Here is a 72,089-nt window from a genome sequence, read left to right on the forward strand (position 1 = left end):
GTCTGAATGGTTCTCTCGGTTTGGCCGTCGGTGGTGGGGTGGAAGGCAGTGCTTAGTTTTAGTTGTGTCCCCAAGGCCGATTGTAGTGATGTCCAGAATTGTGAGAGGAACCTGGAGTCTCTATCGGACACAATGTTTCGGGGGATTCCGTGGTACTTTGCCACTCGGTTTAGGTAGGCTTGGGCCAGTTGCGTCATTGTCCATGTTTCCTTCATGGCGATGAATCGCGCTGTTTTGGTTAGTCGGTCCACTACAACCCAAATTTTATCCTTGCCGGTTTTTGTTGGGGGTAGCCCTCCGACGAAGTCCATGGATATGGAATCCCATTTTCCTTGTGGTATCTCAAGGGGTTGTACGAGCCCCTTGGGTTTGCATCGTTCGGCTTTCACTCTTTGGCAGTTCAGGCATTTGGCCACGAAGTCTGCGATTTCCTTTTTCATGTTGGGCCACCAATATGACCTTTTCACATCTTGGTATAGTTTGTCACCCCCTGGATGAACTTAGTATGGGGAGTTGTGGCCTTCCTCCAAGATTTGTTGTTTCAAGTGGGGATGCGTTGATGGCACGCACCACCTACCTTGGTAACGGAGACTGCCATCTTCGTGTATCTTGAAGGGTCCTTCCTTCCCCTGGGTTAGGTCGAGACGGATTTTACCTAGTTCCGGATCTTGCTGTTGTCCTATTTTGATTTCTTCGAAGAGTGTGGGTATGATTTGCGTGTTGAATAAGTGGATCTCGGGGTTGGTATGATTTTGCTCGATTATTTCCAAGTTCAGTTTCTGGAAGTCCCTGTATAGTTGGTCGGGCAGGATCCAGGTGGCGTTGAGGGAGTGGTTAGTCTTCCTGCTTAGGGCGTCCACCACAATGTTAGCTTTCCCCTCGTGGTACTAGATGTCTAAGTCGTAGTCTTTTATGAGTTCCAGCCACCTTCGTTGTCTCATGTTTAGGTCTTTCTGGGTGAAGATGTACTTTAGGCTCTTATGGTCCGTGTAAATCTTGCATTGCACTCCGTATAGGTAGTGCCTCCAAATTTTCAGTGCGAATACGATAGCGGCCAGCTCGAGGTCGTGGGTGGGGTAATTTTCTTCGTGGGTTTTGAGTTGCCTGGATGCGTATGCTATTACCTTGCCGTGTTGCATTAACACACACCCCAACCCCTTTTTGGACGCGTCACTGAAGACCTCGAATCCTTCCACTCCGGAGGGGATGGCTAGCACGGGTGCCGTGGTTAGCTTATCTTTTAATTCCTGAAAGGCCATGACGCAGTTGTCGTCCCATCGGAAGGGGGTCTCCTTTTTCATGAGTTTGATGAGAGGCTGAGCTATCTTAGTAAAGTCAGGTACAAACCTCCTGTAGTAGCCGGCCAAGCCTAGGAAGCTTCGGACTTCTGAAAGTGAGCTTGGCGTGGTCCACTCTCTAACGGCGCGGACCTTGGCGGGGTCCACCTTAATCCCTTCTTTGGTTATTACGTGGCCCAAGAAGGCCATGCTGTCTTGCCAGAATTCGCATTTGGAGAATTTGGCGTATAGTTGGTGTTCCCTTAGCGTTTGCAAGGTTATGCGGAGGTGCTTCTCATGTCATCAATGAATACAATGACGAAGTCATCCAGGTGGGGTCGGAATACTAGGTTCATGAGGTCCATGAATATGGCGGGTGCGTTGGTGAGTCCGAAGGGCATTACTGTAAATTCGTAGTGGCCGTAGCGTGTCCGGAAGGCCGTTTTCTGAATATCTGGTTTGGCCACTTGTATTTGGTGATATCCGGATCATAGGTCAATTTTCGAGAACACCCCTGCCCCCTTAAGTTGGTCAAATAAGTCATCGATCCGGGGAAGGGGGTACCTATTCTTTATTGTGACTTGGTTAAGTTCCCTATAGTCGATGCACAGGCGCATGCTCCCATCTTTCTTTTTAACGAATAGTATTGGTGTTCCCCATGGGGAGGTGCTGGGGCGGATGTATCCTTTATCTAGCAGTTCCTGAAGTTGCGTTTTTAGTTCCTTCATTTCTTTTGGTGCTAGCCTGTAGGGTGGTTTGGAGATCGGGGTGGCGCCAGGTACGAGGTCTATGGTGAACTCGACTTCCCTGGCTAGGGGCGCCCAGGGGATTTCATCTGGAAAGACGTCGGTGAATTCGTTTACCACTGGAATGGTTTTTGGTTCGGGTGTTTTGGTGTCGAGGTCCTCGATCGAGCATAGGAAGGCCTCGTTTCCTTGGTTTAGGTATTTCTTCATTTTCATCATGTTTACAAGTTTGATCCCTGGATCCTGGCGGGTTCCGCGGTATAACACCCTTTTTACCGTTTGGTCCCGGTAGGACCACTTTTTGTTCTCCGCATAGGATTTGTGCTTGGAATTTCCTTAGCCAGTCCATGCCCAGGATCACTTGCACCCCATCCAGTCTGAATTGTATTAAGTTGCTGGGAAATTCCACTCCTTGGATGGTGATCATCACGTTCTCGTACATGCGATCGCATTTTATGATTTCGCCAGAGGCCACCTTGACTTGGAGCTGGACCCTGGTGCTAGTGTTAAGGCCGAGTTGAGTGGCAAACTCGGTTGCTACGAATGAGTTGGTAGCCCCCGAATCAAATAGTATAGCGGCGGGGGTGGCGTGTACTAGGAAGGTTCCGGAGACTATGTTGCTGTCTACGATCCTGGCTTTGCTTAGGGTAAGGACTATTCCTTGAGTAGTTGGTGTGGTGACCTTGTGAGGCGAGACGGTCCTGAGATTCTTAGGCCCTCTGGTGGGGTTTGGGTGATTCCCCTCAGGTTTCCTTTTGTACCCCAGGTGTGTCTCCCGTGTTAGGTTTGTTACTTGTTGTAGTTGGGATGCTTTGGCATAGGCTTCCCCGAGGGTTCTTGGTTCTTGCGTGGCCAGGGCTTTCTGATGTTCGGAATCAAGGCCTGCTATGAACTTTTTGACCCTAATCATCTCGGTGGGCACTAGTTCGGGGGTGAGGCGAGCCAGTCTGTGGAATTGCTGGTAGTATTCCGTGACTGGGGCTGCCCCTTGTTTTAGGTGGAGGAACTCTTCGTATACGGTGGTTTTTAGATGGTTGGGATAGAATTTTTCTCGTAGCCGTGTTTTTAGGGTTTCCCAGTTGAATCCGGGGCTTTGTTCGCATGTGGGTCCCTCGTGAGCCCACCAGGTGTCGGCCTCGTGTCTGAAGTAGAAGGAGGCTGTTCTTACTTGGTGGCTTTCGGGGCATTTAGTTGCCCTGAATATCTTGTCAAAAGTCCCGATCCACTCCTCGAGGGTCGTGGGGTCTTCGTTTCCCGAGAGGGTGGGGGGTAGGTGTGCCGAGACTTGGTGGTGGATCTCCAATTTCTCGTTTATTGGTAATGGTTGGGAAACGGTAGTACTTAGTGCCTGGGCAATTTGGGCCAGGCGTTGCAGATTCTGAGTCAGGAATTCCTGAGTGGGGAGTTTCGGTGTTCCTACCTGTCTCCTTTTCGGTGCCATCCTGGTGTTCATAGGTCGATGTTATTTTGCGTCCTTACCTTGATGAAATAAGTGAAGGGGGAGTTTCTTTAAGTCAGAGAGGGATTAAGTGAGGGGGTTATGTGTAGGTTTCACAATCTCACCGCGCGTCCTACGATTCCTAAATCCTATGTTCCTAAGTACCTAGAGTTTAAGCTTAATTTCCTAAAGTCTGGTCTTAAGAGTCTTATCCTAGGGTCAAACTTAGGCTCTGATACCAACTGTAACACCCCGAAATTTTCGAGAACTTTTGAGACTTATATAATAAAGGTAAATTCTCATTAAATCCAAAACATAACATAAGAGTACGGGGTGCTATGCCGCACCCGAGCTAGAGAACTCAGGTGCACAGGCTAAATTCTAAAACCTCAATCAGTATCAATACAAAATCATGGCACGCAGGCCGAAAGGGAAAACTATCTAATATACGCCCCATGCTTCTAGCGCGCTCCAGTGATCTACTCGTCTGTGCCTGAAAGCCAAATATATCTGTTCAGCGAGAGATGCTGGAAACCCACTCCAACGCGTTGAAATACAATACATATAGATATATACATAGATATACGAAAAACCATTTCGAAGCATGAAAATGTATCCTAAGAGACTCTAGCTTTCAAAACAGGGAATAGACTCGACAGATAGGGATACGCACAGTCAACAGTTATACCAAGCATATACAGTTTTCCAGCATAGAGAACAGGCACGATAGATTGAGACAAGCACATAACCAAGCATATACAGTTGCTAGCATAAATCCTAAAGTCACGTTCTCAAAACACACATAACAACACCTCATCCATATCTCATCACATAAGTACACTTTGTTGGCGTCACAGGACCAATCGCATGCCCATACATGAGGGTCAGCACATATAGCTCTGACATGGCCCTGCAGCACCCTACCCCGTATCGCAACACGGAGGGGTCGATCGCAACCGACCGATGAACCGCAGCTCATCATAATTTGATCGCAACCAAACAGTGGACCGCAGCCCAAGAGTATGTCATCTGACCGCAGCCAGGAAATATGAACCGCAGCTCATGTAGAAACGTTTGATCGCAACCAAACGGTGGACCGCAGCCCAAGAGTGTAAATCTGACCGCAGCCAGCTTCTGAACCGCAGCTCAGGAATAACCAATCCGATCGCAACCGGATTGGGGTATCATGCACACATAACACATAGCAAGCACATGCAACCCACATTAACACATTGGGAAGGGGGAGAAAACGTATAACAAAACCTATGCGTGATCCTTCACATGCTAAGGATAATCCTAAGGGGTTCATACTTCTTTCACCTGGGTCAACGGGATACCAATTCATCTAGCATGCAATATATAAGACTCGTATAACCTACGAACGGTACCCGAAATATCAAACTAGACAAAGGCACGATAGACGGAGTCCGTTGGGACGCCACGGGGATCGGGGGAACATCAAACGGGGAAGCCGGAATCCCATAGCAGGGTATTTTCCAGCGGGTAGGCGGTGGGTGAGGGTTCACCCGCCGGCTGCCCGCCGGTGGCGTAACTCCGGGCAGCGGGTGCCCGGCGGGCAGCTGCCCGCTGCCGGCGTTGCCCATGTTGGCCGCGGGTAGGTGGCGGGTCTCTTACCCCCCACTGAGTCTTTTTCACCAAAAACGCCCCGGGAACCTTTGTGGAACCCGAAACCATGCTTAAACACTTTCAAACGCAATTGACAACAATGCGTAGACAATTAATGGATTCAAAAAGCAAGAACATACGGCACATAACCTATCATGCTTTTCTAAACATAATCAACACCCAAACATACGAATTCCCACCCAATATACTAAGAATAATACCATACGAGTTCCACGATACAACCTAGGGTTCTAAGTACTTTTAATTCAACAAGAGCACAATTCATCTTCTAATATCAAGATTCGGTAGGAATATCACATAAACATCAAGAACTTCATATAATCATCAAGAATATCAAGAATACCATATAATCATCAAGGATATCAAGAACACCATATAATCATCAAGAACCTTTCATCATCAAGATTACCCATGGAATCATAATACCAATTACCAGGATCAATATAACGAATCATCAACACACAAGCATATGGGGGAAATCCTAAGAGGGGAATCATAGCTATGAAAATAGGTTTTGTTGAGACATGGGTTACCTCTTAGCCTTAATCAATTCCTTGGCTATGAAGGGTCTTTCTTTAAGATTTCTTCTTTCTTGATTTCTCCTAGGGGAATTCTTGGAATTCTTGGTGTGGTGAGAGATTGTTGTGGTGGGGATTCTAGGTGCCTTTCATGTTCCCTATTTATATACCCAAGAGTCCTAATTTGGGTCTAGGTACTATAGGTTGCTAACTCTATTCCTCTTAGGGCTAAGGCTAGATTATAAAGGTGAGGGCCCACGGATTATGGTGGGCCTTTTCTTAATTAATTATTATAATTTAATTCTTTTTTTTGGATAATTGGTTATTGATTAATTTGTTTTAGGGGCCGTAACACGGGATGTTACAGGTGGCGGGTCCCCTACCCCCCACTGACTCTTTTTCACAAATAACGCCCCGGGAACCTTTGTGGAACCTAAAACCATGCTCAGACACCTTTAAACGTAATTGATGATAACACGTAGACAATTAACGGATCAAAAGCAAGAAACATACGGCACATATCTTATCATGCTTTCTAAACATAATTAACACCCAAACATACGAATTCCCACCCAATATATCAAGAATAACCCCATACGAGTTTCACGATACATCCTAGGGCTCTAATTATATTTAAATCATCAAGAACGTAATTCATCTTTTAACACTAAGAAACAATACGATTTATCAATAATATCACGCAATCATTAGGAATCTAGGTTTATCAAGAATATCACACAATCATCAAGAATCTCTTTCCGTCATCAAGATTATCAAGATTACCCAAGAAAGCATAACATCTATTATCAAGATCACACCATCAATATCGTAAACGAATCATCAATACACAAGAATGTACAGGGATGCCTAGAGGGAGATCATAGCTAAGAAAATAGGTTTTGTTGAGACATGGGTTACCTCTTAGCCTTAATTAATTCCTTGGCTATGAAGGGTCTTTCTTTAAGCTTTCTTCTTTCTTGATTTCTCCTAGGGGAATTCTTGGAACTTCTTGTGTGGTGAGAGACTATTGTGGTGGGGGTTCTAGGTGCCTCCTATGTCCCCTATTTATATATCTAAGAGTCCTAATCAGGGCCCAAATACTATAGGCTTGCTAACTCTATTCCTTTTAGGACTAGGGGTTGGGTTTAGAGGTGAGGGCCCACGGACTATGGTGGGTCTTTTCCTAATTAATTATTGTAATTTAATTCTTTCTTTGGATAATTGGTTAAGTGATTAATTGGTTTTAGAGATCGTAACACGAGGTGTTACATGTCGTGGCTTGGGCAATCCACGCACAGTTCGAGAAGTAGTGGACCTTGTGTCCCGTACGAAGCCAGAGTTTGTGTTTTTGATGGAAGCCAAGGTGGGACGGAGTCATGCAGAGAGAGTCCGTGTCAGGCTTGGATATGATGGACTGTTTTATGTGAATAATGAAGATTTGAGTGGGGGTATGGCTCTCATTTGGAAGAAAAACAACACAGCTAGATTTTTGAGTTACTCGCCGAACCACATTGATATTGAGGTTAGTATGAATGGCAAGATTTGGCGTATGACATGCTTATATGGGTGTCTGGATCAGAGTAGGAGGGAGGAAACCTGGGAGCTGCTGGGTATGTTGAGGAATAAATTTGGGTTGCCCTGGGTGGTGATAGGGGATTTTAATAATCTTCTCTATCAACATGAAAAGAGGGGGGGAAACCCGTATCCAAATAGCCTCTTACATGGGTTTGGGGATAGCATTGATGAGTGCGGGTTGATGCAGATGCCGATGCGGGGCCGTCAGTTCACATGGGATAAGAGTAAAGGCACGGTGAATTGGATACAAGAAAGGCTGGATAAGGTGTTTATTACGGAGGAATGGGGTGGTATGAATGATAATGCATGGGTGGAAAATCTACAGACTAGGGAATCGGATCACTCGGCTTTGTTTCTAAATGTAAATGCTCTCGGCATACACAGAGTAAGAGGGCCGAGGAAGTTCAGATTTGAAAACGCATGGTTATTGGATGAGGGGTGCAAGGAGGTGGTGGAGACAGCCTGGCAGGAGGGGAAGCCGGAGGGCTTGTTGCACTGTCAGCAAGTTTGTGGTATGAAGTTGATGCGGCGGGGGGGGGGGGGGGGGGGGGGGGGGGGGGGGGGACCAATTCCATAAATTTGGCCACCGAATCGGGCAGTTGCGGAGACAGCAGGAAAAGTTCCGAGATGTAACGAATCCGGTCGCATTGGCCGAATTCCAGCAAAATGAGAATCAGCTCAAGCAATTGGAGGCCCAGGAGGATGTGTTTTGCAGACAGCGGGCGAAACAACACTGGCTCCGGGGTGCGGATGCCAACACCAAGTTCTATCACAGGTATGCTTCTGCCTGTAGAAAGAAGAATTTTATTGCTAGTATTAAAAATGATGGTGGTGATTGGGTGGAGGACAGGGATATGCATTCGGTCATACTGGATTATTTTAAGGGCATTTTTACTTCTAATAATTTGAGCTGCGATGATCCCCTTTTTAATGATTTTACCCCCCGTGTGTCGGGTGAGGATAATGAGATGTTGAATCGGCCTTTCTCTGTGGAAGAGGTAAAAACAGCGCTTTTTTCTATGTTCCCGGATAAAGCACCAGCATTTTTGGTCTGAATGAATCCGGGTTTCTACCAGCATTTTTGGTCTGTTGTGGGGGAAGATGTGTCTGGATTTATATTGCATGCATTGAATTCTGGTGTATTTCCGGAAGGTCTGAATGATACTAACATAGTATTAATTCCTAAAAAGGAGGTCCCGGAGACTGTTGCAGATTTGAGACCGATTGCATTGAGCAATGTGATTTATAGAATAATGGCTAAAATGTTGACAAACAGAATGAAATTGTTAATGGGTGATCTCATCTCGGAATCTCAAAGTGCGTTTATTCCTGGCAGGTTAATTACAGATAATATCTTGGTGGCAGCTGAGGTGGGTCACTACTTGAACAGGAAGCAGTGTGGTGTGGTTGGCTGGAGTGCACTGAAGTTGGAAGCAGGCATGGCGTTTTCTTACGGATCCAAGGTCTCTGGTGGCAAGAATATAAAAAGTCCGTTATTACCCCACTTCTAGCTTTGTTGATGCTACTATTGGAAATTGCCCGAGTTTTTGTTAGAGGAGTATAATGGCAGCACACCCAGTAATGGTAGCTGGGATAAGACGCAGAATTGGAAATGGGGAGACAACTCTTATTTGGGGACACCCATGGCTCCAGGATAATCCAAGCCCCTTGGTACAAACAGTTATGCCTAAGGAGTTAAGGGAGGCACGAGTAGCAGGTTTGATAGACCCACAAACAAAAACATGGGATCCACATATTTTATCTGATTTATTTATCCCTGAGGATGTGAGCAGAATAATTATGATTGCTGTTAACCCTGATTATGATGACTCATGGTACTGGATAGGTGACCCAAAAGGGATTTATTCAGTAAAAAATTCTTACAGGCGTATTATTGGTGATTATGAGAATAACCCAGGTGATTTTGATAAGTGGGTTAAGATGTGGAAATTGAAAGTACCACGAAAGTGGAAGACTTTTTTTTTGTGGAGAGCAGTATGTGATATTCTACCCACTACCACGAACTTAATTAATAAGAGAGTGGAGATTGACCCGGCATGCCCTATGTGCATGATTAATCATGAAGATGTGTTGCATGCATTAGTATATTGTGAATATTCTGCATTAGATTGGAATATAACACAATTGCCTATCACAAACATTGTTACAGATTCGTTCGCAGCATGGCTAACTGGGGCTATGGTGACCTTAACGGAGGAACAGACACAGTTTATGGTGGGGGTTCTCTACAATATATGGAGATGCCGCAATGCGGCCGTGTGGAAAGGGGCCATGTCACGGCCGCAATCGGTGGCAAAGGGGGCGGCAACAATGCTTCAGGCATATGGCGATGTGCACAGCCGCAACACACGGGTGGAATTGCCGCCACAGTCAGGACCGGAGTTGCCTGACAATCACATGCGATGTTATATAGATGCGGGGTATCGGCAGGAAACCGGGGAGGCTACGTATGGAATTGTGTTATTAGCGCCCGGGGGTTTGTTTGTTGCGGCAAAGAATGGTAGATCATCCTCTTGTTTTTCACCACTCATGGCGACGGCATTGGCATTTAAAGAGGCGCTGTCTTGGCTAATTGAAAGGAATATTTACTCGGTGTGTCTTCTCACAGATTGTATGGTCCTGCGAACCACCATACACCACCAAACTACACCCATTCACTCATATGTTGGGGTGATAATCGACCAGTGCAGAACAATGATGTCTTTGTTTAATTTTATTTCGTTAAGCTATATGCCTAGACATATTATTTTACATGCTCGTACTTTAGCTTCGTTAGCTTTTACTCAGGAACATGCTATGTATTGGGATTTTATCCCTCCAGACGCTATTACAGCTTTTATCAATTAATACAATCGGCAGATTGATTTTTCAAAAAAAAAAAAAGTGAGATGTAATATATAACCCGCATCTGAATAAGATAAAACTACTTCTAACGATCTCCCACAATGCAAGTTAAGTTGTCTATTAAGATAAAGACAAAATCTCCATGCCCACGTATTACCTTCATCCATGAGCTTATAATCCTAGATTTTCTTGGTGATGGAACTAATCTAGGCTTAAGTTTCAAAGAACCTTCTTCCACGTGCTATATTATCATCAGTTCAACAATTTAAGTGGGTGGTGTTTTATTACTAGAAATAGTGATTTTAACAAGTAAAATCATCAATTTGCTATAATATACGTTTTTCTTAACCCATTAGACCTGTTACCGCGACAGGGTCATCCTTAACACCAAACATGTGGAAACAAATACAATAAAAGAAGAAATTTGATTATATGTAAATAAAATGCATCATATCCTTGCTAATTGGTAAATTTCTTGATGGCTTCAAAGAATAAAATTTTGATCATGACCCTTGCTAATTGACAATCGTTATGATGTGGAACTGCAAAGTGGACACAGTTTTATGTTCATAATTATAAAGCTATATATTCATAATTTGTTAACTTCATATTCATAATTATTGAACTCTATATTCGCAATTACAGAACTCTATGTTCATAATTACTGGATTATATGTTCATAATTATAAAGCTATATATTCATAATTTTTGAACTTCATATTCACAATTATTGAATCTCTATATTCATAATTACAGAACTATATGTTCATAATTATGTTCACAACTTTATGTTCGTAATTATAGAACTATATGTTCATAATTATGTTCACAACTTTATGTTCATAATTATAGAACTATATGTTCAGTTATTCACATATTCGTAATTATGAACAGTTTTGGAACCGTGCCCACCTTGCAAGGTGGATACGGTTCCACAACATAATTTGTCGCTAATTTGACTTCTTTCATAAGCATATCAGTGTATGAAAATGAAAATTACATTTTCTATTCCATATTATTAGGACTAGTATTAGAATTCTTGTATTTGAGTCATAGTATAACTCCCTATTCTAGTCTCCTTGTGATTCCTCTTGTATATATATTCCCCTTACATGTACATTGTTAATATACAGTTTCCTACCGTTCTCATCTGGTATCAGTTAAGCTAGGTTTTTTTTCCGCTATCCCAATGACTGAAGAATCTGCTAACTCCTCCGAACGGACTGTTTTCAATGCAGCTATACCGTCTTCCGCTAGCTCTGCTGTTACTTCGCTTTCTACTGCACATCACTTTAGCAGTATTAAGCTTACCCATAAAAAATTATCTGTTTTGGAGGACTCAAGTCGTTCCGTTTCTTGACGGACATGGTCTCATGTCGTTCATAGATGGATCTCATCCCAGTCCGGCGCCCTTCCTTCCCGCCGGCCCCAAATCCCGAGCATGTCACGTGGTTTCGGCATGATCGAGCTCTTATGTTTATGTTGATCTCTTCTCTTAGTGAAAAAGTTATGCACCTCGTCGTTGGACGTCGTACGTAACGAGAGGTTTGGGAGTCAATTGAACAGTTTTTGGCTTCCGCATCTCACGCCCGCTCGTTAAATCTCCTTAGCCAACTCCAGTCTCTGAGCCAGGGAGATTCCTCGATTGCTGATCATATTGGTCGTACCCGTGTTATTTTGGAGGATCTTGCTTTGGTCGGTAGGCCGGTGTGTTTCGGGGTTTACGGCCAGAGTTTCAAAACCTAACCGCATCTCTCTCCGTTCGCGGTACCGTAACCCTAGGTGAGCTAGCCGACTTTCTTGGAGCTCAGGAGTTCAACCGTGGTACAGCTCCTGGAGCCCCACCAGCGGCCTTCGCTATTCAGCGAGGCGGGCATTAGGACTAGTATTAGGATTCTTGTATTTTTCTAGTCTCCCTGTGATTCCTTTTGTATATATATTCAATTCCCCTTACATGTACATTGTAATTACTGTTCATAATATACAGTTTCCTACAGTTCTCATCCATATTACTCATCATGGATGTCGGCGAAGATTTACAATGGGAATGGATGAGGGTAGATTAAGAAAAAGAGAGTTTTTTAAAAAAAAAATATATATATATATATATAGTAGAGTAGTCTCAGTGTAGTCTTTTTTCTCCCAAGTGTTTAAGAGTAATTTTTTTGACCAAGTGTCTAGAATATATTTATCTAAGTGTCATTTTTAAAAACAAAAACAAAGGACTTTTAAAATCATATTCATTTGATTGCTTCCATAGCATAGTGGTAGTGCGTTCACTTCGTAAGTGAAAGGTCACGAGTTCAATCCTCGTTGGGAGTTATTATACCATATTTATGTACAATTGTTATAATTTGTTCGTATTAATAATTATTAAAATTAAAATCGTTATCGTAGAAGTGTTTGAACTATTTTTAAAGACAACACACCAACGATAACAGATAAAATAAACTTTTAAAGCCATTGTAAATAAAACCGTTTTTTTTTTAATGCACAAAGACAACAAACTTTTAAGTAGAAGTGTTGTATACTCAAATTACATTTAAAGACAACACATCAACAACAATGGATAAATAAAATCATTGTTGTTTTTTTAAATGCACACACACACACATATATATATATATACAACGAACTTTTAAAATTGTTGTCATATAAGTCTTGTGTATTCAAAGTGCACTTAAAGACAACACACCAACAACAACGGATAAAACAATTATTTTCGTTTAAAAAAAGTACAAATTGAAGACAATGGACTTTTAAAAGTGTTGTCGTAGAAGTGTTGCATATTCAAAGTCTACTTAATTAAAGACAACCCACCAATGACAACGGATAAATAAAATCGTTGTCTTATAAAAAATAAAAAAATAAAAAAAAATACAAAAAAATAAAAGAACGCACACTCAAAGTACGGTTAAAGAGAACACACCAACGACAACGGATAAATAAAATTGTTTTCATTTAAAAAAAAACGCATAAAGATAACGGACTTTTAAAACTGTTGTTGTAGAAGTGTTGTGTATTCAAAGTGCGCTTATAAACAATACACCAACGACAACAGATAAATAAAACTATTGTCTTCAAAAAATATTGTACAAAGATAGCGAATTCTAAAAACGGTTGTCTTTTTACAAAATAGTCAAATGTGCTTGTAGATAACACACTAAAGACAACGGTTGGCTAAAAATCGTTGTCTTTACAAAATGTGTCTGGTCAAATGCAACGATTTTTTGCAAAAGTAATATAATGTCTTTTAAAAAAACTGTTGTCTTTGTATTGTTATTTGCGTGCATTTTTCTTGTAGTGAAGTCCTCGCAGCCAAAGTGCAATCGTTATGCTGTGCATCCGTATGCACCATGCATGGTGCATACGGATGCCAAAACGACGTCGTTTTATTAAAAAACGCGAGTCTCCCCTTTAAAAAAAATTCAGGTTCGATTCCCCACAACAACATTATATTGTTCATTCATTCTGGAATTTTAGTTCATAGATTATGGAATTATAGTTCATTGATTATGGAATTATAGTTCATCGATTATGGAATTGTAGTTCATCGATTCTGAAATTTTAGTTTATAGATTATGGAATTTTAGTTCATTCATTCTGGAATTTTTAGTTCATAGATTAGATTATGGAATTATAGTTCATCGATTATGGAATTATAGTTCATCGATTAAGGAATTTTAGTTCATATGTTGTTGCTGGGAATCGAACCTGATTTTTTTTTTAAGGGGAGACGCGCGTTTTATTAAAACGACGTCGTTTTTGCATCCGTATGCACCATGCATGGTACATACAGATGCACAACATAATTTGCCGCCAAAGTGCGCTGAAGTTACACCCAATGCAGTGGGCTTCTTGTGAATACCAGACACTGATCCTCTTACCTGTGGGTCGTTGAATCACCGTGATTTACCCATCCACTATCCTATCGGGCTAAAGTGTGAGAGCCCTAAAAGGAGTAAAAGCTAGAGAATTTTGTCTTTTGTGAGCAAATGTGAGACTAGATAATCGGCCTCCTAATCTATACTATATATAAAAATAAAATACTGAACTTTTAACTTCTCGCCCAATTCCTAAAAAATCTCTCTTCCTAATAAAATATATTGATTTCTACTTTCCCATTCGTACAATAATTCTGGGTTAAAATTCTATTCTAATATTATAAAATAATGTAATACAATTCCTATTGTAATCTATACTATATATAAAAACAAAATCCTGAAATTTTAACTTCCCGCCCAATTCCTAAAAAATCTCTCTTCCTAATAAAATATATTGATTTCTACTTTCTCATTCGTACAATAATTCTGGGTTAAAATTCTATTCTAATATTATAAAATAGTGTAATACAATTCCTATTATAATCTATATTTCTATACTATATATAAAAATAAAATCCTGAACTTTTAACTTCCCGCCCAATTCCTAAAAAATCTCTCTTCCTAATAAAATATATTGATTTCTACTTTCCCATTCGTACAATAATTCTGTGTTAAAATTCTATTCTAATATTATAAAATAGTGTAATACAATTGTTATTGTAATCTATATACTATATATAAAAGTAAAATCATGAACTTTTAACTTCCCGCCCAATTCCTAAACAATCTCTCTTTCCAATAAAATATATTGATTTCTACTTTCCCATTCTTAATATATTACAAAAATTTCATTCCGTGCATCGCACGGGTAAAAATACTAGTAAGATATAAATATAACTACTTCTGACCATATCCCACAAGTTAAGTTGTCCATTAAGATTAAGACAACATCTCCAATTCTCCATGCCCAAGTATTACCATCATCCATGAGCTTGTAATCCTAGACTTTATTGCTGATGGAACTAATGTAAGCTTAAGTTTCAAAGAAGCTTCTTCCCTGTGATATACTACTATCGGCTATCGGTTCAACAATTTTAGTTGGTCATGTTTCATTACTAGCAATAGTGATTCTAATTTCTAAACTAACCTTTTGACAATATAACTAGAAAAACTGTCAATTTGCTATGATATATGGTTTATGTTTTTCTTAACCGATTAGACTTATTACCGCGATAGAGTCATCCTTAATACCAAACATGTGGAAACAAATACAAATACAAAAAAAAAAAAAAAAAAAAAAAAAAAAAAAAAGTTTAAATTTGATAAGACCATGTTTGGTAACATAGTTAGTTTATCAGTCAATTTTGACTTATTTAACCACTATTAACTGTTTGACTTGGTTACACATTCAATATAAGTATTTGATTAATTAACTTTTTGTAATAGCTTATTACTCCAAAATGTTAAAATTCAAAAAGCGGCTCAAAGTAACTTTTTCTATAAGCTTTTTGAGAAAGCAATTTTAAATGTAATCAGCTATCAACTAACAGTTAATTTACAAACATCTTTCCACAATCAGCTAACACTATCAATTAATCAAATCCATTAACTCAATCAGCTAACACCTAACAACTATTTACCAAATACGCCTATATAAAAATGCATCCTTAAATATATAATAGATAAATTTCTTGATGGCAGACATGACTTCAAAAGAATAAAATTTTGATCATGACTTGCGATTTGACTTCTTTCATAAGCATATTAGTGTATAAAAATTACTCCCATTCCATTTTACCCCATAATATTTATTATTTATTTATCAATTAAATTAACTCTCTCTTTTTTATTTATTTATTTTTTAATATTTAAATTTAGTTTTTTTTAATTTAATAATACTTTTAATGAATTTTGTAAATATATAAATTTTAGAGCAAATTCCACTTTTAATCATCGACTATAGTGACATTGTTACATTTAGTCATATTCGTTTAATTTTGTCACATTACGCCCTTGACTTTCATTTCTTACTACAATTAGGGTGTGTTTGGTTCGCACATGGGAATCAGAATCAGAATGGGTATTAAATACTTGGTAATGGTAATGGATTTTGGTGAAAGTATTTAACATGTTTGGTAGTAGAGTGGAATGAGAATGATTACTAATAGTAGTGCTTGAGAATGAATAAGGGAATGAAACCCTTATTGTATTTGGGTATGGGTTTTTCAATTGATGGGATATTCGAAATCCATAGTAGTGTTCTAAAAACCTATCAACCAAACAACAACAATCACTTTCATACTCATTCCTATAGGCAAAACCCACAAACCAAACACACCCTTAGTCCTTTCTTTTAAAATTTTATTATTCCACCATATAATGAATATGACTAACCATGATTGTAGTATGCGCTAGACGCTAGTCGGGTGTAGAGTAGCGCCTAGCACCTAGACGACCTAGGTGAGCTCCTAGGCGGCTAACTAATTAAAAAAAAAAAAAAAAACAGTGTACGTGTGTGTGTGTGTGTGTGTGTGTGTGTGTGTGTGTGTGTGTGTGTGTATATATATATATAAGCAAGACCGAGTCACCCGGGTTAACTCGGGTAACTCGATCAAATGGACGAGTTAACTCGGCCTAGTCGGCCGAGTCGATCAGGCGCTAGGCGGGCGGTAGCCTAGGGGCGCCTAGGCGGGTAGTGTCTACACGGATTTTTGCAATAGTGGGACTAACATGTAATTTCATCATTCAATTAAAAAATTTTAGAAGAGAGGAAGAGAATTACTTAGAGCAAGAAGTTTGAATAATAAAATTGCATGTGAGTAATCTTTATTAAACGATGAATTGACAAATATTTAATTAGAAGACTAATCGTAACAAACAAATAAAAGTCAAGGATGTAATGATGCAAAACTAAAAAATAAAATAAAAATAGGATTAAATATGACAATGTCACAATATTCAAAGATTAAAGTAAAATTTGCTCTAAATTTTATATATTACTCCGTAATATTAAACTTAATATTACTCCGGGTATTAAAAATTAAATTGTAAATAATTTTAATTAAGCATCATTTTTTTTTTTTTTGAAAACAATTAAGCATCATTAATTGAAGCACACATAAAATGAGGTAAACAGAGTATATAATAATAAATTATTAACAATTCTCATGTACCAACTATTGAGCAGGTGTTCTAGAATTTAAGAGTCATCTAGTTTTTTACTATCGACTCTATTACATTGTAATATCTGTTCAATATACTTTCTCTACCTGTTATATGTCTAAAGAGTCAATACCCCTATCATCGGAGTTTGATCCGACCTCCTTTCAAAGAAGGGGGCCAATTGAACACAAATTACTTGATAGAGTAGTCTACTTTAAGATGAGATACTTGATATATATTTTATGTTAAAAAAATCTCAACAATTTTGTCTTAGAAAAGTCAAAAAGAAAAGAAAAATGCAAAGTGAAGAGGTAAAGTGGGGTCCAAACTCCTTATCCTGAGAAATCACGCCCACCATCAAAGGTGATCCAATTGGAAGCTACAACACAGCAAATAAAGACAAGAAAATCTTTCCCAAAGCAACAAAGAATATGCCCTGTTAACGGTGGAGAACAACTCTTCTCCTCCACCACTCCCCTCCCCCTCTCTTTTTTCTTCTTTTATTTATTTTATTTTTATTTTATATTTTACTAAAATATTTATTCAAAAGATTTACACCCCAATCACAAGATCTCACCGGAGTTCGTTGACTATGTAAACATCCTGCTAATGGAGTAGGGTCCGAATGTTGCATGCAACTGTTGTTCACAAAGGAACATACTACTCATGCTAGTGTTCGAATTCCTTAACCCGGGGGCTGACAATCCTGACATATATTAGTCCAATTCATCCTTTCAACTACTGACCTATGTTTTGGGAGCGCTAAAATCACAATTTAACCTCTATGCTATTAATTTTCAAAAAAAAAAAAAAAAAAACCTCTATGCTATTATATACCATCCAGTCACTTTTTGATATGACATAAATACGCATTTTGTTTAATTAGCCATGCGTGCTTTTAGCCAGAAAAAAGTCTCAAAGATCATCTAGAAGATCGATGAGAGACGCCGGAAGACTCTTTCCTTCCGATGAGGACTAGCTTATAATTCCCAAATTGATATAAAAAACACAATTCGAACGAGTTCATCGTCATAAGCAGACCTTCTATTTTAGAGTACGTGTACCGTTTTAACGTTAATTTTTACTTTATATTTTCAACATTTTGTTGAATCTGATCGTTTTGTTATAGACATTAACAATCTACCCAATCAAATTGACTAAAATATTAAAAACACAAGGTGAATTTACTAGAAAGCAAGATATGAAAATAATAATATAGGGACAAAAACTTTTTTATTAGAAAAAGTCATTTTCATAATTTATATACAAAAACGTACCATCCATCCTATTATTATATTCATCCCACTTATAAGCAAGCATTGTGCACCACTGATGTATCTTTCCATACACTTGGCTACTTTAAGCATTAGGTTAAGGGGATATTCCATGGCTTTGGACAATATTTTATAGCTCGACTTAAGTTGATGGGTTTTTGCCAACTCACTCAATAATTGCCCAACGTTTTTCAAATGATAATATTCCTACCTAGATTTCCAATTTTTATTTGCATTTAACCCATATCGAAAAATTCTACAATGTTAAAAGTAGAAAAGTTAATGAAATTAAATGCCAAATTTTTAAAATGATGAGGAAAGTCCACAACCATTATCTGATGGTGCGGTGCGTATTAGATAAAACTCGCATTGTGAACTAGTCGGTAAACGACGTGACCACAAAAAGGTAAATAAACTTAAGCTATTCATAATTACTCATTGAGAGTCGAAGTTGGAATCTTGTGCTTACCAAACCAACAACTCAACCAATTTGACTTGACCAAATGTCAATTTTAATACATTTTTACAAATAATAAAAGTAAAATTATCATTCTTTTTATAAAAATGTCGCTTTTAATTTTTATATATAGTAATTTTCAATCGATGCTTAAAAATTATCAATTGTGTGTGTGTGTGTGTGTGTGTGTGTGTGTGTGTGTGTGTGTGTGTGTGTATATATATATATATATATATATATATATAGAGAGAGAGAGAGAGAGAGTTCAAATATAATGCGGCGTTCTGATCTGTTCCTGAGCGGATTGCACAATTAAGTATGCATAAATACATCGGAGTAAAATAATGTACAAATACACTACAAAAATACATCATTCCTAGTCTGGTGCATTTCTAAATACGCTATGGTGATATTTTGATAAATAAAATAATAATTTTATATAACGTTTCTATCAAAATTCGATTGGAGGGCCAAACTCTAACATAGAAAACTCCTCGATTTCTCACCTAAAAAAACCCATGAGAGCTTTATATATGCAGGAAACCCACAATGGTTTCTCTATTGAATTTTGGCAAAAAAGTTTGCCATCTGCCAAGGGCTATTTTTTTTTTATAAATACTTTTCAATCAAGGCAAATAGAAAGTTATGATTCATGTTGACTCACTATACAACTAAAAATGTTTCAACCATTGAAAAAAGCAATCGAATATTCTGACTATTTTAATTTGTGGTAAAAAATAATAAGAAGTAATTTTGTGAATCTCAAAAGTATTTGGAAAAGTGACCAAAGCTTGGGTTCCAGCAATGAGCATAAGAGAACTCTCATTCCATTGAAGCTTAACAATAACTCAAATTAAAATTAATTAATATATAATGTGATTATGAATTATATTTGCTGTTGATCCTATAACTTATGTTGTTTTAATTGACATTTAATCCATTATATTATTTTTTGCACATTTCGTGTAGAACTTTCATTTTTTACTTTTTACCGTATTTGGTCCATTATATCAAAATTATCATAGAAAACAACAAATGCATCAACTTATATAAGATAACTACGGTTATATTTGTTTAGAAATATAAAATTCTCATGTTTGGTTCAGGTTATGTAATTTTCTCAAGAAATGTCACAAATTCCAAATATAGTTTTTAGCTATTGGAAGTGAATATGAGATACCCTCCAATTTCTGAGGTAATCTCACATTCCCTCATCTTATTACTAATTTTGGGCTTTTGACATTTTAATCAATTTATCTTATTACCGTTGTCTTATTTACATACCTTAGTTTTAAACCAAACACATAAATCTAACATTCCCAGCAATCTAACATTCTCTAAGGTAATCTAACATTCCGTGAACCAAACGCCCCCTAATTTTTCAAAAAGTATTGAGATGCTTAGGGAAGTATTATCTTGAACTGAAAATATAACACATTCTAATTGTTTTATTTAACTAGATATTTGATCAAAATGATTAATTGTGACAAAAATAATACTTATAAAATGAATATAAAAGTGACTTAATAATCATGGGACAAATAAAATTGAAATGATTGTATGATTATTGAATTTTGTGGAATCTTTGACCAACATGTTGAATATATAATATACAATGTTACAATAATCGCTAGGAGTTGCTCGGGCGCCTGGTCATGGGGACATTTAGGCGCCAATTAATCGGCTACCATTTTTTTTTTAAATTTAAAAGATTTTTAAAAAAATTATTTAAGACGTTGTAATTATAAATTAGTTAATACTTTAATAGTTAGTACTAAAATATAAAATATTAACTTAAAAAATATCTAGAATTTTAAATTGTATAAGCAAAGCACAACACAAAAGTCACAACTCAAAAAGTATTAATATTAGAGTACCTGATTTCAAATTTTTTTTTCTTTATTACATTTTGTGGGTTTGCGACCGAGTTGAACAAATTAGGATTATTTCACTAAAACCAGCGTAGGTTTGAGTGAAATAACCTATTTAAAAAAATGTGAAAAAATAGCTAACCTGTAGCCAAAACGCCCGCCTAGGCTACCTAGTCCGCGCCTAGACGACCTTCTTGGCCGCCTAGTCCGACGCGACCTATTCGGCGCCCAGTCGCCTAGTACCGCGATTTCGCCAAAATTCTAGGCGGTCGGCCACCGCCTAGCACATAGGCGCGATTTATGCAACCTTGAAGTTATAACACAAAATAATGCTATATATTTATTTACCAAGTATTTTATTAATACCATGAAAATTTTAAAAAAATATAATTAATAAAGCCAATCGTATTCAAATCACAAAACAAATTGAAGTGGAAAACTATCTCGCAATGCCCTTGTTTTACAATCAGCAGTTAGCTCTTTAATAGTAGTATATATTTAATATTTTATGCCCTAATTTTTATTTGTTTTCCCTTATGTCCCGTATTTGGTTTCAACCATACCTATACAATTTTTTATTGACAATTATAATCAATCTTGACTATATTATCTTGCTTTTATAAACTTAGAATTGCCTATTTAAATTCGCAAATTTAACATTCAATTATCTATGCATGAACAATTCCAATATAATGTTGTCTTGATATATTTTAAAGTACTTATTTTAAAAAAACATTGGGCATTATTCCAATCGCGCAATGCGCGTAAAAAACTAGTATAAACATAAATATGCAATAATTATGAGATATATGTAAGTCTCAAATTCACATAAATACTTTTTCATTCCTTCATTATTTGAATCTCATTCTAAAACAAACAAAAGATATATAGTTATGTGTGTACATTTAAGATAATATGTATATGTAGTTAACAATTTACGTGTCTATAGTTATCATGTTATGTGTCTGTAATTACTATGTGATGTGTCTTTAATTTGTTTATAGGTACAAAAATGTCAACCGCAGGTACAAAATCTAAAGGTTAACTTTGAATCATGATCTATAATACAAGGTAGATCCTAGTCTTTCGTATAATTTGACTATTTTATATGTTTGGTTAATTAACAAGAATTAAAGGTCTGTTTGGAAAGCAGGAAATGACTTCTGAAAAATGACTCATATTCCGGAAAACATTTTTCTTTCTCGTGTTTGGCTGCACAATGGAAAACTGTCTTTTTGTGTTTGGTTCATTTTCTAGAAAATGAATTGGAAAATGAACAGAATGGTATACTTCAACATTTTAATTGTTATACCAATAAAATTCACAGCATTAATACCAATAAAATTTGCATCATTAATACTAATAACAATTGCACAGCAAACATAAATAACGAGAAGTAAAACCAGTCGGAAAACACCAGTGATTTTCGCATCCGGAAACTAGTGGCTCTGGTTTCCGGCTGCGAAAACCAGAGGTCCGCATCGGAAACTAGAGTCACTGTTTTCGATGCGAAACTAGTGAATTGGTTTTCGCGGAAACCAGTGACTCTGGTTTCCTCAGTCGAAAATTAGTTCTGGTTTCCAGTTGAGGAAACCAGTGACGAACGCTAAAACCTTCTTCCGGTTGTGGGTTTTCCTCCCCACAGGCAGAAAATAACATACTTTTTTTTTAGATCTATGAAATTGGGAGAAAAAAATCAAACTGGAAAAAGATTTCTATAGCTTTTCTAGTGTTGGTAGAGATTTGTTGGTGAAGCTTTTGTGGTTGTGGGATTGTTGGAGGAGGAGGTGTTGGTTGAGTTTTGTCTGTTGAATGTTGAAGGGGGAAGCCGAAGGCGAATGAAGCAGCGTGTCTAAGGACTAAGGAGATAAAAAATACTTCCCCCCAAAAAAGGGGAAGTCATTTTCTGGAAAAATGGGGTCATTGGCCATTGACCAGACCCCATTTTCTTTGACTTCTCATTTTCCAGCCTAGCTAAACACCAGAAACCCGAAAAATGATTTTCAGAAATCATTTTTTGAGTTTCCAAACAGACCCTAAGGGCATGTTTGGTTCGTTGGAAAATGTTTTTCCAATGAAAATATTTTCATTCAATTTGAGGAAAACCAGTTTTTCCTTTGTTTGGTTCATGAAAAACATTTTTCATGGCCCAACTTCGTATTTTGTTTTCCATGAAAAACAAGTAGGACAATTATGCGCTCATTAACGTTTCTTAATTAATATTATTGTTGTTGCTATTATTATTATGTAAGGGTATTATGCGCTCATTAGTTCTTACCATTCCAAACTCAATCAAACAATGGAATCGATTTTCCCAGTAATTTATTTCCACCATCCAAACATATAATTGATTTTCTCAATAATTTCTTTTCCATGAAATTTCATTCTCATTTCCACTCAAATATTTTATGTGATAAGTAAAATTGTTTTAATTCAAATTTATATATTTAGAAATAATATTAAATATATTATTAAACACAAAAAATTAAATTTAAAAATACATAGAATATGTAATCTCCAAAAAAAAAAAATAAATAAATAAAAGAATACATAGAATATGTCAACATTTTTGTGAACTAGTACGGAAGATCGGATCTTGTAAAAGATTTTTTTGTGCCATGTGTTTAATATTTCTGCTACGTTTAGTACAACCTCATTAAGGAACCTTGTTACCTTAATATTATCTTCCCACTTCCCACTTGTTACAATATTATAATTTCTGTTTCATTTCACGAAATAAAAGAAAACCCAAAACTCTCTCCATTTCTCCCTCTCTCCCAAACAACTACCATGTCCCTTACTGACCGCTACTCGCCGACATGCACGGAGCTCGGCGACGGCGGCGGCGGCGCAACCGCCACCGACGGTGTCGCCGGCAAGGGGTTCATGCTGTTCGGGGTTAGAGTGATGGAGGGTGCAGCAGCAGGGTCGTTTAGAAAGTGTGCCAGCATGACCAACCTGGCTCAGTTTGATCACCACCCTCAAGAATCAAACGCCGACGTCAACGCCGGCTATACTTCCGACGACGTCGTTCATCCCTCCGCCGGCAGCCGTGAACGGAAAAGAGGTATTTCTATCGTCAATCGCTTCTCCAATCTCAACCCTTTCCAATATGTTGTTTATATTCAACATATATATAATATTTTTTTGAAATACTCATTAATCTTTACCAATATAGTATTTGTTCTATATTTTTTTCAATATTTTAGGTCTAAAAAATCAAATTCCCACCACGGATTCGATTCTGTGACCATCCATTTAGAATGGTATCAGTTGTGTCATCGCACCATATTATTATATACTCTATTTGTCCTATTTTGTTTGTCGGTTTAATGAGACGAAATTATTTTTAATTCAATTTTTTTCATACATTTAGTATTAATATATAAAATTTATATATTTAGAAATTACATTAAAATTACTATTAAATAAAAAAAAAGTTTTTAAATTTAAAAATTACTAAAGAAAATAAGTATTCCGTAATAAAGAAAGAATTGTTTTGACCCATGAATAATAAATAAATAATAAAATAGGACAAAGTAAGTAATATATATCAGGACTATGTGGTCTAATGGTACCCGGGTTGGGCTTCCATTTGGAAGATTATGAGTTCGAGCCTCAGTTGAGGCGTTATTGGTTCTTTGTGTTTCAGCAGGTTGAGAAAGTATATAAACAGATACTACAATGTAATAGGACCAGTAACTTTCAAAAGAAAAAAAAAAAAGTAATATATAAATATACAGCTCAACTATCAACTTAGTTTTTTAGTTAAGATGAAACACATTTTAATTTAATATTATATCAGCCTGTTAAATCAATAATATATGAATATAAATGTACAATTTAATTATGAGTTTAAATTTTTAGTTAACATAGGGACATATTTCAATTGTTGAAATGTGTTGTCTGTGTTTGGTAAGGTGTGGCGTGGACGGAGGAAGAACACAGGCTATTTTTACTGGGGTTGCAAAAAGTAGGAAAAGGGGATTGGAGAGGAATTTCAAGAAATTTCGTGAAATCACGTACACCAACTCAAGTCGCCAGCCATGCCCAGAAGTATTTTCTCCGCCGGAACAACCACGGCCGCCGCCGCCGCCGCTCTAGTCTCTTCGACATCACCACCGACAACGTAAGCTCATCGTCCCCTCGAAGTGTATTAATAATTGTTGGGCAAAATTTCATGAAACGTCAATCTTAGTATTATTGTAATATGATTATTTTTAGTCATTTATTCATAAGTTTAAATTTTGTAAAATATAAAGATATTTAAATCTTAAATTAATAATTTTTTTTTAAAAAAATAAAAATTAAAATATAAACTCAACTCATTTTGTATAAAAAAAAATCAAAATATCTGTTTAAAATATTTTAATTATTTAGTTGGCGGAAGATAAAAATTGTCATGTACAATAATACCAAGGTCAAAAAAAATATTTTAAAAAGAATAAGACTAAAAATAGACCTGTCACTTATAAATTTAGAACAAAAAATAAAATTAACTCTTAATAAGTGGTATCAGATCAAATCACCGGTTTCTTTTAATGTATACCCACGTTTAATTCTTGTATTAATTTGTTACAGGTTTTGGGGGCCGCAAAATTAGAACAACAAAGCAGCACCGTAGAGAAACTTCCGGTGGCTGCTTTTCCGATGACGGCAAAACCAGTATTACCGCCGCCGGTAATCGCCGGCGATTCATCCCATAATTACCCGACAAAGCCCACCCGTCCAATTCCGGTTCTTCCGGCGCCTCCATCTTCCAAGCTGGCTGATCTCAATTTAAACAGGATAACATCAATAGCCGAGCCTCTGCCTTTGTCTCTAAAGCTTCCAACGCCGCCGTCGCCGCAGCCGCCATCCTCGTCATCGTCGGAGCAGAAGTCTCCGCCGGGGAGACACACGCCGGCGTTTCAGGCAATGTCCGGTAGCTTTAACAGCAACAACGGCGATAGCATCATTAGCGTGGCTTGAAAACTCAATTATTATATTAAAGTATATATATATATATATATATATATATATATATATATATATATATATATATATATATATATATGTGATTAGGGTCAAGTTCCCGTGTAGACAGTGTTTTCTGTGCATTCATGCGGTCACTCATCATTAGGTATGTATAAATACATTACAAAGTGTTTCGAATGCACTATTAGGTGTAGTGAGGTTTGGTGTATTTTTTTGGTGTGTGATACGTTTTGTGGTGCAATGGGGCATTTTATTGTGGTGCAATTATACATACTTGATAATGAATTTGCACCGATCGCACGAAAAGTACTGTTCGTATTTGAACCAGTATCTATGTGATTAAAAGTTAAATTAATAGTGATAAAAGTGTTTGTAAGGGTTTGGGGGTGGGGGGCATTATAAGATGGATTAGTTAGGTTTGATTTAGACATTTGAGGGGGTATGAGGGGTGAATGATTACTTGGTGTACAGTAGTTTTTAGGAAGAAATTAATATGGTTGGGATCGGATATGCCGATATGGTGTCATTTTCATTATATTATATTAGTTTAGGGATTTAATATAATGTTTTTATTTATGTTCGATTATATATGGTTTTCTTTTGTGGTGTGTATAAAAAGAACCAACAATTTTTCAAAAAAAAAAAAAAAAAAAAAAAAAAAAAAAAAAAAAAAAAAAAAACCAACAATATGAAATGATGTTTGAATGTAGTTTAATGCCCTTGTCTTTTGTGAGCCAACAAATGACTATCATTCAAAACCACACAATATGAAGTTTCTTATTCCAAGGAAGAAGATATGTGGCTGAAATTGTACTCAAGTATTTATTTTACTTTTAAACTTTTTTTTTTAAATAATACTGACTCTGTTACAATGCAGTATCTGTTCATAATTATTTTCAATTCTCAACTTTCAATTCTCAACCTACTAAAGCACAAAGAGTCAACAGTATTGTTTTCACTTTTGATTAATTTTTATTTGTTACACTTTTACTCTTTAATTTTAAAAATTTTCATTTTGGTTATTTTAATTCATTCAATTCCAAAATACTTAAAATGTTCTTACGCTATGACAATTTTGCAAAAATTTACTTTAGTGTATTTAGTCATTTTGATTTTATTTTTTTTTGAAATACTGTACTGATGATTCTTTACATCAGATAATATCTATTCTATATTTTCTCAAACATTTTCAGCCCAAAGAATCTAAGCCTTACCATCAGGATTCAAACCTATGACCACCCATTGTTAATGGTAACCAGGATGTCATCACACTACATGGTAGTTGGCTAGTCATTTTCAATTTAAAATGGATCGGAACATTTTTTAAAGTTAAAGAACAAATTAATATCGATGGTTAAATGTGAAAATTGCATTACAATTAGAAAAAAGATTCATGAGATTAATACCCAATATAGTCCTTGACTATAGTGATTTTAAATAATTTAGTTCTAAATGACTTTTTGTGCTCAATTTAGTCCTCGACTTTGATGGTTTTACACAATTTAGTCCTTTTTTTTTTTTTTTTTTTTTTTTTTTTTTTAAATTCTGTTAGTTGGATGTTAGAAATAGGGTCCTAATGGTAATTTATCATCCTTATCCCATTTGGCATGATTCCTTCTTCTTCACATTATTAAGCTCCACTCATATATAAATTGAGATCTTTATCCTCAAATCAACTTCAACCCTAAATAAATAAATATTTGCCTACAATTTTTTAATAGTTTTTTAAAGTTGGATTTGGGTACGAAGATTTACATTTCTGTGTGGATCTTAATAACGGGAAGAAGAAGGAATCATCCCAAATGGGATGAAGGATGAGAAATTACCATTAGGACCATATTTCTAACCGTCAACTAAAAGAATTTTTAACAAAGGAATAAATTGTGTAAAACCATCAAAGTCGGGGACTAAATTGAGCACAACACTGCTGGAAAACAGCACTTTTCTGACCACTTCAAAAAATGGTCGTAAAAGTTGACTTTTTTGCCCATTTTCGTTAAATGCTAGAGTGGTCGGAAAGTGGACGGAAATTTCCGAACACTTCTCACTTGTGGACGGAAACTTCCGACCACACAAAAATGTGGTCGGTAAGTTATTACAAATTTTTCAACCTGTGTCCGGAAGGATTACGACCACCTTTTGTGGTCGGAAGTTTCCGGCAACATCTTCGAAATGGTCGGAAGTTTTCGACCACTTGCCAATAGTGGTCGGAACATCGCTGGGCTATTATTTTAAAAATTGACTTTTTCTGACCACTTGTCGGTGGTCGGAAAGGTCTTTTATACTTATCCCTGCGCAGCAGACTTTCTGCCCAGTTTCCATACTTCTCTTCTTCTTTTTTTTTTTTTTTTTTTTTTTTCTTACCTCTTTCCACAGATTTCTTCATGTTTGGTGGATGTTTTTTGCTAAAGCACTCACAATAGTGTAGAAATCATGTAAGTTATGTACATATATACTTAGAACTTCCATTTATATCATTTTTTTTTTTATATAGCTCTAGTAGCTAGTTTGAACCTTTTTGTATTTTTTTTAATTTTTTTTTTTTGTAGGAGGTTTTTTCACTATAGTGTTGAAATCAAGCTAAGGTATGTGTATATATTTTTAAAATTTATATTTACGTCGATTTGTTTTGTAGATCTAGCTTTAATTTTTTGTATATATTTTTGTGAATACATTTTAAATTTATTTATTTATGTAGTGTGCATATATATATATATATATATATATATATATATATATATATATATGTGTGTGTGTGTGTGTGTGTGTGTGTGTGTGTGTGTGTGTGTGTGTGTGTGTGTGTGTGTGTGTGTGTGTGTGTGTGTGGGTAAAATTTGTTTATTTATTTATGATTGTGTTTAGACTTATTTGTATATTTATGATTTTTAATATTGAATTTTAATTTATATGTTGTGTATTTATTATTAGTATGTTCATAATATAATAATTTAAATTATTTATATATGTTGTATTTGTATTGTATATACTTTTGCAGTTGTTTTACATGGCTAATATACCTGAACATCGAAAATGGATGTATAACCGATTGTTACCAGGAAGAAGGGGGTACACTAATGAGTTTTTAGCCGGTGTTGAGGAATTTATAAATTATGCAAGCAGACTTCATTGTTACGAGGTTTCAATGCTGATTAGGTGTCCATGTAGTAAGTGTAGGAATAGAGTACACTTGTCTGCAGATGATGTTCGTGTTCATTTGTATAAGAAGGGGTTTGAACCGAATTATTGGGTTTGGACATGTCATGATGAGCTTCCCCCCTCAATACAACCGAATATGAATGAGGGCTCTAGTGAAAACAATCAGTATGAACAAATGATTTTTGATGCATCTGGTCCATCATTTTTCCCACTAAATGCCGAGAATTACCAAGATGAAGAGCCATATAGTAGTGCACAAAATTTCTATGATTTGTTAAATGCTGCGAGGCAACCTCTATCAATGAATGTTAGTGAAGAAACAGAGTTGGCATATACATTAAGGATGATGAATATCAAGACAACTTTTAATATACCGCAGCTAGCAATGGATCAGATATTTGAGTATATTAACCATTTGATGGGTCCCGATAATCGAGTACCTAACAGGTATTATGATGCAAAAAAATTACTTACAAAGCTTGGTCTTGGACATGAGAAGATTGATTGTTGTGTAAACAGTTGTATGTTGTACTATAAGTCTGAAATAAATGACAAGCACTGTAAGTTTTGTGGTGAGCCAAGATTTAAACCACGCCCACCTAGATGTACTCGTGCAAAAGAGGTGCCACGCAACAGAATGCATTACCTTCCTCTCATCCCTAGATTGCAACGATTGTATGCATCACATAGCTCTGCTTCACACATGCGGTGGCATTATGAAAATCGCTGCGAACCTGGTATTATGTGTCATCCTTCAGATTGTGAAGCATGGAAGCACTTTGATAGAAGGTTTCCTGATTTCGTAGCAGATCCTAGAAACGTGAGATTGGGCTTATGTTCTGATGGATTTTCTCCTTTTGGTTTCAATGCGAAGCCATACTCTTGTTGGCCTGTTATGGTTGTTCCGTATAATCTCCCACCTTCAATGTGTATGACTACACCATACACATTCTTAACATGTATTATTCCTGGAGAAAAGAACCCAAAAACCAACATTGATGTCTATTTGCAGCCTTTAATTGATGAACTTCAGTTGTTATGGGAAACAGGTGTCTTAACTTATGATTCATCACTGAAACAAAATTTTATGATGCAAGCTGCGTTAATGTGGACCATCAATGACTTTCCTGCGTACGGTATGTTATCTGGATGGCAGACAACCGGGAAACTAGCATGTCCTTATTGTCTTCAGTATTCTAAATCATTTTACTTGAAGAATGGTCATAAAACATGTTGGTTTGATTGTCACCGTCAATTCCTTCCAATGAATCACTCTTGGAGGAAGAATCGAGATGCCTTCGTCAAACGACGGGTAGAGAAATCAATACCTCCACCAATTATGACAGGGGATGAATTGTTTCATTATTTGGAAAATATCCCAAGGATTATTGATGGTCCAATTGATCGCATTGATGGGTTTGGACAGTCACACAATTGGAAAAAAAGGAGCATATTTTGGGATTTACCTTATTGGAAGGATAACTTGCTACGTCATAACCTTGATGTGATGCATATAGAGAAAAATGTGTTTGACAACATCTTTCACACAGTTATGGATGTCAAAGGCACAACAAAAAATAAAGACACACCTAGTGCACGTCTTGATATGAAGGATGTATGTAATAGGCCACAACTTGAGTTGGTGGAAAATAATGGACGTTTTCTTATGCCCAAGGCGAGCTACAGTTTGCACCGTACTAATCAATTGCATTATCTGAAGCCTAAGTTATGTCACAACGTAACTCAAAGCAAATGAGTCAAAGCTTGATGTCCCAACCTTCGACACAACCCCGACAGGTGCATGAAAGTGATTCTGAGCATACTATGTCGGCATTGCCTACTTCAAACTCAACTGATTTAGAAGGAGTATCACCTACCCCAAATATGACAACAACACCTCCAACGCACAATCTAGATCCAACTGACAAAAGGATCTTCATTCGTCCTATTGGCATGGAAGCGTAAGTCTTAAATAATTTTTTTTTGTGCATATAGTTTAGATATCAAGTAAAATATGTTTTTTACTATGATTTACAACAATGAAAAATGAAATATTTTGAGTTTGTCATTCTTGTTTTAGGTTGGAACCTTACGATGGGCATAGAAAAATCATAGAAAGCATTACTCGGTACTTCCCGGAGGCTTACAAGACGTTCAGAAGTGCACCTCAAAGTGTAAAGGATATTTGGTTTAATGAATACAAGGTAAATTACATTATAACTACAATTGGGACAAGAGTTCTTACTTATATTTACTAATTTTAATTTGTTTATTTTTTTTTATCAAAGAAATTCTGTAAATGGAATCCAGAAGATGAAGCAGTTATCAGGAAAATATATGACAGAAATGCTCCCAAAAGACTTAGCGACACATTGGGACAAGTGCGCTTAAAATTGAAAGAAGGTAAATCATCATCGAAGCAGTTTGCTGGAGTTTATTGGAATTAATTCCAGTAAACTAACCAACTGGAATCCAGTAAACTAACAATTTATTCCAGTTTACTTGAATTTCCAATTTAAGTAAAACTGGAATTTTTAATTAATTTCAGTTTGTATGAGAATTAATTTTAGTAATTTAGCAAAGTTTATATTGGAATTGAAGTTTTTAATTAAGTGTGCATCAATTTGAAAAAAGGTAAATCACCACCGCAATGTATGAATCTTGCGGTTCTGGCTCAATATCAAAGACTTTGGGAGACGGACGAATTCAAAGCGCTATCCGAGAAGAACAAGAAAAATAGAAATTCAGATTGCGGTGGAATGGGACCCTCGTTGCATACTGGAGGTTCAATCCCAATGACCGAGCACAGGCGAAGATTAGTAAGTCATTTAATAATTAATATCTAAATACAATTTAAAGTTTAACAACAACATTAATGTTTTGTTTATTGATGTTGGATAGAAAGAAAAGCTTGGAGAGGAGTCATCCTATGCAATCCTGTTCAAAGCTACACACAAACGAAAAAACACTGATGAGTTTGTGTGCAAAAAAGCCCAACAAGTCGTGGTGAGAATCTCAATTCCTATAATCTAACTTTGATTACCATTGACCATTATAAGCTACTAGTTAAGTATTGAAGTGTGGTTCACTGTTAGGTTTTAATCTTTGCACAATAGGTATTGAGTAATCTTAGCTTATTTTGAGTATTGTATATTAAGGTTGATAACTTGTATGTTGTCCTCTATATAACGAGAAAATGATTTGATTATATTGTTTGGCTATCTTGAATTTTTGCTTCTATTTATGATTGATCGAAATGTTGAATATAGAGGAAATTAGTTCCCACTAGTAGAGGAAATGTTGAATGTGAGAATCAATTTACTGAAAGCTGAAACTAGAATTAATTCCAGTAAACTAAATTGGAATTAATTCCTTCCCGTTCTAGTGGAATTAATTCCAGTAAACTGAAAGGAATTAATTCCAGTTTTACTGGAATTAATTACTTCCAGTTCTAATGGAATTAATTCCAGTGAACTGGAAGTAATTAATTCCAGTTTTCTTACTGGAATTAATTCCTTTCAGTTTAGTGGAATTAATTGCATTTACTGAAATTTTTCAATAAAATTGAAATTTGTACTTAATTGCATTTCTGATTTTAATTGTTTATTAATATAGGAGATTGTAAATGAAAAACAACAAAGTCAACCAGAACTTGAACCAGCAACTATTTGGTATGAGGCAACATGTGGCTTGAAGAAGGGAGGTTCTGTTTTTGGGTTTGGATCAAGTACCCAACATTACTTCCCCGAGGTGGCAAGGCGAAAAAAATCTACATATGGAAAACCATCCTCACATTCAGCTTGCGAGGAGAGAATTAAACAATTGGAGCAAAGCAACAAGGAGATTTTGGAGCAAAACAAGAAGATTATGGAGTTGTTATGTGGTGCACATCCGGAATTGTTACAATCTGTTGTTCCTACAGCTCATAGCACTCAAAGTGATGGTATTGGTTTAGATAATATCAATGTCAATGGTGATACCCAATCTCCAGTGTAATCTCAATCTCCAGTGTAATCTTTTGACTAAGTACTTGTGATGTAAATGGTGAAAATATTTAGAATTGTAAAGTAGCTACTACTTTTTGAAATGTGAAGTAGCTACTTTTTTTGAAATGTGAAGTTGCATTATTATAAAATTGCTAGTTTTTGGTGATGTTACATTGTTATAAAAGTATTTTTATTTTTAAAAAAATTATTATTGCAGGGTAAATTAAAAACAGTGAAATTCTTTTTATAAATAATTTTTGACATTTGGTTTCCGACCACTGGTGGTCGGAAATCACAACCCATAAATGTAAGGGATAGATATTTCCGACCAAATGGTGGTCGGAAAATTACAATTCCTTATAGTCAACGGATTGTGATTTCCAACCATTTGGTGGTTGGTCGGAAATTTCCGACTGTAATATGGTCGGAAATACATGGTCAGCCCCATTTTGCATCCCATTTTGCATGTGACCAAAAATGTTCGACGACCTATTATTGTGGTCGGAACTTCCGTCCAATTGATAGAATGGTCGGAATTTCCGACAAGCGATTTTCTGGATCCCCAAAGTGGTCGGAAAATTGGTCGGAATAGTGCTTTCCGTCGTGATTATAGCGATTTCCGACCACTTTTTGGTGGTCGGAAAATCGCTGTTTTCCAGCAGTGAAAAGTCATTTAGAACTAAATTGAGTAAAATCACTATAGTCGAGAACTATATTGTGTATTAAATCGATTCATGATATAAAAATACATGATTCAACTTAAATAGACCAAATGAGTAACAAAGCCCAATAAAATTATAGAAGGACAGAGTGTCAAATTGTGTTTCAAAACCTAGTGAATAGTGTAATGATATCATCTAACTAGAAAATTCAATTGATTCAATTAATTACATTAACGTATCGTTTTAGCAGCAATGAGGGGGTTCGAATCTCCTGCCTTCATCTAAGAGGAGACGATTGTGGTTTGATTGCCTTCATCCAAGACATCCATGGTTGTGATGCGCCGGATGGAAACCACCATCAAACAACTTCCATCAAGTATTTTTTCCTTCAAAGATGCCCAATTCATCAAATTGACGGATCACTGTCACATACAAAATAAGTATATATAGAAGTTTACTCAGTACTACATCATCAATAACCTGTTGAATATGTAATATTAGAACTTAATTGCACTATTTTACCAATTTAGGGTACTTTTTTTTTTTTTTTTTGAAAACCTCAATTTAGTACTTCATTGAAATACTTTTCAGTTAAGGAACCAATAAATTGCATTATTGATAGATTTAGATGTTGATTTGTCACTTTTTTCATTATAAAATAAATACAATACCAACCACTCATTGTAATCTTTGAAAGATGTACATATTTAATAGTACTATCATAACATTTGTCGAGACATACTTAAAAAATAATTCTACTATTGATTCTTGATTATAATAATTATTTAATTTATTTTTTTTATTATCAATTTGATCATGCATAATTTGAAATTTTGTTCAATTAACTAAACCTATTCCAAAATGTACAAAAATTATCATCACTTACAAAAAGGCAAAATGATTCAGTGAAATATTCCAAAGTAATGACATTCTAAAAATTCTGAATTATTGAATTATATTAATTATAACAGAGGCCAAAATTTGACCATTAATGATAAATCTTCAAGACTAAAAATGCAATGCAACTATATATATAAAAATTAAAAATTGAAAATAATTTGCATACCAGTAACAACAAAGAAAATATTGCCCATACAATACATATATGGTGTCATTTTCAAATTCATTTAAAGCAAATTTCTTTGTTATGTTGTCACTTTCAATAATCTTATCTATTATTGGTGAAGAAACTGGCATTATAGTTGGCATTGGTCACCTAGGGAGGTGAGTGAGGGTCTGCATCGTTTTTGAGTGGAGAATAATATAGACACAATTCATGAGTTCTCACAATTATATTGGTCCAACCACATTATTCATACACACAATTTAATAATATAATAGACATTATCTACTTCTCAGGGAACACCAAACAAATGAATACTGTAATGCCACGCGTCAAACAATAAATCCCGTCCCACGTTTCCAACATTTATTATTACAAGCAAAACTTTAAAAAAAAAAACAAAAAAAAAAACAAAAAACTTTTTCATGAAAGTGCACTCTAAAGGACCACAAATTCTAAGAGCAACTACAATATTGATTTTTGCTCAATTTTATTTAATGATGGAAATAAAGGAGGAGAGGGAGGCGGCTAGATTTTTCTCCTATAAATATGATTTTTGGGTGGGGTCCACTTTTGGAAGAAAGGGGAAAAATTGTATTGATTGTTGTGCGTGTGCAACAATTAGCGCGCCCAGAAGGCGTGTATTCTGTCAAAAAACCCACAAAAATCTACAACTATTGTGGTTGATCTAAGGATATAAATCAGATTAGGTGATTCATAATTAATTGGCTCAAACCAAGAAAATCAATAAACAACTCCTGCAGGAAGTCAAACTTGAAATCTTGTGATTACCAAGTTAACTATATGACGAACTTTACAAGGTGTTTCGTCCTAGTAATAGAGTTGCTAATTAGTTAGAAACACATGATATGAGTATTATTGTTGTTGTTGTTGTTGTTGTTGTTATTATTAGGGAAAATTGCATCTTTAGTTCCTGAGTTATAACCAAGTTTCGAATCAATTCTTAAGTTATGGCCGTATTCGAGTTTAGTCCCTCAGTTATGAGCGAAGTGGCGAGTTTGGACCCTAGCATTAATATTCCGTCTGCAGCTAACGGAAAACTTAAAAACAATTTAATAATAGAAGGTAAAATAGGAATTTTAAATTATAATCCCCTACTTATGTTGAAATCCATTGCGCAACAGTTATTCTTTTCTTCTTATACCTACAATTCGTCCACTTCCATGCTGCGAAATTCACAGGTAGTTGTTTCTCTATTTTATATGTTTAAATAAATAATCAATATTCTCCGTATTGATGAACTAATTTAACTATTAATTATAGGATGTCATCTCTTAGTTGTGATACTTCATTTTTCCTTCAATTTTGGGATAATTTTTGATGTAGATGTGATGATTTAATTTATTACCCCCAAAGTGTCATGGAGTTATGCTAATCGAGTAAAAAGATACCAAGCTTTCCATGTTATGGTGTAAATTTGTGTATTTGTCAACAAATTGTAATTTAAGTTGTTTTTTTATAAATAGAATTTAAATATTGAAATTTGATTTTTTTAGAAAAACGGGAGTAGAGTTTCTTCGCTGATTACATCAGCAACTTAGGGTTTTTGTCGATTTGGGGAATGAGTATTTTGGCTAAGTTTACAAGTTTTATTAAGGAATTTACTTCTTTACCCCTGAAATTAACTTTGTCAACATACCATTAGTGTCATGGACCAAACTCGCCGCTTTTCTCATAACTGAGGGACTAAAAATGGATACGATAATAACACAAAGACTAAGTCGTCACTACATTTATAACTCAGGGACCAGTCTCATCATTTTCCCTTATTATTATTATTATTATTATTATTATTATTATTATTATTATTATTATTATTATTAAGTGATCCTTGTTTCGTTGGACTAATCCTAAGCCCACAGGACCCCGCTCTTAGAGCCACTGAAGTCTGTAGAGGTAAATCACGAGTCGCACAATCAGTCCACCAGTCAAATCTTAGTCTTCATGTGCTGATATGAGTATTATTCATTATAGGAATGCTTAGCATTTTCTAATAAAAACACCACTTATTCAATATATTAAATATACTCTTTTAGAATTGTGTAGATATACATACTTTTTTAAGTTTGTGCTTCTAGTAAACACAAATTTGAATTTATATATATCTAAATTCAAAATTAAAATTACAATTTAGTATCAATATAAATTATAGATACAAGCCAACTACTATATAGTGTGTTGACACATCTATTATCATTTTAAATGAATGATCATAAAATCAATTTCTGGTAGAGACATTGATTCTTTAGACTGAAAAGAATTTAGAAAAAAAAAATAAACAGATTTTACCTTATAAATAATATGAATATTTAAAAAAGAAATTATAGGTAAAAAAATCGCTAACTATAAAAGTTCTCTAATTCTCCTCTTGAATATGCTATATATTTTGATTCCTTAGGGCTTCTTAGATATCAAATAGGAAATATTTAAAATAAATATTTTAATAGAATGTCGGTATGGATTTTATGTGATGTTCCTTTCCTTAAATGAATGCCATTATTTTTCTTAGCAAGAATATAGGGCTCCCATTATTCTTCAAACTTATTAATATTATCGAGTTTCACCAGCGGCAGTGTGGGAGCAACCTCTCAAAGTGAGGGGGTTTCTTGTGCGCAGTGAGCACCGGTCTAGCTTCTGTGGTTCATGTTCAGTTGAGTTACCATGATTTACATCCTCCCAAATGCTCTGTCGGGTCGGAGTGTGGGGGCTCTTAGGATTGGGGTTCAGCCTTTTGGAAGAATTAATATTATCTTGATATTAATAATTAAATATATTTCAATAATCAATGTTTATTAAAAAAGATGCCCTTGGACTTCTTTAAGACTAAATTCAAGCTTTGGATAATTCAACATTATTAAAAGTGTGAGACCATCTCACGAATATTAATCTACATGACATGTTAACTTTATGATAATGGCTTGTTACTTATGATAGGAATCATAATACTTATTACCGTGTGAAAATCTAATACCAATGTGAAATAAATTACATATAATAGATATTGTAATATTTATATGTAAAATTGTGATACTATTTACGGTAAAATGATTGTTTTTTATGGTGGGTAAAATGATTGTTACTTATGATAAATATTGTAATACTTATAACTGAAATTGTGGTACTTACACATCCAGTTATCAACAACCCAACCGGTCTCACGGATCCTCATACAAGTTTTTGTTAACCCATATTGTTCTCAAACAACCAAAATACTATAATACTAGCACATGCTTGGTACGCAAATTATGTGTGTGTGTGTATGTGTGTGCATGTGCGCGTGTAGGATTTCAATCAAATAAGAACTCGTGCCTCAAGAGAGAGATAATTAGGAACCAATTAGAGTTGTCCATTTGGAAAGATCTAACGGCTTTAAGGTAGAGGGGAGAAAATAGTACAATGTCATAGAGTGCATCCCGTGATACGTATAAGTGCAGTGAAAGTATATACATTTTACAATTTATGGTTTAATGTTTTTCTTCTCTTTTTCTTTTTTTTTTTTTTTCGTTTGGTTTATGATTTAACTTTTTAATTTGGTTTAAAATTCACTTTAAAGTTTAGTAGCTATTGTTTTCCTTTAGAATGCACCTAGCAACAATATTAAGTGTACCTATCGTTATCCTTAATTGCACCGAATGTAAAAGTTAATTGTACTTAGGGTCCATCTTTTAAACTTTATGATTTAGTTTTTTCTATCTAATTTAAGGGTTCACTTTTTACTATTTACGAGTTTAAATTTTATGATTTAGCTTCAAATTTAGTTTTCTAGATTTTTAAATAGATACACTCTTTAGTTTTACTTACTTACACTCTATAGTGTTGAAAGTTACATACTTGCCCTCTTTTTTTTGGGTATACCCAGGGTTTTCACCGTCGTACACAGCAACTAATCTCCTCGCTGAATTGTAGGCACCTCTTTTGGGTGGGACAGCTGGTTTGGAGGTAAGGCTGCATCATTCCCAAAGCTAAGGATCGAACCCTTGACCTTTGGTTAATATATACTTGCACTCTATAGTGCTCTTAATTGTACTTTAAAGTTTGATCTATTTACAAAAAATGTCACTGCATTTGTTTAATAGCTGCTTTTGATTTGTTAGATCTTTCTAGATGGACGACTCTGATTGATTCCTAATTCTCTCATACGAGGTAGTTTTCGTAGGAGTGTGCTCATATATATATATATATATATATATATATATATATATATATATATATATATATATATATATATATATGTGTGTGTGTGTGTGTGTGTGTGTGTGTGTGTGTGTGTGTGTGTGTGTGAACTCACTTTGTATAAAATGTTCTAAATGCCTTTGTATTTAATGACATTAAAATTGTTTTGTTGATAGATGACCAAAAATGGTCATATAACAATAATACTAGGACCAAATGTGGATGTTATGATAAAAAAAGTGTACTGCCACCAATAAATTTAGGACAAAAATGGAATTAACTCTAATTTAAATAAAAGTTAATTTCATTTTTGGTTCTAGATTTATATGTGTCATTTCACTTTTTATCAATTTTTTTCCGAACATCATCCTTTGGTCTTTGTATTATTGTGACATGACCATTTTTAGTCCTCCATCAACAAACATGTTTAACTGACGTTAAATATGATGACGTTTAAGCCTATTCAGTTCTAAATGTTAATTCCTTTTTTGATCATATATTTATATGTGTCATTTTGCTCTTAGTTTTTTTTTTTTTTTTTTTTTTTTTTCAAAACATGACCATTTTTTGTCTCCCGCCAACAAATCTATTTAAATGATGTTAAAACATCTTCTGTTAGTCAGTCTTATATTTGTAATGTTATTGTTACATTATATTAGTTTAAGTTATAGTTGATTTAGTCCTTAACTGCTTATCTAATGTATAGGACTAGTTGGTTAGGCTTAGACTCCCAAGTCTATTGTATCTCTGTATTGTGTTACGATTGATTCATTGAGATTACACATTCATTAGGTATCAGTTACGCTCAGGTGATCCTCTCTCTCTCCCAAAAATTATGTCGACCAATTCCAGCGAACGCACGGTGAGTGCCGCTACCGTGCCGCCGTCGACCACCCCCACCTCTCTAACCACGTGCACCGCCCACCACCTTGTCTCCCTTAAACTCACAACGAAGAACTACTTATTCTGGCGTACCCAGTTGATACTGTTCCTTCGAGGACATGGTTCGCTCGGCTATGTCACCGGCGATACCCCTTGTCCGCCTGCGATGATCTCGCCGCCGGCAACCAACGATGCGGCTTCCGCTGCCATGCCGTCGACGCTGACACCTAATCCGGCCTATGGATTTTGGATCCAACAGAATCAATCCATACTGTCTCTCCTCATCTCGTTGTTGTCGGACGAGGTTATGTATCTCGCGGTGGGCCGAGATACATCCCGGGCGGTGTGGACGTCCGTCACATCGACATTTGGCTCGTCGACCAAGGCGCGGTGTTTAAATCTTCTTGCCCAGTTCCAGAGTCTCCGGCAAGGAGACAGTTCGCCCGGCGAATACCTTGGAAGGGCTCAGCTTCTCATGGAGGACTTAGCGCTCGCCGATCGTCCCGTGTCACTGGACGAGCAGAACTTGTACGTTTTCCACGGGCTCTGGCCGGAGTTCCGGTCAATGGCGTCTCAGGTAATCCGGTAACAATTCCCCAACTCGCAGATTTTCTTCAGGCTCAAGAATTCATATGGGCGGAGGATTTTCTGCCGAGTGGAGTCGTGCCGGTGGTGTCCCATAAGGCGCTGTACACTGGCAGAGGCCAGCGCGGCTCGGGTTCTGGAGGCGGGTCGCGTGGCTCTGGTTCTGGAGGCGGTGGGCGCGGCCGGAACAGTAGAGGCCGCGGCGGTTGGCAGGGCAGAGGTCGCGGAGGAGTACCCCGCTGCCAGATCTGCCGGTCACAAGGGCATATGGCAGTGCATTGTTTTCGGTGCTACAATCAACCCCCTCCACAAGCGCATGTGGCGGTGTCCGGAAATGATGGCGCGGTTGTCGCCGATGGGTGGTTCCCCGATACCGGCGCTACTTCGCATGCGACGCCCAACCCTACGATGATGGCGCAATCCGACTCGTACACCGGTGGTGACGTGTTACGCGTGGGCAACGGGTCAGGTTTGTGTGTTTCCAGTATCGGCCATGCATCATTAATTTCCATGTCTAGATCGATAATTTTAAGAGATATATTGCATGTCCCCAATTTTTCTGTTCCTCTTTTATCTGTTAATCGGTTCACAACTGATAATAACGTGTTTTTCGAATTTCATCGTGATTATTTTGTTGTAAAGGATTGCCGAACCAAAACGGTACTTCTTAAAGGTCCTAGTACGGGCGGATTGTACAAGTTGTCTCGGTCTTGGTCACAAGTTGCTTATATAAGTGCCCGTGCGTCTACCGAAGTTCGGCATCGTCGTCTCGGTCATCCACACAGTCGTGCGCTACATCGTGTCTTACAAAAGTGTTCGGTTGATCGAAATAAGTCAAACACGTTTCAATTGTGTTCCACATGTCAACTTGGGAAATCATCCGTTTCCCGTTAGATAGGGTTATTTCTGCAAGCAATAGTGTATTAGATTTAATATACACAGACATTTGGGGGCCCGCACCCGTTTTTTCTGCGGGAGGTTTTCGTTATTTTGTATTATTCGTGGATGACCACTCCCATTTCTGCTGGTTTTACCCATTACGGTTAAAATCATATATATATATATATATATATATATATATATATATATATATATATATATATATATATATATATATATATATATAAAGTGTTTGAGTCGTTTCGTGTCATGGTAGAACGCCAATTCTCGCGTTCTATCAAGTGCATTCTGTCCGACTTAGGCGGGGAATACCGCTTGTTAAACTCTCGTTTCACTTCACTTGGCATTATGCATAGACAATCATGCGCCTATACACATGAGCAAAATGGCCGAGTTGAACGCCGTAACCGGCATGTCGTTGAAACCGGTCTCGCATTGCTTGCAGACAGCTCGGTCCCTCAAAATCATTGGGATTCGGCTTTTGAGACGAAAACTCATCTAATTAATTGTCTCCCCTCATCAGCTATACAATACACTAGTCCATATGAGTTATTGTTCAAAAAGCCCCCACCATACCCCTTTTTCCGTGTTTTTGGGTGCAAGTGTTATCCCTAGCTGCGGCCTTACAATCGCCACAAGATAGAGTACCGCTCAACGCCCTGTGTCTTCTTAGGGTATCCCACGTCCTATAGAGGTTATCGATGCATGGACCTCAATATCGGGAAAACCCTCATCTGTCGCCATGTCCGTTTTGACGAATCTTGTTTTCCCTATGCTACAGGTTCAGAAGGAGGACTCAATCCTCAGGCAGTGCACTTGAGTCCACCTTGGGCGTCGAGTCCACTCGTTCCTTGTCAGCCGATTGAACTCCCGCTAGATGTTGTACCTATGGTGGTACAAGAATAGCCTCTAGCAATTCAAGATCAACCTGCTTCCCGACCAGTAAAGAGGAGTGCGCCAAGAACTCAGCCTCAAGAGCGGGGGCATGTCATGCGCCTTCGTCACATGACTAGGGGGACGGATGAGCTGTTTCAGGCTCTCACTGTATCTGCAGACCCCACTTGTTACACTTAGGCTGTGGGTCACTCGGAATGGCGGGATGCCATTGACCAAGAGTTTAATGCCCTTCTCCACAACAACACTTGGTCCCTCACACCACCTAAACCCGGCATGAATGTCATCGGTTGCAAGTGGGTCTATCGCACCAAACGCAAGGCTGATGGGTCCATAGATCGGTACAAAGCCCGTTTGGTGGCCAATGGGTTCAATCAAGTCGCCGGTGAAGACTTTTTTGAAACCTTCACTCCGGTAGTCAAGTCGACTACGGTTCGCATGTTGCTATCCATGGCTGTTTCGCAGGGTTGGACTATACGACAGTTGGATGTCCACAATGCCTTCTTCAACGGGAACTTAGCGGAGACGGTGTATATGTGTCAGCCTCCAGGGTACGAGGACCCGACACACCTTGATTACGTGTGTCACCTACAGCGGTCTTTATACGGGCATAAACAGGCGTCACGGGCCTGGTTTACGCGCCTCCATGACTTCATCCTTGCTACTGACTTCCTAGTCTCCAAGACTGATGTCTCGCCTTTTTATTATACAGCACAGGACTCACGAGTCTTCCTTCTGGTCTACGTTGATGATATCATCATGATGGGCAACGACCCCACCTTGCTCACCACTCTGTTGGATCGACTCTCTACGGCCTTCAAAATCCGAAACCTGAGTCAACCCAGTTTCTTTCTCGGGATCCAGACTCTCTCGGTCAAAGGTGGTCTACTCTTGTCTCAACGGCGATATATGGAGGATATCCTCACTCGTGCGGGTATGTCTGATTGCAAGCCGCTCTCCACACCCCACTTCTTTTACACACTCAGCTGCGCCTACCTCGGAGATATGTGACAATCCTACACAGTATCGGTGTCTCGCTGGAGCCCTGCAGTATTTGACTATCACCCGGCCGGATCTATCTTATGCGGTGAACCGGTTGTGTCAGTTTATGCATGCACCTACGGATGATCACTGGGGCCTCCTTAAACGGGTCCTTAAGTACATCAAAGGGACCCTAACGCATGGTCTACGGCTGTCTGTGTCTCCGTCTACAGTCATACACGCCTACTCAGATTCAGACTGGGCGGGGTGTCCGGTTGATAGAAAGTCGACCAGTGGCTATGCTGTCTTTCATGGTGACAACCTTATTTCCTGGGTATCTCGCAAGCAACGGACTGTGGCCCGCTCTTCAACAGAGACATAGTACAAAGGCCTGGCTAATGTTGCCGTTGAGGTCACTTGGGTTGTCTCTCTCCTACGTGAACTTGGCCTCCATGACGGGACTCCGGCGACTCTCTGGTGTGATAATCTAGGCGCCACCTACTTATGCGTGAACCCGGTCTTCCATGCTCGGACTAAGCATGTCGAGATCGACTACCACTTTGTTCGTGATAAGGTGGCATCGGGTGACTTCTTGGTTAATTTTGTTTCCACAAAGGATCAGCTGGCAGACATCTTCACGAAACCGCTAGTAGCAGCGCGGTTCGGCGTGTTACGAAGCAAGCTCAATGTTGTCTCTCACCCACCTTGTGCTTGAGGGAGAGTGTTAGTCAGTCTTATATTTGTAATGTTATTGTTACATTATATTAGTTTAATTTATAGTTGATTTAGTCCATAACTGCTTATCTAATGTATATGACTAGTTGGTTAGGCTTAGACTCCCAAGTCTATTGTATCTCTGTATTATGTTACGATTGATTCATTGAGATTACAAATTCATCTTTCATAAACCACTCAAAATCCTCTAAAAGTGTAATGACATAGATTTGTTGACTGAAGACAAAAAATAGTCATGTTACAATAATACTATGCATGATCAAAGGGGATGTTCTGAAAAATGACTAAATTAAAATTGGAATGATATCTATAAATTTAGGATAAAAAATGAATTAACTCATAAAATAATCTTTTAGAAAAAATAGTTTTGAAATTTTAAAATTGTTGACCACTAAAAACTGATATGAAACTTAGGGGGCATTTGGTTCACGGAATCTTGGATTACCCCAAGTAATAGGATTACCTCCTGGAAGGTAATGTGAGATTTTGGGAATATAAGATTACCTTCTGTGTTTGGTTTGGATGGTGCAATATAATATTACCTTGTTTGGTTCAGGGTTATTGTGACACCCCGTAAATCTAAACACTAATCGAGGATTAATTGAAGAATTAATCCAAGTTTTCCTTGCTAATCTATTTCTAAAAATCCTGAAATTTAATAGTCGAGGGACTAGATTTTGACTAGTCACTTAAGTCAAAGGGTTGTACCTTGTGCTTCTTGAGTTGTGCCCTTGTTCCCTTGTCTTTCCAACATTAGTAAGGGTAGGAATGACTTTCTACCTAAGAATTGTGATTCAAGCTAACCTAGCAAGACACTCTCATGTTATTCACCCTTCAACCTAAAACTCAAAAACTCTAGCCTCTCTCTAAAATGATTTAGCTTCTTCTCCAAGCTAGAAATTGAGCATCCAAGCCTTGCAAGATTTTCTTCCAAGATTCTTACTTTCTTCATCTTAGGAATAGGAAAGGGTAAGATCCTTAGCTTTTTGGTGTTTTTAACCTTCTTTTAGGTGTCTTTCTCTAAAGATAGGATCTTTGTTGTGTTTTGTTGTGTGTAAGAAGTTGGTGTGGAAGATGAGCTCTAGGAAGGGCTTTTAAGGGTGAAAAGAGGAAGTTGTTAGGCTACAAAGGTAACCCATGCTTTACAAATCCTATTTTCTTACTTATATGATGATTCTTAGCTTCTACTTGTGATTCTTGTGTTGATTTGTGATTGAGGCTATTGTTGAGCCTTAGTTTTCTTGGTAATGATGATGACCTTGTGTGACTATGATTGAGATTGGTGGTTTGTTACTTGAGCTTTACTCACGAAATTGGTGGTTTTGTGATTGTGATATTTAATGGTACCCTCGTGTACTGAGAGATCGGTGGTGAATAGGAGTGTCGGCGGGGGGGCGACGGTCCCGGAGGCAAAATTTTGGACTCAGAAGTACAGGGTGGCACTAGGAGGTAATGGTTGGAACCGAAATAAAGCCAGGGGTAGCCATAAGGTTGGAACAGGGCATAAGGTTGGAACTATGAAACTTGTGACATGTAGTTGTCACCGTGAGAATGAGTTTTCCTTGCTTATGAGCATGTCTTGATGTATTCTACTTTGTGATCAGTAGGATGCATCCTGAGTTGTGTTGTCTTTCATGTTTGTGGTCTTGTTGATGTCGTGAGGATGATGATCCTCGTTTCTATTGAGAGTGATTGATGAGTCTTTTGTGTTAACTTCTCCCTTTGGTTTTGAAATGATATATATTGTATTACCATTCCAAATGGTTTTGATTATATCTATCTATATATTTTATTTAACGCGTATTGATGGGTTACCAACAATATTCGCTGACCGGGTGTTATCCCCATGATTTACAGGTTTTGAGTAGATGCCGAGAGCGCTAGATGTGGACGCTAGATAGAGTAGCTACCATGTTTAGACGTTACCTTTTGTTGGCCTATGTGTGTAACACCCCACTTTTCTAACTCTTAAATACATCTCTAAACAGTCATTAACATAACTAAGCAGCGGAAAACTAATAGATAAATAGTGGGAGTGTCACCGCCAGAACCACTACTCTTTGGTGATTGCACAGGCTAAAAGGGTAAAATTAGAAATAAGATTAAGTCTGGGTACTAAAATTAAATACTGGATACGTAAGGGAGAAAAACTTCACCCCAAAATAGTCTACATCAATCCTCAAACATAAAGTCGATAAAACTACAATCCATACATAGCATCAAAGGTACTAGAGTTTAGAAATCTCTATCTACGAGACTAATCTAACTCGACTGCTTCACACTGCTAGGCTTACCTGAAAGGGGTTTTGCAAGCAACACATAGACAAATAGGAAAAACACCCGTTAGCACGAAGCTAAGTATAACCACACTCAACCCTGTAAAGCATTCTAGCATATACTTTGAAAACATTTGATATCTTTATAGCAATAAGCTATTCTCAAATCATCTTAAGATGTATCACATTATTAATTTCAACCAGGAATCCCCGTAAGACACGTTTAAGGGTTTGATCATGTGGGTGACCGAGACGTTGATGTAGACCGAGGAAGAGGCATGAGCAGCGACGAACGCATTATGTGGGTTGGAAACCGACAATGAGTACAATCCCCCCAAGCTTTGACCTTTAAGAAGAACCGCCTGTGTGGTGGAGTCCTTCACAACAAAAAAAATTAGGATGAAACTCAAAAAAGCAATTATTATCTTTGGTAAAGCGAGTTACAGATAATAAAGAGACCGACAACTCAGGGACATGTAAAACGTTAGATAATTTTAATGGTTTTGTGACCGAAGGAATAACTGCATGACCCACACACGAGATCGCCAAACCTGTGCCATTACCCACTCTGAGGACATCGTCCTAGTGATACTCCTTGGACTGTGAGATCACGCCAGAATCCAGAGTCGCGTGCGTGGAAGCGCCCGTGTCCGGCAGCCAGGACGTCACTGCCGGCGTACCACCTCCGTCTCTAGCGACTGCCACGTGCGCCTGGGATGGTGGCGGTTCAGAGTACCTCCGATAGCAGTAAACCATCGAGTGGCCTTGCGACCTGCAGATCTGACAGCGCAGACCGCCGCTCCGACCACGTCCGCCACGTCCTCCTCGCTGGTTGCCGCCGCGACCCCCTCTGGCCGCCATTGCCTTGCTGCCGTCCACCTCGGCCGGCATACAACGCCGAGGGAACACCGCCCGTCTTTGCCGGCTAAGACCAAAAAATCATCCGCGTGGATGAATTGCTATGCCTGTAAATAATCCGCCAGCTACGGGATCGTCACCGGCGTACCAGTGACCGCTAGGGAAGCTGCCATAGATCGGAACTCCGACCACAGCCCCCGGAAAACATATAAGTTCTGCTCCGACAACGTCATCGGTCGTCCGGCGAGCGCTAGGTCCTTGACCAAATGCTGTGCACGCCCGAGATACTCCGATGTCGAGATATCCCCCTGTCGAAGATATTGGAACTGCCCCATGAGATTGAGGCAGCGAACCTGCGAAGAAGAGCAAACGCCGTCTCCGCCGCGAGCCACACTGCACGGGAAGTCATCTGGCCAAGTGTGAGGTACATCACCTCCTCTGACATCGACGAGATGAGCAAGGATAGGATGGAAGCATCCTACTCAATCCATGCTTCGTACGCCGGATTCGGTGTGGCGGAGGCGGCGACGTCGGACTGCTCATCGGCGGGAAGTTTGATGAACGGAGCTGGACATGGCAGCGATCCGTCGATGAAGCCGAGCAATCTCTGGCCACGTAAAAATGGGATAATTTGTGTTCTCCAGTACAGATAGTTCCGATGGGTGAGTTTTAGTGACACAAAATGGTGTGCACTGGGAAGGGAATTTGGGGTGGTGTTTGGGAAGGAGATGGTGGTGGTGGTGGTGAGTGTGCGTTCGGAACCTTGAGACATCTTCGAACGAAAGGAAGAGAGAGAAAGAGAACAATCGGGGTGTAACACCCCGTGTTACGATCCCTAAAACCAATTAATCATTTAACCAATTACCCAAAAGAAAGAATTAAATCACAATAATTACTTAGGAAAGGCCCACCATAGTTCATGGGCCCTTATCCATAAACCCAATTCTTAGTCCCAAAAGGAATAGCATTAGCAAGCCTATAATATTAGTTCCTAATTAGGACTCCTAAATATATAAATAGGGGACTTAAGAGGCACCTAGAACCCCCCACCGCAATAACGTCTCACCACCCAAAGAGCTCCAAGAATTCCCTTAGAAGAAATCAAGAAAGCAAGAAAGCTTAAAGAAAGACACTTCATAGCCAAGGAATTAATTAAGGCTAAGAGGTAACCCATGTCTCAACAAAACCTATTTTCATAGCTATGATTCCCCTCTTAGGATTTCCCCATAATATTGTGTATTGTTTAACTGTGATATTATTATTGATGATTGATGGGATGATTCCATGGGTGATCTTGATGAGGAGAGGTTCTTGATAATTATGGTGTTCTTGATGATTATATGACGTTCTTGATAATTATGGTGTTCTTGATGATTATATGACGTTCTTGATAATTATATGGTGTCCTTGATGTTCTTAATGATTATATGAGGTTCTTGATAGTTATATGATATTCCTACCGAATCTTGATTTTGGAAGATGAATTGTGTTCTTATTGATTTAAAAACAATTAGAACCCTAGGTTATATCGTGGAATCCGTATGGTATTATTCTTGGTGTATTGGGTGGGAATTCGCATGATTGGGTGTTTATTATGTTTAGAAAAGCATGATAGGTTATGTGCCGTTTGTTTCTTGATTTTGATCCGTTAATTGTCTACGTGTGTTATCAATTGCGTTTGAAAGTGTCTAAGCATGGTTTCGGGTTCCACAAAGGTTCCCGGGGCGTTTTTGATGAAAAAAAGTCAGTGGGGGGTAGGGGACCCGCCACCCACCCGCAGCCAAGTTGGGCAACGCAGGCAGCGGGCAGCCGGCGGGCGGGCAGCTGCCCGCCGGGCACCCGCTGCCCGGATTAGTAGAACGCCGGCGGGCAGCCGGCGGGTGACCCCCACCCACCGGCTACCCGCTGGTCTATACCCCACATCGGGATCCCGGCTTCCCCGTTTGACGTTCCCCCGACCCCCGTGGTGTCCCAACGGACTCCGTCTATCGTGCCTATGTCTAGTTTGATTTTCGAGTACCGTTCGTAAGTCGTATGAGTCTTATATATTGCATGCTAGTTGAATTGGTATCCCGTTGACCTAGGTGAAAGAAGTATAAACCCCTTAGGGCTATTCTTAGAATGTGAAGGATCACGCATAGGTTTTGTTATACGTTTTCTCCCCCTTCCCAATGTGTTAATGTGGGTTGCATGTGCTTGCTATGTGTTATGTGTGCATGTTACCTTGATTTGGTTGAGATCAATCGGGCTATACGGGCAGTCGGGTGGGCTGAGAACCGTACCGGCTGTTAACCAGGCTGGTAGAGACCGGTCAGTATATAAATATTATATAGGACTAAGGTCCACTATACGGGCAGTTGAATGGGTTGAGAACCATCCCAACTATTAACCAGGCTGGTAGAGACCGGTCAGGTATATAAATATTATATAGGACAAAGGTCCACTATACGGGCAGTTGAATGGGTTGAGAACCATCCCAACTGTTAACCAGGCTGGTAAAGACCGGTCAGGTATATAAATATTATATAGAGCTGCGGCTCATCGGTCGGTTGCGATCGACCCCTCCGTAGTGTGAGACGGGGCAGGGTGCGGCGGGGCCGTGTCAGAGCTATATGCGCTGACCCTCATGTATGGGCATGCGATTGGTCCTGTGGCGCCAACAAAGTGTGCTATATGATGAGATAAGAAGGGTTGATGTTGTGACTGTTATAGGGCTCTTGCTAGTAGTACTTAACTGTGATTATTGGTTGTGCTTATCTATGACTGTTTCCTGTGTGAGAATTGTATATGCTTGGTTATGACTATAGACTGTGTGTACCCCTATTTGTCGAGTCGGTTCCCTGATTTCAAAGCTAGAGTCTCGTAGGATATATCTTCATGCTTCGAAATGACTTTTCGTATATATATATATATATATATATATATATATATATATATATATATATATATATATATATATATATATATATATATATATGTATTGTATTTCAACGCGTTGGAGTGGGTTACCAGCATCTCTCGCTGAACAGATATATTTGGCTTTCAGGCACAGAAGAATAAGTCACTGGAGCGCGCTAGAACTTGGAACGTAGAAGTAGATAGTTTCCCTTTCGGCCTGCGTGCCATGTTTATGCATTTACATTATTGAGGAAATTAGTTAGTTAGCCTATGCACCTGAGTTCTCTAGCTCAGGTGTGGCATAGCACCCCGTACTCTTGTATTATGTTTTGGGATTTAATGAGATTTCACCTTTATTTTATAAGTTTTAAATATCTTTAAAATCTGGGGTGTTACAGTTGGTATCAGAGCCTAAGTCGACCCTAGGATAAGACTCTTAAGGACCGGACTTTAAGACATTAAGCTTGAACTCTAGATATTTAGGAACATAGGATCCAAGAATCTTAGGACGCGCGGCGAGATTGTGAAACCTACACATAACCTCTCCTCCCTTACCTGAAGAAAACTTCCCCCCCCCCCACCCCCCACCCCTTATCACGTCAAAGAAGTACACCAAGCCCCAATTTAACATTCTTATAAACATTGACCCAGGAAGACAACAGCATGGCACCCAACAGAAGGCAATCAAGAACTCCAGAACCCGCCGCACATGACCCCCTAACCCAAACACTACAACAACTAACACAAGTCGCCCAAGCACTGAGCGACGTGGCTCTCCGCAACAACAGGCCCCCACCACCTCCATCGAACGCAAACGCAGACTTCGCCCGACAAGTCTCTCACCATCGACCACCCATGTTCTCAGGAGAAGAGGATCCCGTAATCCTGGAGGAATGGATCCGAACCCTCGACAAAATTCTCGGGTTAGTAGAATGCCCAGAAGAACGCCGCGTGGAGATCGCCTCATTCTACTTCGGACACGAGGCCGATCTCTGGTGGACCCACGAGGGTCCCACTTACCAACAAGAACAGGGGTTCAACTGGGAACAACTCAAAACGCGACTACGAGAGCGATTCTATCCAACACACGTAAGAGCATCCATGTACGAAGAGTTTCTCCATCTAAAACAAGGGACAGCTACCGTCATGGGATACCACAAACGATTCCTTGAGCTAGCACGCTTCGCACCAGAACTAGTCCCCACCGAGGTAACCAAAATAGAGAGATTCGTATCGGGCCTCAACTTTGAAGCCCGAAAAGCACTAGCGGTAAGCAGACCTCGGATTCTCAACGAGGCTTACTCCAGTGCCGCTAACCTCTACCGAATCCAACTACTCCAACGCGGGGTTCAGGAACAAATACGGAAGAGGAACCCCGGAGGAGGGGCACCACCAGTAAAGAGAACAAGAAACGACGCCAACACAAGACCAAGTAACCTGACCAACCAAAGGCCACCTCTGGGGAACAACGACGCTAGCGCCAGAAACTTTCCTTGCCCGAAATGCAACAAGAACCATAGAGGCAAGGATTGCATGGGCAATCCCTTGCGGTGCTTCAACTGCGGAGAGGAAGGACACAAGGCCTTCCTTTGCACCCAACCCCAAAGGCCACGCACTACCACCACGGGACAACATGGGGGCACCGCTCATCGAGGAAACTACGGCGCTCCCGGAAAAATATTCGTCATGAGCCGCACTCAAGGCGACCTCGGGAACGAGAGCAATCTCGAGGAAGGAAACCTAACCCCAGAAGACGAGGACCACGCAAACCCCGTGGGAGAAAACCAAGAAGACGAATTCTGTCTAGGATAGGTTGGCAATTTCTTTGTAATCACCTTCGTTGTAGAGCTACTTACTTAGCTTAATTACTTCGGAAATATTATAAATAAAGATTAGTTCGAAATCCGGTCCTACTTACAGGGGTAAAAACTAAAACTATACAAACTAGCCAAACCCTCACCACTAGAAGACAAAAGAAGGAAAAAGACAAAGACCATACCATAAAAACAACTAAAGTTACCACTAGGAATGGAACCTTAGACCCCCCACTTAAAGGACCAAGGCTTTAACCACTAGCCCATGAGTGTTACTTAAAACCTTAAGGGGACACTTTCTTCTTAAAACCCCACAAATCCCTAAAACCCACAAAATCCCAAAATAAAAACCCCTTCTTCTTCTTCTTCTTCTTCTTCCTCTCCTTCTTCTTCCCCACTTCCTCCCTTCCCTCTCTCACGCAACTCACCACCCCCCCCCCCCCACCATAGAAAGCCCATCGGCCACCCGCACCACCGCCAGCCGAACGCCGCCGCCGTCCGACCACCTCCCGACAGCCCTGCACCGCCGCGCCACCGCCCCACCCACTTCGCCCGGAGATCACCCGTGACACGCCGCCCGCCACCTGCCCAAGCTCCAGCCGCTGCCACCGACGCCCCACGCCACCGGAGACCATCACCCACCTCACCAAGCCGTCGCCTGGACTCCACCCCACCGTCGCCGCCCTCGCCGGAAAAGAGCTCGCCGGAAAATCATGCCGGAGACCCGCCGGAAAAAGGCCGCCGGAAAAGCGTCGCCCGTCGAAATGCCGAAGAAACCCCTCGGAACCCGCACCGCGGAATGGAGCAATGCTGATTACACCGTGATCGGAGGTAAAGCCCTTGAACCCGACCAATTCTCTCCGGAATTGGTTGATATGCTTAAACACCAAGGGCTTTTAGATACGTATCTCACCATCAAAGGGGATACGTACCCCGAATTGGTGAAAGAATTCTATCAAAATCTTGTAGCCATCAAACGGGGTGACAAACTAGAAATCACCACCAAGGTCCGCGGCAAGGAAATTGTGCTTTCCGAAGGCCGTTTGGCCAAGCTCTTGAAATTGACCACCACGGGTGTGTCAAACTACGACCGAAAGGGGTGGATCGATACCCAAAACACGGGGTACAAGGACTATCTCGGGTACCTACTCGGAAAAGAGGACGGGTTTACCTCGGCCACACGACCCAACCGGAAGTGGCTATCGGCGGAGCAAAAGATATTGGTTATGGTTGTAACCGATAGCCTCTTGCCCACCAATAATAAGACCAAGGACGTAGGAAGTTTAGAGTGCACCTTTGCCTACTTCTTGAAACACAAAATCAAGATCAACCTGCCGGCCCTCATGCTAAAACACATGGAGTTTTGCAAATCAAGCAACCGACTTAGCCTACCCTACGGGATGATCCTAAGTTGGATCATGGAGAAAAAGGGGGTGGACCTAAGCCACACCGAGGTCAAGACCGCAAATGGCATGGTCTTTAACGCCCAGAACCTACGCCGCAATGATATCTACTACACCGAGGGAGGACATTACCTCACCCTCGAAGAAATTTGCCAAAAACCCGAGGATGAACGAAGAGAATTGGTCGACCAATTAGACATCTCCAACAAAAAGCTCAAACGAGCAATGCAAGATTGTGGAATCCTGGAGGGAAATGAGGACCAGGAGGAGGATGAAGAACCCAACCTGTCGGTGCAACCACGATCAGGAGAAAACCCAAGGGAGCAGAACGAGAGCTCAATCAATGAATGCATACTCGCACAGCTCAACCGGCAAAACCAAATCATGGAGGAAGGGTTCTCATCCTTGATCCGTACAACACGCGCACTAGATCAGAGGGTGGCAGCAATCGAGGCCACCTTGGGCACTCGCGGGGCGTCCAGCTCAGGAGCAGGAGACCGAGGTAGACCCAAAACCCTTCTATCACGACACCACCAGAAATCCAGTCTACCCCAGCTAAGGCAAAACGTGGGGCCACATTCCTAACCAGGAGGCCAAGATGCGGGATGCCTAGGGGTGAAAGAATGGATTAACACACCGAGCTTCGGGGACGAAGCCCCTCGTAAGGGGGGGAGAGTGTAACACCCCGTGTTACGATCACTAAAACCAATTAATCATTTAACCAATTACCCAAAAGAAAGAATTAAATCACAATAATTAATTAGGAAAGGCCCACCATAGTTCATGGGCCCTTATCCATAAACCCAATTCTTAGTCCCAAAAGGAATAGCATTAGCAAGCCTATAATATTAGTTCCTAATTAGGACTCCTAAATATATAAATAGGGGACTTAAGAGGCACCTAGAACCCCCCACCACAATAACGTCTCACCACCCAAAGAGCTCCAAGAATTCCCTTAGAAGAAATCAAGAAAGCAAGAAAGCTTAAAGAAAGACCCTTCATAGCCAAGGAATTAATTAAGGCTAAGTGGTAACCCATGTCTCAACAAAACCTATTTCCATAGCTATGATTCCCCTCTTAGGATTTCCCCATAATATTGTGTATTGTTTATTTGTGATATTACTATTGATGATTGATGGGATGATTCCATGGGTGATCTTGATGAGGAGAGGTTCTTGATAATTATGGTGTTCTTGATGATTATATGACGTTCTTGATAATTATGGTGTTCTTGATGATTATATGACGTTCTTGATAATTATGGTGTTCTTGATGATTATATGACGTTCTTGATAATTATATGGTGTACTTGATGTTCTTAATGATTATATGAGGTTCTTGATAGTTATATGATATTCCTACCGAATCTTGATTTTGGAAGATGAATTGTGTTCTTATTGATTTAAAAACAATTAGAACCCTAGGTTATATCGTGGAATCCGTATGGTATTATTCTTGGTGTATTGGGTGGGAATTCGCATGATTGGGTGTTTATTATGTTTAGAAAAGCATGATAGGTTATGTGCCGTTTGTTTCTTGATTTTGAACCGTTAATTGTCTACGTGTGTTATCAATTGCGTTTGAAAGTGTCTAAGCATGGTTTCGGGTTCCACAAAGGTTCCCGGGGCGTTTTTGATGAAAAAAAGTCAGTGGGGGGTAGGGGACCCGCCACCTACCCGCGGCCAAGTTGGGCAACGCCGGCAGCGGGCAGCTGCCCGCCGGGCACCCGCTGCCCGGGTTAGTAGAACGCCGGCGGGCAGCCGGCGGGTGACCCCCACCCACCAGCTACCCGCTGGTCTATACCCCACTTCGGGATCCCGGCTTCCCCGTTTGACGTTCCCCCGACCCCCGTGGTGTCCCAACGGACTCCGTCTATCGTGCCTATGTCTAGTTTGATTTTCGGGTACCGTTCGTAGGTCGTATGAGTCTTATATATTGCATGCTAGTTGAATTGGTATCCCGTTGACCTAGGTGAAAGAAGTATGAACCCCTTAGGGCTATTCTTAGAATGTGAAGGATCACGCATAGGTTTTGTTATACGTTTTCTCCCCCTTCCAAATGTGTTAATGTGGGTTGCATGTGCTTGCTATGTGTTATGTGTGCATGTTACCCCGATTTGGTTGAGATCAATCGGGCAATACGGGCAGTCGGGTGGGCTGAGAACCATACCGGCTGTTAACCAGGCTGGTAGAGACCGGTCAGGTATATAAATATTATATAGGACTAAGGTCCACTATACGGGTAGTTGAATGGGTTGAGAACCATCCCAACTGTTTACCAGGCTGGTAGAGACCGGTCAGGTATATAAATATTATGTAGGACTAAGGTCCACTATACGGGCAGTTGAATGGGTTGAGAACCATCCCAACTGTTAACCAGGCTGGTAGAGACCGGTCAGGTATATAAATATTATATAGGACAAAGGTCCACTATACGGGCAGTTGAATGGGTTGAGAACCATCCCAACTGTTAACCAGGCTGGTAAAGACCGGTCAGGTATATAAATATTATATAGAGCTGCGGCTCATCGGTCGGTTGCGATCGACCCCTCCGTAGTGTGAGACGGGGCAGGGTGCAGCGGGGTCGTGTCAGAGCTATATGCGCTGACCCTCATGTATGGGCATGCGATTGGTCCTGTGGCGCCAACAAAGTGTGCTATATGATGAGATAAGAAGGGTTGATGTTGTGACTGTTATAGGGCTCTTGCTAGTAGTACTTAATTGTGATTATTGGTTGTGCTTATCTATGACTGTTTCCTGTGTGAGAATTGTATATGCTTGGTTATGACTATAGACTGTGTGTACCCCTATTTGTCGAGTCGGTTCCCTGATTTCAAAGCTAGAGTCTCGTAGGATATATCTTCATGCTTCGAAATGACTTTTCGTATATCTATATCTATATATATATATATATATATATATATATATATATATATATATATATATATATATATATATATATATATATATATATATGTGTATTGTATTTCAACGCGTTGGAGTGGGTTACCAGCATCTCTCGCTGAACAGATATATTTGGCTTTCAGGCACAGAAGAATAAGTCACTGGAGCGCGCTAGAACTTGGAACGTAGAAGTAGATAGTTTCCCTTTTGGCCTGCGTGCCATGTTTATGCATTTACATTATTGAGGAAATTAGTTAGTTAGCCTGTGCACCTGAGTTCTCTAGCTCAGGTGTGGCATAGCACCCCGTACTCTTGTATTATGTTTTGGGATTTAATGAGATCTCACCTTTATTTTATAAGTTTTAAATATCTTGAAAATCTGGGGTGTTACACGGGGTATTCCTACTGGCTAACTGATACCAGATGAGAATGGAAGCGATTAATTCATTCAGTTACAGAATTCTGATAACCTTAATACACTTAGAGAGAGAGATCTATCTAATAGGCTAGAGACTAGATCACTAATAGAATGTACATAAATAAATACATAATAATAATATAGTCTAACAGCTACCATGTTTAGACGTTACCTTTTGTTGGCCTGTGTGCCTAGACTAGTGGCTTGTGTGCCTAGACGTTTACTGTTTGTTGACTTGATAGTTTTCCGCCTGTGCACCTATGTTTGATATAGGTGTGGCATAACATCTCTCCGATTTTAATTAAGTTTTCGCTGTTGTTTATCTTGATGATTAGATGTTTACCTTTGAAATTAAGTTTTAAAAATGTTGAAAAATCGGGGGTGTTACAGTTGGTATCAGAGCCTAGGTTTGAACCTAAGATGTTTAGAGTTGGAGTTTAAGAAGTTAAGTGTGGTTTGAGACCATAAGATGACCTTTAAGTACCAAAGTGTTTAGGACTTAGGACTCCTAGGACACGCGGTGAGCTGTGAGTTGTTTGTTGTTTGTTGTGTTTGCTCCGTTGCTTCTATTTAGTTGTAGCGTTCTCGTCTTTAGCTCTGGGTAAGGGTGCGCTGTTTGTTTGTGCCTACCGTAACCGTGTTGTTTCTATAGAAGTCTCGCCATGGCTCCGCCTTTTCATCGTGCCCGTACCCCTAAGACGCCGACCAACGAGCAACTGGCTCAGAACCTGCAGCATCTGACCCAAACGATGCAGACGATGAGTGATGCCCTCCTGCACAACAACAACCCTCCTCCTCCGCCGCCGCTTGCAGAAAATCACGATGTGGGACGCTTAGTTTCGAGGCATAGGCCGCCAGTTTTCGCCGGAGAGGAAGATCCCGTGTTGCTTGAAGAGTGGATTCGGTCCCTCGACAAGATCTCCGCCATTGTGGGTTGCCCAAAAAATCGCCATGTGGAGTTGGCTTCTTTCTACTTTAGCCACGAGGCCGACCTCTGGTGGGTGCACGAAGGCCCTGCGTGCCAAGAAGAACCTAGTTTTGACTAGTCAGCTCGGAAGGACAAGTTGAGGGAGAGGTTCTACCCATCTCACGTTAGAGCAGCCATGTACGAGGAGTTCTTACATCTTCAGCAGGGGTTGTCATCTGTGGTGGAATACCGCAAGCGCTTCCTTGAGCTCGCCCGTTTTGCTCATATGTTGGTTCCCATCGAGTTGGTAAAGGTGGAGAAGTTTGTGGCGGGGCTCAACTACGAAGCCGGGAAAGCTTTGACTGTAAGCAAGCCTAGGACGCTGAATGAGGCCTATCTGAGTGCAGCAGATCTGTATCGAGTGCAACAGCTTCAGTGTGGGTCTTTTGAGTTTGCCAAGAAGAGAAGTAAAGGAAGTGGGTCCTATAGTTTCAAGAAGCCGACACAAGATTTCAGAGCCAGACCCGCGCTTCCTCCGTCTCAAGGATCGACTCAGGTCAAGAGTGGAGAAAAAGAGAGGCCTTTCGGATGCAAGAGATGTGGGAAGGACCACATTGGGAAGGATTGCCAAGGGAACGCGCTTCGGTGCTACAAGTGCGGGGAAAGGGGCCACAAAGCCTTTGAGTGCCGTCTAAAATCCAACCAGAGAGCCTTGCCACCTGGCACGTGTTCCAGTGGACCTTCGGAGGGGAGTTCCGGTTGAGGTGTGGCAGGGACGAAGCCTTCGGGCAGAGTGTTCGTGATGAGCCGGTCGCAGGCTAAGACCGAGGGTTGGGTGGAGGAGGAGTCTGTACGTAATATTTCTAGAGCCTACCTTTTACCTTGCGAGCGTACCTTTTTCGTGTTATCCTTGCACCTTTCTGTGTGTTTACTTTAGTTCATTTAATTCAGACCTCACCCCTTCGTGTCACCTAAGCCTAATTCGTTAACTTAAAACTTAAGATAGTCAACAATTAGGAAACCTCTTAAGTTAAATTCAAAGGGAGTTTAATTCATAGCTAGTGAGTTTCAAACTTGGGTCTTTGAGTTTCCAACCCAACCCTTGAACCACCTAGACCAATTATACTTCTTAAACTTTATCACACATAAATTCCTTTTATCCTTTTATTTTCAACTTACCCAAAAATCCCCAAATTAAAATCTTCTTTCCCCAAATTTCCTCCAAAACCCTTCCTTCTTTCCCTCTACCCGTGAGCTTCAGCCAAAACCCCAACCCCCGTCGGTCGCCACTCTCGTCGCCGCCAACTGCCTCGCCAGACGCCATCGGAGCTCATCGTCGCCGCCTCGCCGCTGCCCCGCCGGAATTGCAGCCGAGAAGAAAGAGAAGAAAAGAAAAAGAAAAGAAAAAGAAGTTTGGGTCTACCTTGGTTTTGGGTCATCTCAAATCATGCCTAGGAGGTCTAAATCTGCGAGAAAAGTGGAATGGGTGGATGCCCATTACCTAGTTTTGGAAGGTAAAGCTTTTGATCCTGACTCTTTTTCGAGTTCCTTGTTGGAGTTGTTGAATTACCAAGGTTTGTTGGATGGGTATCTCGCAATTATGACCGAGACTTACCCGAGTTTGGTAAAAGAATTCTACCGTCACATGAGTGTGACCAAAGATGGTGGGAAATTGGAAATTACCTCTAAGGTGGGAGGTGTAAAAATTTCCTTAACCGAGAAACGGTTGGCTCAGCTTTTCAGTTTGACGGTTACGGGAGTCTCACAGTACAATGGTGACTCTTGGATTGAGACAAGCAGCATGAGTTATCGGAATTACCTGAGTTATCTGTTGGGAATAACTAGTGGGTTCCCCCAGGCCACGAGGCCGGAGAGGAAGTGGCTTTCTGTCGAGCAAAAGATTTTGGTAATGATCGTTTCTGATTGTCTGTTGCCTAACAACAATAAGATTCGTTTGTTGGGTAAGCTGGAGTGCACCTTTGCTTTCTATCTGAAATACAAAGTGAAGTTCAACTTGCCTTCGTTGATGTTGTAACATATGGTCTACTGTAGAGATCATAACCGAAAGAGTTTGCCTTATGGCATGGTTTTAAGTTGGATCTTTGTTAGGAAGGGGGTGAGTGTTGAAGGCTATGTGCCCAAGCCGGTGGGCAATATGGTTCTGGATGCCACAAATCTCCGCAGTTGCAATATGTTTCAGTTGGATTATGGTGATTGCATAACTCTTGAAGAAGTCGCAAGGAAAGCCCCTGTCGAGAGGAGTTCGTTAGGTTAAGAGCTTGAGATTCCAGTTGGAAAGTTGAACCTAGCAGTGCAAAACTTGGGTGGAGATGCTGAGAACGAAGGCGAAGAAGAGAGAGAAGAGGAAGAAGAAGGAGGAGAAACAGAGGAGGTCAAGGAAAGTGACTCTGAAAGCGAAGAGAACGTAAGGAGGAAGGAAGTAAGGACCAAGAAAGAGAATGATTCCATGACACACGAGGAACGGGTGGTGACCTTTCTCCGTCAGCAGAATCGGATGATTGAGGAAGGCTTCTCTTTCATGAAGGCTCAGTTTGTTACTGTCAATCAAAGGTTAGATAGGTTGGAGGCCGGTTCTAGCTATGGTGGGGCTGAAGAGGTTTTGGACGAGGTCGACGAGGATTCGGAGGATGATTCCTCCTAGGCCGGAGTTGGGGTAAGCTCGTTTCTTCTCTCGTTTGTTGGTTTGCCGTTTGGTAGTTGTTGCTTGTTGGCTGTGTTTAGTTGTTCTCTCTTGTTTGCCTTAGTTTTTAGCTTGTTGTTTGGGTAGTTGGTTTAGTTGCCTTGCTTTGTAAGGACCTAGTTGTTCTTGGTATAGGATCGGTGTAGTAAGATCCTAGCTGTCCTTAAGGTGGTGGTAGTTTTCGTGTCGCTTGAGAAGTATCTTTTGTGACTTTTGAAACCTTGAATTTTCTTGATTCTTGCAAACCTTACACCTGTTGGATCTTTGAAGTCTTGTTTAATGGTGTTTTGTTTCCTTTTGTCACTTTGTTGATTCGTTGCTACTCGTTTGTTTGAACTCGTCGTGCCCAAGATTCGGGGACGAAGCTTCTTGTTAAGGGGAGATGATGTGACACCCCGTAAATCCAAACACTAATCGATGATTAATTGAAGAATTAATCCAAGTTTTCCTTGCTAATCTATTTCTAAAAATCCTAAAATTTAATAGTCAATGGACTAGATTTTGACTAGTCACTTAAGTCAAAGGGTTGTACCTTGTGCTTCTTGAGTTGTGCCCTTGTTCCCTTGTCTTTCCAACATTAGTAAGGGTAGGAATGTCTTTCTACCTAAGAATTGTGATTCAAGTTAACCTACCAAGATACTCTCATGTCATTCACCTTTCAACCTAAAACTCAAAAACTCTAGCCTCTCTCTAAAATGATTTAGCTTCTTCTCCAAGCTCGAAATTGAGCATCCAAACCTTGCAAAATTTTCTTCCAAGATTCCTACTTTCTTCATCTTAGGAATAGGAAAGGGTAAGATCATTAGCTTTTTTGTGTTTTTAACCTTCTTTTAGGTGTCTTTTTCTAAAGATAGGATCTTTGTTGTGTTTTGTTAAGTGTAAGAAGTTGGTGTGGAAGATGAGCTCTAGGAAAGGCTTTTAAGGGTGAAAAGAGGAAGTTGTTAGGCTACAAAGGTAACCCATGCTTTACAAAACCTATTTTCTTACTTATATGATGATTCTTGGCTTCTACTTGTGATTCTTGTGTTGATTTGTGATTGAGACTATTGTTGAGCCTTAGTCTTCTTGGTAATGATGATGGCCTTGTGTGACTATGATTGAGATTGGTGGTTTGTTACTTGAGCTTTGCTCACGAGATTGGTGGTTTTGTGATTGTGATATTTAATGGTACCCTTGTGTACTGAGAGATCGGTGGTGAATAAGAGTGTCGGCGGGGAGCGACGGTCCCCGAAGGCAAAAGTTTGGACTCAGAAGTACAAGGTGGCACTAGGAGGTAATGGTTGGAACCGAAATAAGGTCGAGGGTAGCCATAAGGTTGTAACAGGGCATAAGGTTGGAACTATGAAACTTGTGACATGTAGTTGTCACCGTGTGAATGTGTTTTCTTTGCTTATGAGCATGTCTTGATGTATTCTACTTTGTAGTAGGATGCATCCTGAGTTGTGTTGTCTTTCATGTTTGTGGTCTTGTTGATGTCATGAGGATGATGATCCTCGTTTTTATTGAGAGTGATTGATGAGTCTTTGGTGTTGACTTCTCTCTTTGTTTTTGAAATGATATATATTGTATTCCCGTTCCAAATGGTTTTGATTATATCTATCTATATATGCTATTTAACGCGTATTGATGGGTTACCAGCAATATTCGTTGACCGGGTGTTATCCCCATGTTTTACAGGTTTTGAGTAGATGCCGAGAGCGCTATATGTGGACGCTAGATAGAGTAGCTACCATGTTTAGACGTTACCTTTTGTTGGCCTGTGTGTAACATCTCACTTTTCTAACTCTTAAGTACATCTCTAAACAATCATTAATATAACTAAGCAGCGGAAAACTAATAGATAAATAGTGGGAGTGTCACCGCCACAACCACCACTCTTTGGTGATTGCACAGGCTAAAAGGGTAAAACTAAAAATAAGATTAAGTCTGGGTACTAAAAATAAATACTCAAAACGTAAGGGGGAAAACTTCACCCCAAAATAGTCTACATCAATCCTCAAACATAAAGTCGATAAAACTACAATCCGTACATAGCATCAAAGGTACTAGAGTTTAGACATCTCTATCTACGAGACTAATCTAACTCGACTTCTTCACACTGTTGGGCCCACCTGAAAGGGGTTTTGCAAGCAACACATAGACAAATAGGAAACACACCCGTTAGCACGAAGCTAAGTATAACCACACTCAACCCTGTAAAGCATTCTAGCATATACTTTGAAAACATTTGATATCTTTATAGCAATAAGCTATTCTCAAATCATCTTAAGATGTATCACATTATTTCTAGATGCTTGCACCCTATAATATCAGCTGGCATGCTTATGTATGTACAAGACTGTTCACATAGATTCAACAACTTATAAACTTCTTTGATAACTTACACTACAAAAAAAAGCGGAAATAACGACGGATTTAGCTACAGACGAATTCCGTTGCTAATTTAGCTACGGAATAGCGACAAATTAGTGACAAATTTTAATTTTTTTGTTAAATGAATATTTAACGACGGACTAGCGACGGATTAACGACGGATATTGCGACGGGATATTTCCGTAGTTAAAAACGTAGCTAATTTTGGCGGTAAATGTTGGCGGTAAAATTAAAGACAGATTTACGACGGATTTGCGACGAAATTTTGCGCGGGGCAATTTCACTAGTTTAATTGGTACAAAATAGCGACGGAAATATATTTCCGTTGTTAAATTTTTAAGAGGTATTTATTTATGCTTGCATTGTAGCGACGGATTTGCTCATCCGTCGCTAGTTAGCGACGGAATTTCGTATCCGTCGCTAGATAGCAACGGAATCCATTTCCGTTGCTGCATTTGTAACCCGAATTTAATTGCGTTTATATTCTAACGACGGATATGTGGATCTGTCGCTATATATAGTGACGGATCCTCAAATCCGTCGCTATAGTTATAACAGGAATTATATCTAAATTTACATTATAAACACTCTAGCGACGGATTTTAAATCCGTCGCCAGAATTATAAGCAGAATATTAATTTCTGAAATTTTTTAATATGTAGCGACAGAATTTAGTTACTGTCGTTAGATAGCTACGGATATGGCGATCCGTCGTTAGAATTGGCAATAGATTACTTTTAACGCTCATCAACAACCTCGCTGCCTAAAACCCTATCGCTGGAATTGCCTACCTCACAAATCGCTCAGACGACAGCCCATCGCTCAGACGACTGCCGTTAGTTTCTTCCGGCGATCGCTCACACGACCGCCGTTAGTTTCTTCCGGCGATTGCTCACACGACCGCCGTTAGTTTCCACCGCCCATCGCTCAGACGGACGCCCTTAGTTTCCTCCGCCCATCGCTCACACGACCGCCGTTAGTTTCCTCCGCCCATCGCTCAGACCCTCAGCTCGCCAATCGTTCAGACGCCCTACGCTCAGGCGACTATTGGCCATCGCTCACCGCTCACCGCTCACCGCCCAAGCCGACCGGCGTTGCTTCTCCGCGGACAACCCTGCTACTCCGCTGTTTCTCTGGTTAGTCAATTGCTGTTGAATATTTACGCATTACAGAGTGCATTAACAATCAATTATTGAGTGTTACTGTCAATTATAAGTGGTGAGCTTTCTAATTTCATTTATGCCATTTGAAACTGATTGGAGTTCATCATTTCACTCTTCACCTGTCTCCCTGAAGGTGGTAATTTTTAGAGATACTGTGTGTGAGAATCTTGCTGTTTTGCGGTGGATTTAACTTGAGAATAGTTATTGAATGAATCTTATATTTGTCTTATATAAAATGAATTCTTATAGGCAATTTGTACTGTAAGTGATAGCAATTCAATTAGTAGATTTTTGCAATTAATATATACATATAATTTTAATTAAGTGTTTTTCTTAATTGAGTGGAACCAAAACAAGTAGAGGCAAAGGGGTTCAATGGTTCATATTGCTACAAGTAGTCAGATAAGTTTAGTCATGCTTGCTGAGAATTTAGCCATGTCACTTTTTGATGGAAGCATATTCCCATTCCCATTCCCTTGTTTGTTATCAAATGATATTATACACAAACATAGCTAGCAGTTTAGGTTCACTGATTATTTTGTGATCTGAAAATTGACATGGCCTTTTTAGCATTTATTTTATGAATTATGAAAACATTTTCTAGATCACTAGATGTTTTATGCTTTTGAAGTAGCTTGAAAATATCTTATATTTTCTGATAACAATATGTAATTTGATTTGTAAACCTAATGCAGTTGATTTTAAATTCAGAATGATAGAATTTCACTTAACAAATCTTTCCTCTAAACTTTGATAAATCTATTTGTTATTGATGAGATGGGATGTGAATAATAAAATACTGTTGCTTGACTGACATTCTAGGTTTGGAGATTAGGATCTTAAGTCTTTCAAAGGACTGATTTATAACAGAAGTTCTTCCATATGTTGACATAATGAACAATTTATGTTTAAGTGGAGGTTTATATTCAAATATGAACATAGATCAATAGTTTCCATGCTGCACGTTGATTACGTATTATCACAACTAGACTTAGAAATATAATATGTTGCAGAATAAGTATATTTATTTACTAAACTATTATCTTCTAGGAACTGTTATAAGTTCATTCAATGATCTACCTGGATTTATAATCTAACTTGCTGCTGGAAATAAGTTAGGAATTAGGGCATAAGTGGCGATATATGTTTAGAAAGCAAGAAATGGATTTTTTCTGTAATGGTGCAGAAATATTCTCTCACCAACTTTTAAATAAGTATACATTGCTTAAATTTACAGAAAATACTAAGTCTTCTTGAGAGATCAAGGCATATATACTTTTGATAATCCATATGACTTGCATAACCATTGTGCTTAGTGTATGGCATCTATATTATGAAAAGTGTAAGGGTGATGAAACATAGACAATAATGTGAGGCTGACATACAAGTGTTGTATTTACTAAACCTGGGAAGGAATAATAGTGATAAAGAGAAAACATAATTTGAGTTGGAAAAAGATATAATAAAGTTTAAAATCTGATACATGGTATCCCTATTTCATCAAAACTTCTTAATTAAAATCCATTAGTTTTTGTATAATTTTTTTAATTAGTCAAAAAAGTGAGTCTTAATTGATAATTGCCTAATTGGTGAATTTCCAGTAACTTTCAAGTGGGGCAAAGCATTTACATTCCAGAACTCTACCATCAATTCATCTTTAATTGCATTTGGGTCAATGACACTGCTGTGAGGTTTTGATTGAACAACTATTCACTTATTTATCAGTTTATATTTTGCTAGCCCCAGAGTTTTATTGACAACTGATCATGACTATACGTCATATAAATGCAAGTTCAGGGAAGGCATGGCTCATATTGTTTTGACAACTGACTGTAAATATGCAAAATAAATATGCAAAACACCAACTAATTTAATAACATCATTAGTTTTTGTCTTTAGTTTGGGTTAGTAGTTTAACATTTTTTCTCTCTTTGTCAAGAAAATCGCTGTAAGTATAACCTAACAACTCTATATTGTTAAAAATAGATAAAATTCTTATTTGCCTTTATATACTTCCTCTTATTTTGTATATGTTTTTAATTGTAGCACGAAATACAAGCACGACGTGATGCTGCAATGCTAGAGGGGGAAGGGTCAACTGAGCCACCAGTTATAGACATGTCACAGATGTATGTGGATGTTGTTGGTGGGGTAAAAAACAGCGTATTTATGGCTTAGGGACTAACTCATCTGCATTTATCCCCGAGAATAGCTGTAGTTCATCTGTTACTTCACAACTCCAACAAGAGGCAATGCAGGCTCAAATGCAAGCTAAGATTGCAAGTTTGATGGATGAGTTGCGTCGCAACGACATGCTATCCACTCCAAGTACTCAAGCTCAACATTCAGCTAATTCAAATGATGAAAACTTAGGAGATGACTAGATTATGTTTATTAATATATTTGGTACTGGATCTAATGATGTAGCATTATACTGCTATACTTATGTTATTGTTATTGACTTTGAATGCTTTAATATAATATATTTTATAATTATATTATTCAAGTATTTTATTATAGGCTTAATGCATGTTTTTGATGTTAATTAGTGGTTACATTTGTTTTATTAATTTTTAGAATTTAGTGACTGGCAAATATGGTAGACAGGCAACGAAATAGTGACAGAAAAATTTGTAGTTAAATTTTACGATGGATATTTCTATCACTAAGTTGTAGCTAAATGACATTCAATTCAAATAATAATAAAAAATAGCGATGATAATTTTCGTCATTATATTAACGACGGACGCTAACGACGGACCTGTCCGTCACTATTGTTAGCAACGAAAAAATCCGTAGCTACGCCGTTGCAAATCTCGTCGTCAGATTGTTATAGTAGAACATTAACGACGGATAATTTTATTTTTAGCGACAGAATTTCCGTCGCTAATTGTAGCGACAGAAAATTCCGTCGCTATTCGCTCACAAATTTCCTCTTCGAATCCGTCTTCGGAACAACTCTAGCGACGGATTCATTTCGTTTTGCGACGGATATTTCCGTCGCTAAAACTAGCAACGGAAAAAAATTGTGTCGCTAAATTCTAGCGACGAGGGTTTTTGTGACGGACGAAATCCGTCACTAATCCGTCGCTAAACACTTTAGCGACGGATTTTCACTATTTAGCGACGGAATTCGTCCGTCGCTATTCCGGTGTTTTTTTGTAGTGTTAACAAGCAACTCATGCTTACGGATTGGATCATGTAAAAGACCATATAACAGGTGTTTACATGCTTTCACATTCTTATCACATAACTGGATAAGTAGAGCTTCTAATACAACACAATAATCATGCTCAAAGGAATATCTTATGTTAAACTTCTCGTTATACAATCTCTTACGATGCTTTATTCGCATGTAATCACGTATAACATTATGATCATACTTCTTATGTAATCTAATGCAATAATATATTCATACTCATATGCAATCTCGTGCAATTATATAATCATACTCTTATGCAATCTAGTTCAACAATATACTCATACTCATATGCAATCTAGTGCAATAATATACTCATACTCATACGCAATATAGTGCAACAATATACTCATACTCATATGCAATCTAGTGCAATAATATACTCATACTCATATGCAATCTAGTGCAATAATATACTCATACTCATATGCAATCTAGTGCAACATTATACTCATACTCATGCGCTCTTTTATAAATTAGAGTACTTTCTGTGAAGGTCTCTTTGTTACTTTCTCGAGTCTCTCTTGATTGACTCTCTTTCTTGAGTCTTTATTGACTCTCTTTCTTGAGTCTCTGTTGACTCTCTTTCTTTCTCTTATACTCGTAGATGGCTTAGGGTTTCACAGAAGTGGGAATTACCCCATCGGGAACGGCATAATTCCGACCCAATATCTCCTACCGTCTACGGAACCAATCTCGTGGTTCAAACTCTCTGGAATCAGGTATCGAACTATTAGTGTGCACACCCCCTAACCAGGATTCCAAGCCTGGCGGGAAGTTTCCAACCTCGTAACGTGGGAATACGCCGTGTTACATATACTGAGACCGCAATGTCCATAAATATCTCCCGAGAGGAACATAGTCCAAACGGTATCCTTCAAAACCTCACCGATATAGATAATACATAAATATATCTCTCATGCATCAAGCTCATGCATGCAACAATTCTACTACTTCTCAATGCATCAAAGAATGCTATACCACATGCTTATGGTTTTTGAAAGTATTCTTGGGCTCACGTTGGCCCCTTATTCATTTTTGAAATATGACTCATGTGAAATGTCAAAATGCTCTATAACATGCTTCTAAATCATGTATAAACTAACATGAAGTATTCAAGAATATATCATCATGCTCGGTTTGCAACATAGCAATTTCTATATAATTCACTAAACAACATATGCTTCGTTTCTCATTGATCAAATATCACAATTTAGTCATGCTTTCATAATAAATCAATTCTCAAATGATCATGCTTGCATAATACATCATACTCTTAAAGGATCATACTTCTCTACTCAATAAAATAACATCAGATTTACAAAGCCAAGCATTCTTCATATACAGAGAACTAAGCAAATATGCACTGTGTGGAAATTCTTCAACAAATCCTTCACAACTTACTCATTTTTAATCCAAATTCAACAAAACCAAAACCAAAACGTGCGTCGAGACGATCCCGAAGAGCCGAGCCACAAGGGCCCGTAACACTCGGCCCGAAACGACACGTAACTGAGTCACAAGGGCCCGGTCACTGCACAAATTCTCCTCAGAATCAAACTCAAGGACCTAGGGCGGGACTCCTCAAGAGCCGCCCCATGAGCCCCGTTACTCCAATGGAACTAGGCAGCGGCCCTCCTCTAGGGCCGTGCCCTAGTCCCGTGTAGCTACGGTCCTAGCCATCGGCCCTCCTGATGGGCCGCGGCTAGGGCCGCTGGTCTGAATCTGGTGCACCTTGTGTGTGCACCAGATGTCAATTTCATCTGCAAAACTCAATTCAAACAAGTTCAAAACAATCTCAACAACTCACAAACAAATACTAGATCACTTTTAAGCATAAACACAACAAAATCTCATAGTTTCTACTCATTTCTACTAAATATTAAGGCTTCACAGAGCCAAATTTCAAGAAGGAATCCATGGGGTTATACCTCTTGTAGACTTCTTCTCTTGTTCTTCTTCCTTGTGTGGATCTCAGCCCCCACCCTACTCATACACCACTCCATTCACCACCTAAGCACCTCAAAGAAACCTAAAGGAGATTGGAAAGCTAAAGGAGAAAAACTCAAGAAGCAAAGTGAAGGAGTGATGGATGGAGAATAGCTTACTGTGAATATTTTCTTCCATCAGACTTGGCTTGGAGAGGTAAGGGAAATGAGATCAGGAAAAAAATGGAGAGATAATGTGGTTTTTATAAGGTACAAAACCCTAGGGAATTCCCTTATGATTTGTTGATGGCAAAAGTGTAAAAACTTTGGCTAGCAATGAATCGGCAAAGATTTTGGATGTCTAGTGGTCCACCATGCTCCATGGACCAAGGGCTAAAAATGTTATTTTAAATACTTTGGGGTTGAAAATGAATTTTCTCAAAAAGCTATTTAGATGAACACTTGTTTAAAATCTTTTTGAATTCTCCCGGTCTCACTCAGATAAATTTCTCGATTTAAATCTTGGTACGCGAAGTACCCGAAAACTTAGGAATTTTCGAATAGAATCCATTTTTGGTGATGAATTAATTTAAAATGTGACGAAAATATTTTATTCAAACACCAATTGATCGCAAAAAATTTTAATGGAGTAAAAATGACTATTTTGGAACTTCTTAATACCGGATTTATAAAATGAAATTTTGGGCTGTTACAGTGTGCCTAGACTAGTGGCCTGTGTACCTAGACGTTTACTGTTCGTTGACTTGATAGTTTTCCGCATGTGCACCTATGTTTGATATAGGTGTGGCATAACATCTCTCCGATTTTAATTAAGTTTTCGCTGTTGTTTATCTTGATGATTAGATGTTTACCTTTGAAATTAAGTTTTAAAAATGTTAAAAAATCGGGAGTATACAGTTATATTTTAGATTATATGGATCATTTTACAATAATGTCATCGGCAATATATATATATATATATATATATATATATATATATATATATATATATATATATATATATATATATATATATATATATAATGTCTATGTATTTATTTATATCTATGAATATATATCAAAGCTTAAATATTAAAAAAAAAAAACTAAATATACACATATGTATATTTCATTATATAAATATATATTAATTTCATCATCATCATCATCATCATCATTATTATTATTATTATTATTATTATTATTATTATTATTATTATATAAGAATTAGTTAACAGTGACAAAGTTGGAATAATTCAAGGTAATTTAAGATTACCTAAAAAAAAATGGAGGTAATCATATTACCTTAAAACATTACCGCCACATCAGCTTTCAGGTAATATAACATTACTTGGTAATCCCATAACTTGAGCCAAACAAGGTAATATAACATTACCAGACTCAGATTACTTAGGTAATCTAAGATGACTCGAACCAAACGCCTTGTTAAGGTTTGCTATAAAAATTAAAATTTTAATCAACTTTTTGTCCACTTTAGAGATCTATAAAAAAAAAATAATAATAAATGCTCGTAGGTATTACCCATCATCAGTCAAAGTGATTGGAACCTCCCACCAAAAAATGTAGATTTCATTGCTTTTAAAAAAAAAAAAAAAAAATGTGATACAAAAGCATGAGTGCGTGTCAAAAGACAAGTACCTGAAAATAACATCACCTGTTCAATCACTATATAGTATATATGGCTTCATTATCTGTAATAGTATCATTTATATAATAAAGCTATATGATTTGGAAAATAATTAATGTTACAATTAATGCCACAACATCCTTTATTAAAAAAAAAAATAATAACATTTAAAAAATAAAATAGCTATATATTATATAAAAAATATACTTTTGAAAAATAAAATAGCTATATATTATATAATCATATAAAAAATGTGTTCAATTAGAGTTTAAATTTACACATACAAAATTTAAAATTTGCTTTCCAAATGTAACTATCTTAGTTATTATTCGTATTATGAAAATTATAATATAGATGAAATACGATTAAGAATAAATTAATGTAATTATGTAACTTCCCTCTATAAGTTTATTTGAATATGCACATAATTAGAGATTATATTAACCATACAAAATTATAATTTTAATATTAATTTTAATTTTAATTGTAATTTTGTATTCTATAAAAATAATAAATACTTGACCAATGGAAGCTTAAAAATATTATTATATTAAATAATTTAAAATATTTTAGTTTTTCTATTTTTTTATTTATATTTATAATAACATAATTTTTTCCCGTGCATCGCGCAGGTAAATTACTAGTTATTAGAAATGGATGAATTGAATTGATTAGGCTTCTGATCTATATAACTTTAGAAAAAGTGGGTGGGGTGGGGAACTACAACATTTAAGAGGATTGAGTTTGAGCTCCCATTGAAAGAAAAATTGAAGTTTGTTGGTGTTAATGGTTAGGATTAATCACATTTTAATTCAATTGTTATACTATGGACCATGATTCATATTGCATTGTGAACTATGATACAAAAATTATGTACTTTCAGTTAACACATTTTGTACCTATAGTTAACAATTTTTGTACATGTAGACAAATAACTTAATAGTTGTTGACTCATAATATGATAGCTACATGTACATAAACTATCAACTGTAGGTACACAATGTGTCAATTATAGATACATAATTTGAAGGTTATTTTTAGATAATTGCTGACACATAATATTATAGTTACAGATACAGAAACTATCAACTGCAAGTACAAAATGTGTCAACTATATATACAGAATTTGAAGGTTAATTTTGAACTAGAATCTACAATGCAAGGTAGACTCTCGCCAATTATATAATTTGCCGTAATTGCCCCTTCACTCCTTCAGCCTGATTAGGTATCTTCAACGGATATTGGCAAATCAATTTCCACTGGGCCAAATTAATTAACCCAATAAATATATTATTTCTAAGCAACTTAGTTAACTTAATTAACTCAATAATTAAATCACTTGGACCACTTAATTCCATATTAATTATCCTCTAAATAAATACATTCCTGACAATAATTTTGTAGTCTAATGACATGAAATCATAAATTTTAGAGTCGATAGTACTTAAAAAAAAAAAATAAACACATCCGCCTATTTTTCAACCAAAAAAAGGTAGCTTACATTTGCTTTTTTTTTTTTTTTTTTTTTTTTTTTAATGTGATACAAAAGCATGCATGTCAAAAGAAAAGTACCTGAAAACAACATCACTTAATCAGTCACTATGGCTTTATTATCTGTAATAGTATTATATGGGAATTAATCTATTAACTTTAGAAAAAGTGGGTGGAGTTGGGAACTACAACATCTAAGAGGATTGAGATTGATCTCCCATTTTAAGAAAAATTGAAGTTGCCATCGGGTTTATTATAGTTGGTTAGTCGCCTTATTTAAAGGTCATAAATGAAGACGGCAGCATAAAAGTTAAGGTCCAAGGATGCTGGAAAGTTTAAATTGGATCCCTTATGTGTAGATGAATACTAAGATTTGACGGGTGGGTTGATTGCGCGATTCACAATTTACCTCCGTAATGACTGTAGGGACAAAGTCCTAT

At 38.4% G+C, this 72,089-nt stretch overlaps 2 protein-coding genes and 1 non-coding gene across 3 annotated transcripts; all 3 read left to right on the top strand.

Moving 5' to 3' along the window:
* The first annotated feature begins 12,316 nt into the window (after positions 1-12,316).
* On the top strand, positions 12,317-12,388 carry TRNAT-CGU. Its single transcript has one exon. It is a non-coding gene; the product is annotated as a tRNA-Thr (tRNA).
* Positions 12,389-23,331: 10,943 nt separating this feature from the next.
* On the top strand, positions 23,332-25,660 carry LOC109154646 (transcription factor MYB1R1). The gene is made up of 3 exons (XM_019302381.1): positions 23,332-23,721; positions 24,575-24,783; positions 25,236-25,660. Exons 1-3 carry the CDS (start codon positions 23,445-23,447, stop codon positions 25,623-25,625), a joined length of 876 nt encoding a protein of 291 aa, XP_019157926.1. The 5' UTR covers positions 23,332-23,444; the 3' UTR covers positions 25,626-25,660.
* Positions 25,661-57,342: 31,682 nt separating this feature from the next.
* Positions 57,343-57,909, top strand: LOC109154745. The gene has a single exon (XM_019302473.1). It carries the CDS (start codon positions 57,343-57,345, stop codon positions 57,907-57,909), a length of 567 nt encoding a protein of 188 aa, XP_019158018.1.
* The last annotated feature ends 14,180 nt before the right edge of the window (positions 57,910-72,089 follow it).

This window comes from Ipomoea nil, unplaced genomic scaffold (genome assembly GCF_001879475.1).
Source record: "Ipomoea nil cultivar Tokyo-kokei standard unplaced genomic scaffold, Asagao_1.1 scaffold2653, whole genome shotgun sequence".
In the NCBI taxonomy this organism is placed as follows: domain Eukaryota; kingdom Viridiplantae; phylum Streptophyta; class Magnoliopsida; order Solanales; family Convolvulaceae; genus Ipomoea; species Ipomoea nil.

What these genes read in the sequence shown, in the direction of transcription:
- LOC109154745 (XM_019302473.1), top strand. Translation starts at nt 57,343, where the DNA reads ATGTACGAGGAGTTCTTACATCTTCAGCAGGGGTTGTCATCTGTGGTG.
- LOC109154646 (XM_019302381.1), top strand. Translation starts at nt 23,445, where the DNA reads ATGTCCCTTACTGACCGCTACTCGCCGACATGCACGGAGCTCGGCGAC. An exon ending in CAGCCGTGAACGGAAAAGAG is followed by an intron (nt 23,722 to 24,574) that starts GTATTTCTATCG and finishes GTGTTTGGTAAG; the next exon opens with GTGTGGCGTGGACGGAGGAA. An exon ending in TCGACATCACCACCGACAAC is followed by an intron (nt 24,784 to 25,235) that starts GTAAGCTCATCG and finishes AATTTGTTACAG; the next exon opens with GTTTTGGGGGCCGCAAAATT.